The sequence below is a fragment of the Anas acuta genome, chromosome 1, assembly GCF_963932015.1.
Source record: "Anas acuta chromosome 1, bAnaAcu1.1, whole genome shotgun sequence".
In the NCBI taxonomy this organism is placed as follows: Eukaryota; Metazoa; Chordata; class Aves; order Anseriformes; family Anatidae; genus Anas; species Anas acuta.
Genome location: NC_088979.1, coordinates 14,096,169 through 14,168,257, shown reverse-complemented (window position 1 = coordinate 14,168,257; position 72,089 = coordinate 14,096,169). Strand labels below are relative to the sequence as shown.

At 38.1% G+C, this 72,089-nt stretch overlaps 1 protein-coding gene across 2 annotated transcripts; it reads left to right on the top strand.

Moving 5' to 3' along the window:
* The first annotated feature begins 20,891 nt into the window (after positions 1 to 20,891).
* Positions 20,892 to 63,559, top strand: PGR (progesterone receptor). 2 transcript variants are annotated; one of them, XM_068669863.1, is made up of 8 exons: positions 20,892 to 22,544; positions 23,747 to 23,898; positions 38,082 to 38,198; positions 46,529 to 46,831; positions 50,700 to 50,844; positions 53,877 to 54,007; positions 55,586 to 55,661; positions 58,886 to 59,026. In XM_068669863.1, the coding sequence occupies exons 1-7, from the start codon at positions 21,304 to 21,306 to the stop codon at positions 55,627 to 55,629; spliced, it is 2,133 nt and encodes a 710-aa protein (XP_068525964.1). In that variant the 5' UTR covers positions 20,892 to 21,303; the 3' UTR covers positions 55,630 to 55,661; positions 58,886 to 59,026. The 2 variants fall into 2 exon arrangements, with proteins under 2 accessions (XP_068525964.1, XP_068525955.1); XM_068669854.1 differs by lacking the exon at positions 55,586 to 55,661 and adding an exon at positions 61,288 to 63,559 and having other exon boundaries at positions 20,897 to 22,544; positions 58,886 to 59,043.
* The last annotated feature ends 8,530 nt before the right edge of the window (positions 63,560 to 72,089 follow it).

Here is a 72,089-nt window from a genome sequence, read left to right as displayed (position 1 = left end):
TTTAAAATGTTAGCACTATACCCACTCTATTGCTGAATGAGGAAATACAAGTTTATGAAACACTAGTGTTTTATGAGCTGTTGTTTCAAAGCCAGAACGAGTTAGCAAACACTATTCTTAAAGCCATGCTGACATGATCAGTGTTGTTAGTGCATAAACAAGCACTCAAATGAAACAAAGCCAGCTTGGCCAGTGCTTCACATCATTCTTCTGCCAAATGGAAAAGTACATAAACGACAGAGACCAAATGGCATTTTCAGGCTTCTAAGAAGACAGCAGAGAGCCATGGGGACAGTTTCAGAGTAGAGTTCAGATTTTATCTTTACTCTGGGTGTTGTTTTGGAATTTACCCATTCTTTGAAGAATGACAGTATCAGCTAGGCAGAAGATATGATCTGGATAGTACCAAATGTAAACAAATGTTTTATACTAATTGTGTTGCAAGACACACAACCTGTGGACAAGGAGAATGTAAAAAGGCAGGAAAGACCACTTGGAATAACACTTGGTTTTGTAAAAAGCAATGATTTTTGTATGTATTGTGCATGAGATGACATTGTCAACTTTTTCTCCACGAGCCTTCACAGAATCATAGCATCAGAATCACAGAATAGCGGAGGTGGGAAGAGACCTCTGGGTCCATCTGGTCCAACCCCTGCTCAAGCAGGGACAACCAGAGCAGGCTGCCCAGGACCATGCAGCTATTGAAGATCTTCAAGGAGGAGACCCCACAGCCTCTCTGGGCAACCTGTGCCCATGCTCCATCGTGCACACAGCACAGAAGAACCATATGTTCATTTTACAATGCTATTTGGGATAATAATCTGATCACAGTTACATAGCAGAGAAAATAGTGAAGTACAAGCCATGTGTCTAATCCTCATGTTCATATGCAGGCACAACCCTGAAAAGGCACATGCCAAGGGCTGACCTAAGAAGGAAAAGATACTTAAAAGAGGCAAACAGCAACATGTCTTATGTTGTTAGGCAGCATAATCCTCACAGTTTTTAATCTCACTCCCTAACTTTTGTCATACCCTTCTCTATCAGAATAGGAGAAAAGAATCTGGAGCCCAGTCAGGTTTATGACTCACCTCCTCAAACTCTTTTCTCTACCTACATGCTTTCCTTATCATTTCATACTGAGAATACGTGTTGGAAATCACTTTTGGTGTCTGCAAAATTGCATGAAATCCAAAGGCAACTAGGACTAGCTGCTAATTGCTGCTATAAAGGTGAGAAAAGCACCAGCCTAAAGAACATGTAAAAGAGAAAGAAGGAAAGAAAAAAGTCCTCTTCCCCTCTCAGAAGAAGGTACTACCATACGCAGCAGCACTTGGTGGTGATTTGTGTGCTATTAATATGTAGAGTAAATGATAACCTTCACTCCAAATCATCTTCAGTGGAGTTTCTCTGTGGTGGTAGAGAAGAATAAAACTTGAAAATCACTCTTTTCCCTATTTTCCTTCCTACAAAATTCAGTCCCCTTTTCACATTTTCCAAAGTACTTCTGATCTCTTTTTATGAAAGCTAGGCCATAACACTACTAATTGCTACTGTTTTTATGGGAACAATATTCTACTGGAGCAGGTAATGACAAGGGAAAACCTTATTCTGAGGTTACAGGAAGACTGAACAGTGAAATAAAGAATGAGTGGTGGTAATAATAATAATAAACAATAAAGATTTTTGTCCATGAGAGTGGCATAGGACATTATCATCAGAATACAAGATCCAAATATTCAGCAAATGAGCTGTGTGAGGTAAGAAAGTAAGTAGTATGAGGAAGCACTTCTAAATTTTGAAGAGCAAACTGAAGGCAAACCTGTCTAAAACTTGGCCTAGTCTCTTGCAAGCAGAGACTGTTTGGTCACTGTTAGGATCAGATCCCCTGCTCAGGCCAGCACTAGAAAAGAAAGCAAGTGCAAGTCAATCCAACAGCTTTAATCAAAATAGGAGGACAACCTGTAAATAAATAAATACATAAATAAAAAGGTAGGGTGAGAATTATGGAGGCGCTCTGATATGAGAATGTTCACAAAATGGGGATGTTGCATGGCAGGATCTGATGAAGGAGTCTGTATGTGGACTTAATACGTTTGTAGGTGTTTGGGCTTTTACTATGCTTTTTGGGACTCTTTCAGTTAATAATAACAACCTCCCCTCCTCCTCCCCACCCTCCCCCATTTAAATGAGAAATATATTGTGATGCAACTAAATATTTTGTTCAAATTGGCTTGAGCTGAGTATCAGAGTGATACTGATGTGCCAGCATGCACAAAGATGAAGGCATGACCTGGTTAACAGCAATCATATTGTTTTGTTTCATTCTGTTTCTCAAAATGGAGTGAAAATATGAGTGACCTGGACTGATGGGTGCAAAGATAGTAAAGTGGGGATGGGTGATTTGATTTCTATCTGTGCAACGCTCCATTAAGAAAACAGAATACTTCATTGTATGTGTATTGCCTACCTCACTTCCAAAACACTCAGCATTGCTCTTACTTGCAAATATGTACCTTGCAAATATTTATAACTTCATTTCCTACCTAGCTGTCTTATTCAATCTCTCAGTTAATGTTATCAGATCCCAAGAGTTTGGCACACTAAGTTGCCATCCAGAAAAAAAAAAAAGAAAATGCTCTTCAATACAACAGACGAAAACATACCATATTTTTTAACCTGAAAAATAAGAGCTGCTCCTCACACATTTTGATGAATAATGGTCCCCCTGAAAATTCCAGTCTCCAAAATCACAAAACATAGCCTGCCAAACTCTCCAAACAGTAAACTTAACCATACCTAGACATTTATTTCCCCTTATATGTGAATAAGACAAGGATATATTGCTTTTCTGGTTGGTGGAAATCAATGAGGGCATCTAGCCCTACTTTGTGTACGTGTTCATTCTGTGTGTAGTATGACTACAACTTGTGTAGGTGTACTCAAACTAGCACAATCTACCAACTTGTTGGCAGTTATACTGAAGATAAGAGAGGAAAGGCTGACAAGACAGCCAGGGTTGGTGACTAGCTACTGCTGAGTATGCTAGATCTTAACACCATGATGGTGTGCTGTTTACACTCAGATAACTAATGAAGCCTGGTTTCTTACAGTACTAAGAGATGTGTGGGCTTACACCTTGCTTGGCAAGGGTCTGGGGCACTGAAACACAGGAGCAGACAGGTGAGAACTTTTCCAGTTATTGTTACTATACCCACATAGGAGAGAGGGATTTCTACCTGCTGAAACCCCAAGTTCCCCTCCATCAGCAATAATATCTTTTATACTCAATTACCAAAACTGTAATTCTTGTGAGGGGCTGTGTAAGTCCTGGGAGGGTTCGTGAGCTTGGGCTTCATGCTGATGTACCTAGTAGTACTCCTGCAGAACCAAACTGCACTCACTCGGTATTCTTCCCCTGCTTGTTATCTTATCTGTGGATAACAAGCTAACCCAGCGTCCTACCCATAGAAGATCTGACAGGTGGCTACACAGAATTTTAGCTGAAGCTCATAGCACACTGCCCAGCCTGCAAATGACAGTTATATATTTTACAATGCAGAAAGTAAAACTGTAAGATCAACCTTAAATACCAAACCTAAATCAATGTTAAAAAAAAAAATCACTAGGCTGTAAAGAAAAAGAAATAACTAGGCAGGGACATAATATTTAGATTGTAAAGAGCGTATCTTTGATACACTCAAATTTTACTTTTATGACTAACAAGAGATGAGGGCAGGAACAGATATAATTGATCAGTTTTGCCACACACCAGTCTTTTGAAGATTTGAGCTCCTGTAATAAAAGACCTACTTACCAGGATTGTCTCATTTATCAGATGAGAGGATGAGTCAGATGGGATTTATGGAAAAGTTGCTAAAACCAATAGATCATCATTTTGGTCAGATGTACATATGGAAAAAAACAATAACTTTTAATGACTTCCAACCTACTTCTCTCAGATTCAAAACTGGAAAACCAGACAGGCTCATTTTTATCTTCTGTGTTCAAAACACCTACATATTCTCATAATTACACAAACAGACAAACCACAGAAATGGCTATGATTAGTCAACAAATGACTTCCACAGCTTCTACTGTGAGCATAATTTAGTTAGTTTGTTTTATTTATTTTTTGTCTGCAGTTCTAATCAGGTTATTTTTCAAGTGGCTAGCAGAATGAAAGAAATAGCAGACTGAAAAAGCATTTAATCTCTAAGCTTTGGAAGGTCCTACGGTCCATGAGATGAAGCAAGGGATTCAGGAAGATGGTGTGTACCAGCTGACATTGCACATTATGGAATCTTCCTCCCAGGGAAAGTGTAGACAAATAAATCATCTCTTTACTTTGAGGTCTATTTTGTGCAAATATCTAGCCCTCAGAGATCTTACACAGGAGCTGAGGCACAGGCAGTAGTCCTGAGAACTGAAATGTCCTATGGCCATGACTGAAAGGAAGCAGTTTGCATGAAACTTAATACTGTTTTTATCTTTAAGCATTTTAAGACCTTACAGATAACACAAGATCTTATGAAGGGGAAAACATAGCCTGTTCAGTGATATGTTTGCTGATCTTTATATATGTGCAGCCCAACCTTAGTCCGTAAAAAACTTTTTTGTTTATTTGTTTGTTTGTTTTTTGATGTTTTCTGTCATGCACTCTTGCAAGCAGAAAAAAACTCTGTTCTCTAGCATACATTTTGACTTAGAGAAGTTTGCAACAGCAAAAGCAGGTCATCTGTATGAAGAAGAAACAAAAGAAGAAAAAAATCCCAGCTATTTCCTTTGGCAAAAGAAAAGAAAGCAGAACTAAACTGCCTCTTATGCCACAATAAACTCTAATATAAACATTAAAAAGGAAAAGATATATACAGTATTTTTCACTTTGGGAACTAATTAAAATTAAATGAAAAAGGTAAGAATCATTAAAAATGACAAGAACCTGTTTCTGAAAAAAATCTTATTATCTGGTAATACTATTCAATACTTTGCCAAGTCATTTATTTCTCCATGTAACATTTCAAACTAATATTTAGGGGAGCTTTATAGTGGATCATTCTTAGAATCACCCGTGTAACTTTTCAAAAATGTAAACAATAACTAAGTAGCAATATATGGAAAAACAATGGGGATGATTTATATACATAAATAATTTAAAGTTCTTAATTTCCCAGCACTCTTCTATTCTGGGAAAGGGAAGAGCTGTGAACTTTCCTCCCAGTCATATCGTAAGTTGGTGACCCTTTTATCATTCAACAAAGCAGGAAAAAACAGCTCCATAATTTTATCATTAGGTCTAATTCTCTCTGTATAAGAATCTTCAGCATGTGGATGGCTCATAGATTTTGAACAATGCAGAGTGAAACCAGAGCATTTGGTTTGACCAGAATAGCCAGACTCAGCCAGCAGAATTTGATGAGCACCATTCATTCTGAAGTCAGAAAAAAAAAACAGGATCTTTCTGGTTATGCATTGATAGATCTATTTCTTTTTTTTGACATCTTGAGGTCTGTTTTTCCTCTCCCTAGTGTTTCTCTCTTAGATATACCTATACTTTTTTTTTTTTTTAATAGAAAATTGAATATTTCTTTTTGCCTACCAAATCATGCGCAACATGTATTATTGAAAAGGTGTTTCTATTTCTATTTATTTATTTATTTTTAACCCAGAGATGTTTTAAAATAAAAAGAAGCACTCAGTATTTTTATTTTATTTTATTTTTTTTTTTCAGGGATAAGAGAATCAAAGGAACAGATGAAAACTCCTCTTGTGACAGCTAACTTCAAACGCACAAAAGCAAATAATAATTCAGCATCTACAAATGTACATAAATGCTGTGGCACATTTTGGAAAGATAGCCAGGTCAGAATCAGTGAGTATAGATTCAATGAAGGTGCCACTAGAGTACTCCAGGACAGACAGAATGAGGAAAAATAAGGCCACACCAGCAGATGTTAATGTGAAAAAAACTTTGGGAGGAGTTGTTGACTCTGTGGAAGGTGGAAAGGCCTTGCAGGGAGATCTGGACAGATCGGAGAGCTGGGCAATCGCCAACAATATGAAGTTTAACAAGAGCAATGGCCAGGCCCTGCACCTGGGATGGGGCATCCCTGGCTATACGTACAAACTGAGTGATGAGACGCTGGAGAGTAGTCCCCCAGAGAAGGATCTGGGGGTTGTGGTTGATAGCAAGCTGAACATGAGCCAGCAGTGTGCCCTGGTAGCCAGGAGGGCCTACTGTACCCTGGGGTGCCTCAAGCACAGCACTGCTAGTCGGTCAAGGGAAGAGATTGTTCTGCTCTACTCTGCACTGGTGCGGCCTCACCTCGAGAACTGTGTGCAGTTCTGGGCACCACAGTACAAAAAGGACATGAAACTATTGGAAAATGTTCAGAGAAGGGCTACAAAGATGGTGGAGGGCCTAGAGGCGAAGACGTATGAGGAGTGGCTGAGGTCAATTGGCCTGTTCAGCCTGGAAAAGAGGAGGCTGAGGAGAGACCTCATTGCAGATCCTCACGAGGGGGAGTGGAGCGGCAGGCACCAATCTATTCTCTTTAGTGACCAGTGATCAGACCTGTGGGAACGGTGTCAAGCTGTGACAGGGGAAGTTCAGGTTGGACATCAGGAAGTGGTTCTTCACCGAGAGAGTTGTTGCACACTGGAACAGGCTCCCCAGGGACGTAGTTACTGCACCAAGCCTGTCAGAGTTTAAGAAGCATTTGGACTGTGCTTTTAGCCATATGGTCTGAATTTTTGGGTAGACCTCTGTGGTGCCAGGAGTTGGACTCGATGATCATTATGTTGATCATTATGTGTCCCTTCCAACTTGAGATATTCTATGATTCTATGAAAATATCAGGAATAGATTTCTACCTTAGAAATCAGCCCTATTAGTAAACCTACCATAAGCACTCTAATAAAACTTTGAAGTGAAATGAAGTTTCTGGGCTTACTTTACATCTTCCCACAAATTCTCTTAGTGCCAATACCACCAGGAAGTCCAGGCCTGGCTTCAGTCACATATGTCCATTATGGTGACTTAGACCTGGCAATTTTGGCACTTGTATTCATGTATTAAAACTGCAGGGTGGATGCATGCCATGGTATGTCTCTCACTCCCAGTTTCTGAATCATATTGTGTCTCTCTCTCTGCCCACATTCCCATTTTTTTTCAAATAGAAAAAAGGGTACATGATCTCCTCATAACATGAACTCAAGATGTTTCTAGAGCAGACAAAAGAACGTGCAAGATTATTCTGAACCCCACAGCTTAGATGGATCATGACTGATCAGCCAATTAACCTTTCACTACAGCCCAATCTATTTTCCTCTATTTGGTAACTAGAATGTTTTGCTCTCAATGCTTCAACTCAGCACAGAAGCCCTTTATCTGAAATAACAGTCTATCTGTTATAGACTTGCTTTACACAGTGCAGACCAAAACATTCTATATTAGAGTGATACTGGGACAATTGCCTTTGTAAGATATTTCAATTCTACCTATCCTAGAATGTATATCCACATGTGTAACCTAAATATATGTACTGTATGTTCATACATATAAATTGTCTATATATGCTACATATGCATACATTGTATGGATTTATTTAAAGAAATTCTAGCTTTCATTTATCTCTATCTATGTCTAGCCATCCCCACTTATTATAAGCTAAGTTGCCACAGAAGCCCAAGATCAATGAGTAATTTAGGTTGAAAGGCACCTCTGGAAGTCATTTTGGTCCAGTCTCTTCAACTTGTCCAGCTGAGTTTTGAACACCTCCAAGGATGGTGTTCCTAGAGCTTCTGTGAGCAAACTGTTCTGATATTCAACCATCGTCGTATCTAAAAATAAGACTAACTTAAATTTCTCATGTTCTAATTCTTGTCCATAGCCTCTCTTCCTACCACACTGTACCTCCAAGTAGTTTGTCTCTGTCTTCTTGGTGTCCTCTGATCAGGTATTTGTAGGCAGCCATAAGGTTATCACTTTGGTTTCTGTCTTCCAGGTTAAAAAAATAAAAAAAAAAAAAAAGCTTTCTCAGTCTCTTCTTGTATGCCCTGTGCTTCAGCCCCCTGTCCAGTGTGGTGACCTCCACTGGACTTACTCTGGCATGTCCATGTCTCACTTGGGTGACAACAACCATAACTAGAGACAACACTCCAGACGTGTCTCACCAGGGCAAGGGGACGGATCACTTCCTTTGATATGCTGGCTGCACTCTAATACAGCCCAAGATGATGTTGACCTTCATTGCTTCAAGGGTACATTTCTGGCTCCTGTTTAATTTGTCATTCCACAGAACCCTGGGTCTTTTTTCACAGAACTCCTTCCCAGATAGACAGACAGATAGACAGCCTCAGGCTTGTTGTATGGGCTTCTTCCATCCATGCAGGGCTGCATCTTACAAGGTCAGAATTCTTGCAGAATATGTCCAATATTTTCCTGCCAGTTTGAGGACCACTTCATACACACACTTTAATCAGATTTGGGCTGGATTGTTTGTATGTCTGTGTGAGAACCTGCTCCTTTGTTTTTCATCCATCTTCAAATGAAAGATTCAGCAAAACACAAGTCCTTAAGGCAGGGCATCCCATGAAGATAAAATCATTCAGATTTTTAAGATGTTATATGTTTGTTATGTTATGTCATGTCATGTCATGTCATGTCATGTCATGTCATGTCATGTCATGTTATGTTTGTTGTGTTATTTATAAGGTAGTCTTGGGTTTGGTTTTAATTCACCACTGCATCTTCCTGTTTTTTTCATCACATCTTTATTCCAGCCCAGATGAAAAGAAATTGTACACAAGTTCTGATGGGACATTCACCCTTCCATATGGAGATAGCAAAAGCATTTGGAAACTTTTCCAGTTTGTGGGAGTTTCTTGGAGCTCAGTCGACATATTCAACTCCCAGTATCCTCTGGTAGAATATTTTGGATCTGCTACCAGTTTGGGCAGACCACTTCTTGTTACTTGTTCTTTTCCTTTTCCTTTTCCTTTTCCTATTCCTATTTTTTAAATTTTTCTCTCCATTTTCTTTTTTTCCCTTGATGAATAAACTTAAAATAACCTTTAAGAGTAACCCACCCAGAAAATCCCTCAAAAAGTAAGAATGATTTATATTACAGTACATGTATTTCTTCAAAGTGTATTGTCCCTGCCACATCACTGTCGATCTTTGCGTTACATTTCAATAATTGGAAAGTAGCTTTCCCACATCTCCAAGTGGGTGAGGTGCAACAAAGGCTTTACACAATGAAACTTGAAAAGAAAACTAAGGACTCATTTATTTTTGAGACAAACATCTTCTATATGAACTACATGTGACCAATTTATTCTCTTTTTAAAATATGTTTGTTCTAAAAAAAAAAAAAAAAAAAAAGCTTTTGTCACTTCAGAATTGCTACAAACTTACATAAATTTAAAACTCAGACCTTGGTCTCCACTGACCTGTCACCAGGCTGAAAGTAAAACAAGGAAAAACTTCATCTGCTCTTTCTTTACTACTTTACTACATTTCTTTATTATTACAGTAGATTAAACTATGTCTCTATTGCTTACTCCCTGTCCTCGTATTTCTTGCATTCTTGATTGTGCAAGGCCCAAGAGCAATAAATATGTATAAAATAACTTCAAATTTAATTTACATTTTTAATTTTCTCCTTAAACATTACTTTTGTTTTTTCTGTCAGGCTCCCTCCTGTACAGTGCACATATCTAATGAGTCATATGTCACATCTTTATTATCAATCACCCTTTAAACTCCCCCTCACTGCTTTTGCATGGGTCAGAACAACAGTTCTAGTGCTATGACCTGTTTCTTATTTGGGTAATTGCATTCAGTTCTGTTTGAAAGCTTTTTAATGTTCTGGTGAAATAGAACATTCTCCGTATCCCTTCTGAACTACTGCTAATGCTTTGGAACATTTACTGAGTTTTATACCAGAGATAGAAGCATTTTCTGATGAGCGAAGTCCTGCATTAGTAACAGAGAACATGTTAAATGTATCAGTCTAAGAGAGGCAGCTAAATATCGCAGTATTCTTTTCTATTTTGATTTTGTATTTATTATTTGCCTACTCAAGACCTGCTTTTGCATTGATTTCATAGTGAGTCCCAAAGCAACAAGCTGCAGTTCCAATTCATATTTCCTTTTGGATCAGACATGGTTGTTTTGGTCCTGTACATTTTCCCCATATTCTTGTAAAAGTGTTCACATATCTAGACACATGGCAATGAATGTGTTTTGTAAACAGCATCATGCATGTTATCCCAGAAATCTCAGTATTTCATTTTCCAGGGTATGGGTGACTTACGTAACTGTCACATTAAAAGCATCAGTGTCTCATCATGCTTCTTATTTTCCATCTGTTGTGATGGGGAACCTCTGTACAAATACATCGGTGATAATTTTTCATTAATTAAAAACCAGAATTGAATACTGGAGTTTGAAAGATAAGAGAAAGAGTAGTGAGCTCTGAAAGCAAACATGCTGAAAAAAATCGTAAAGCATAATCAATGATACAATCATTGTGCAAGAAAATCTAAGGTTAAAGACTAGGGGAAAAGAAACTGTTTACTGATTAAAAAAAAAAAAAGTATGAACATAAAAACATAGATATGAAGTCAGATAAGATAGACTTTTTTGGACCTTAAGGGTTTCCTGTTATGCTAGTAAATGTTAAGGCTTTTAATTGGTGTGTGCTACTCACATACTCTGAACTAGTAGGAGGGAAATTTTCTCCCATCTCAGGTAGAAATGATACAGCTTGTACATGACTAGGTAGAGCCACGGTGCTAGTAACATCCCCTAAATCCAGGTACTATTTTTTTTTCTCATGTTTTTTCTCATGCTTTTATAAAAGTTATAAATATGTTTATGTAAATTATATAAATACAAATATATTTTTATCTGTATAGATATACAGATAGCTTTCTATATAGTTATATAGATAAAATGATGTATAAAGTTATAAAGAGAGATAGCTTTGTAAAATATATATAATTTATAAAAATATTTTATATTAAAATTATTCATCCTCATCCACTTTTTTCTGTTGACGTCCAATAGTTTTGATGAAATATCCTATTAATTTATCAATTAGTATTCTGTTAGGAATCTTGAGTTTACATCCTCTCTCTGGCAGATTTTTTATCTAACCTATTCAGATTTGCATGCTGATGTTAGCAGCTTTTTGGTGGGCAATTTATTGAAGATTTTACAGAAATCTAGCAAATCTGGATTTACATGAGATTTATTGTGAGTCAGTAATGAAGAAAAAATACAAGTAACAGGTTAATACAAAGCAAAGCTGACCAAGCTTGCCTCTGCTGTGGAGGTTACTGCCATCACCCAAAATGCAATCAGGAAATTGGTGCTATTGCCAGGCCTTCACCTTTTATTTCTTTGATTCCTTCAGCCTTTCTGCCACCTGCCTCCCCCACCCTGAGGATACCTCTTTTGCCCTTATTATTTCAAAAAGTGCTTTATTACTGTGCAGGTGGGAGTGCCTTGGCACAAATTGCCCAGAGAGGCTGTGGGGTCTCCTTCCTGGAGATTTTCAAGAGCTCTCTGGACATGGTCCTGGGCAGCCTGCTCTGGGTGTCCCTGCTTGCGAGAGGTTAGATGGGATAGATCCAGAGGTCCCTTCCTACCTCACTATGATTCTGTGATTTTTCCATGACCAGTTATAATTTTTGATTACTTCTACGGCAAATTTAACAATATAAATAGCACCACACTATGCAATTTTTCTTTTAAATTTTCATGTTTCTCTGTGAGTACAGTAGCCTCTCCAAGTGAAATTGTTATTTTTTGGCTTAGGGTAATAAAAATACTGCAGAAGAATTCATGAGAAAAACAAACTACAGTATCTTTGTAAAGATGCTTTATGGCTGAATTTTCAAAGCCAGCATATCTGGAGATTAATTTCAAGGCAGAGTGATTACCAGCTGTAGCAGGCTCTCGGAGTTGTGATTAAAACAGAATGTCTTCCTTGCATGTATCTGTATTTACTTCTACATCAAACTATAACCTTAACATTTATCTTCTGTGATGTGGGAGATAAACTGAATCCTTTTGTCTGACAGAGTTTTTGGGAACCCTTTCTATTCTGTCAAATTCTTACAACAGAACTGGGGACTCTTATCAATGACGGACACCTCTAGAGGTGAACACAGAACCAGCAACAAAAGAAGTTGACAAAAGAATATTTTAGCCAGGGTTTATAAAAATGAAGGGCTACAGTGTCTGTGATCTTTACTGACAATAATAAATTTGCTTCTTTGGGGTTAGTATAAAACACAAAGAACTTTTTTTTTTTTTTTTTTGTGTGTGTGTGTGTGTGTGCATGTGCTTGTGTGTGTGTTTCATGTCCAGCTAAGGGACTGATCCTCAAATGGTCTTTTTAGGTGAACATAAAAATAATTTATGTAATTTCAAGGTTTTACTCTGTACTAAATAATACTTTCTCAGCCTCTTAAATCCAGAATATATACCAGTATAGCTTAGATAGCCTTCTGACCATTTCATTTAAATGGCCACTTCTTGTCTTTCTTATTCTGCACAAGTTCTACTATTGATTTCATTTACAAAGGTTATGTAGTGGTTTTAAATTTCTGTGATGCGATTTAAGTCACTTTGATTCACTTAGGAAGCCAAGCATCCATCACATCTCATGGCTATATCCTCCCCTCACTTTCTGTTGTTTAATATCACAAGTCCCAACATGTACCCAGCAGGCTTGTGACTTAAGTCTGGCTCTTCCTTTTATTGAACAATGATCAATAAATGAAAAGCTGCTGAATTTAGTGTTCATGCCATCGAGCAACCAGGTGTTACCTTCACATCCGTGTGGGTTGCCCTGCTGACCCAATTTAAGCTCTACAACTGTACAAGAGTTGAGCACTGTAACAGTGCAAAGTGAGGTTTATTACAGCCTTCAGCAAATTTCCACTTGTGGGCTCCTTGACCATCTTTTTGCTGTTCTCAGTATGGGGTCATGCTCTCTTTCATGAGGATTTGGAATTACTCAGCCCTTCTCAATCAGCCAGATGTGAAACACCGGCTTTGTCTGACTCTGTGAAAGCAAGACAAGTATCCAGACTCAAAGGTATATGCTTGAGATTCTTCCAGGCTTCTCCATAACCAACCACTTGGCATTTATTATCCTTAAAGCGCATGCATTAGAAGAACTTTAGAACTGGAAAAATTAAATATCAGTCCCCTGACAGCTTCTAAGTTGAATATCTTCATTGAATTTAATGCAGCCAGGCTAGTTTATGGCATTCAAATATCTCGTGAAAAATGCAGAATTATGTATTTTGGTTCTTTACTGCCTGGCCAATTCAGTAGCAAATGGCAAGACTTAGACTCAACATTATTGCCACACATCAGCTGGATAGAACTGTATCTTTCAAAAGGTGGAGTATTTCTGCCTTGCACTTTGCTTACTTCTAACATTGCAGGGCACCTTCCATCACATCCTAGCATTTCTATTGCAGAACTGTCAAACTCACAGGCACCCTCACAGCTAATCCACACACACTGCACTCTAGTTTTCACCACACAGTTAAATTGGTGACACACATTTGCTTAGAAAAATCTGTCTTGTCCTTTATAACTTATGGAAAAATGTTACCTTGCCACATCATGAGATAATAATTTGTTTTTAATTTAATCAGGTAACTCAGCTATTCTTGAATGCTTTCACTTCTTGCCGTGCAGCAATAAAGCACGCCTCCTGTCTTCCTGCATAGATTATATTTATATCATATGCCCAGAAATGAAGATTGAGGAGGGTTTAAACATTAATAAACTAATATAATTTCTGGAGATATTAATTAAAGACATAAAAACTGTTTAGCTTAGGCCTCTTAAAATTAGAAAAAGGCAAAATAAATTTTCCTCTTGATAAATGTTTTCCTCAAATGACACTGTATAAATCAAAAGTTATTACTTAAAATTATTTAATCTAGTGAGAAAATTGGCTCCATTAAATGTCAGGACTGAGAACACTGCAAGACATGATCTGCAAAGCCCAGCCGAGAATGTGAGCACACAGCAGAGGGAAATATAAGAGTTGTTTCAACACTTACCAAAAGTTGAAGGACTATTTTCCTACAGTAATTTATTCCATGATGACACTAAAAGATTGAAAGGATGTTTAGATGAAAATTTGTTACCGATGTAAAATTGTGTATCTGGTTGAAAGTACAAAATTACTATCCATATACAAGAAGCTCCATATTTGTATATGTACAGGTTTCTATACATTTTTAGGAAAACTGATATTTTGCAGATGTACCTGCTTTCGATAAGCAAGTAATTCACAAATAAAAAAGTAATTAACTATTGCACAATATGAACTCCTTAAATTCTATTTTCATAGAATCACAGAATGGTTTGGGTTGGAAAGGACCCTAAAGATCATCCAGTTCCAACCCCCCTGCCATGGGCAGGGACACTTCCCACCAGACCAGGTTGCCCAAAGGCCCATCCAGCCCAGCCTTGAACAACACCTCCAGGGATGGGGCATCCACAGCTTGTCTGGGCAACCTGTTCCACGGCCTCACCACCTTCACAGTAAAGAATTGCCTACTTATGTCTAATCTAAATCTACTTTTTTTTTTTTTTTTTTTTTTTTAAGTTTAAAGCCTATCACTGCACCCCCTGACAGAGTCCCTCACTAGCTTTTCTGTAGTCCACCATAGGTACTGGAAGGCCATTGTGAAGGTCCCTCTGGAGCCTTCTCTTCTCCAGGCTGAACAACCCCAACTCCCTCAGCCTCTCTTCACAGGAGAGGTGCTCCAACCCCTTGATCAACCTTGTGTCCCACTTCTGGACTCACTCTAATATGTCCTTTTTGTGCTGGAGTCCCAGAGCTGAATGCAATGTTCTGTATGTGTGTGAAGGAGGTGTCTCAAGAATGGAGCAGATTTGGGCTTCTCTGCTTGAGAGTATGTCCACAGAAAGATGTGTGGCTTGGCTGCCAGGAATAGATGGAACTGGTCGTAGAACACATAACACAAGAGGTAATGAGTAAAGACAACCACCTGGAACCCAGTAAGAACCAAAGCTCTCTGGAAATATGTTTTAAAGCAGGTAGAAATTTAATCAATGCTTCAGCATTTATCTAGTGGGGATGAGATCAAGTTAAGAAACTTAGAAGATAATTTTTGATGTGCTTGATTTGATGTCATTTAGCCATTTCTATTTAACCATGGAATGGCTAACTATGAAGCTACTGATGAATACTATATTTCACATGAAATGATATATATTCCTTTTACCTAAGGTTTTGGGAATTTATTGATAATTGAAAGGAGTTTGGGAATATTCAGCCATATATAATATATATATATATATATGGCTGAAGAGTTAATTTTGAGATGTCCTGGAACAACCAAGTCCCCAGTGAATAATTAAACTGTGTGTAGGAACAGTAAAAAGAATGTTGGCATATAATAAGCAGATGTGAAATTAACCCAAATTGAGGTAATTTTAATTTGCATAGGAATGATATCTTTTTTTTTATCAAATTACAGTTGGTAACAATGGCTACACAAAACTAAAAATCATGCCTACTTCCACTTACAGTGCAGCTCAGCTCCAAGGCCAGCTCCATTTCAGCCAGTTTATAAATACTTCAGGAGGTGTCACAGTTCAGGTTCAGTCCTCACCTTATCTCTGTGTTGAGAATCTTTTCACACCAGTTTGGATCTCCAAATTCACTTGCAAACTTGTAAATTTCATGAGGTTCTAGGCAGTTTTAATCTTTTCTATGATTATTTAACATTCACAATTTAAGCAGGATATTAGTTTTAACACTTCTTAAGAAGAATTGTAAGTATCTTTTTCTAACTCACAGAAATGTTAACATCTGTTTCATATCATTGTTTGCAACTTCCTACTGTTCAGCCAGGAAACAAGACCCGTTAAAATACAGTAGTAGCTATCATGAATAAATGCAAGGGATTTACCTCATCCCATCTAGCAGATCTGGGTTCAGTTGTCCATGTACAGCTGGAATATGTATTTTACATATACAAATAATTAAATACTATATTTTATATAAAACAGCCTTTACTTCTTTTCCATAAGGCCAGATAATGCAGCAACAAATCCACTTTGAAGAATGTTTTGGGTTTGGGTAAAGATCTCCCAGCTAGACCTTGAGGAATACATATATGCCTTTCAGCAACCTGAAAGGATGCGCTCATTGAAAACCAGAAGACAAAATAATTTGAGAAAGGTCTTGAGGATGATGTCCAGCAAGAAATGGCACCATCTGTACAGCATAAAATCAGAAAGCATCTCTTGGCTTTCCTTTTTTTCTCACCTCTCATGCTCCTGTTTATTTTCTTAGCTGCAAGTATATAACGTTCTGCCATTTAGTGAGCATTTGCCCAAGTATAAACAGACAATTAACAAGAAATATAACAAAATATATGACTTCTGTCCCAGGAACAGCTATTACTTTCATGAATACAACTTAATGAACATTTATTTCCCGCCTTTGGACAATTTATAAAGATAAAAGTGTCTCAGAGCCCACTTCACCTCTCATATCAATATTATCCCTGCAGCAACTTTAGTGCCTGTGTGCAAGAAATAATGTAATGTGCACTGTGGTTACCTTCCTTTTCCTGATCTCCTTTTATAACTCTATTGTTTACTTTCTTTCCCTCATACCTCACTGTTTGCTGATCCCATTTGTATTTGTTTCAGGCCATCCTTGCATTTAGTAAGCCAACACATTTTGTTAGCGCTTTTTTTTTTTGTTTGTTTTTTTATCTGATGGCTTAATTTAAGCTAACAAAACACCTGATAACAGATCACAGAGATTAATTACTTTGTACTTTGTGGTAGACCCTTACTTAAAGAAACAAAACAAAACAAAACAAAAACAGGATGCTTACAGTGCATGGTTTCCAAAACAACGGTTCCTATAATGTTTTTAGTCATTATAGTAGAGCTCATTGATAGTGCATTTTAAGGATTTAGGACTGTATTCAGACCTCTTATTTTAAGTATCAATCCTAGACATTGCACTGCCAAGCCAAAAAATTAGGTTCTTGGCTTTTCAGATCACAGAAGTCCTTTATATCTTTAATAATGATGCATAAGTGTCTCTGAAGAGCTCCAGAAGATGAATTGAATGGTCTCCACGGATATCTATGACTCTTATCTGACTACTGAAGTCTAATCACCTGGCTCAGATGTGAACATTTATGATCGGAGCACATCCCTAGTGTTAGATGCTCTCGTTATTTAGCTGGTACTTCAAAACTGATGATCTCAGAGAAAGGCATATTTAATGTCAGTTGGTATCCTAATTTAAAAGGAATTTAGTAGGCTAATTAGGGCTCTAAATATTTACAGAAGTATATATTGCTAAGAACTGTAACATACCCAGAATGTATTGTTGTTTGCATGACACTACTATTTTTCATCTTCTAGATTAAATGTTGAAAAGATAGCTTATTTTGTCAGAGTAGGAATAGAAAAATGCTACTACATATATATATATAGGTATAGTTTACAAAAATGTCATTTCTCTGATATAAGGAGAAGCCTCTAAGCCTTCCTACAAGATGGAAGGGTTTTTTGTTTGTTTGTTTTTTTCCCCTTTCTGGACCATGAGCACATGAGCTTTTTTTGTAACAGATATTCTCTCTTCCTCTGTTTTTAATATTTATTATTATTATTATTATTATTAATGGTTTTGGTTGTATTATATCCTAAAAAATGGCAGTATAAAACTGTATGGAATTGATTAACAGTGAAAAAAAATTAAATATTATTTTTAACTTCTAAGCTCTGTTCTGTGCAGAACAATGTTGTGACCACTATAAGAAAGGTCTCAAGGGATTACAACAGTAATTCAGAGTTTTTAGTGTAATTAACTTATCCACTCCCAGATTTAAACACTAAGTCACTAACTTTATGGTGCTGTTTATATGGAGCACTCCAGAGACAAATGAAACACTTCAGTTTGAGAAATAGAGCTGATAAAAACGGGCTTTGTTGACCTTCAGGCCATGCTTCAAGATCATTTTAAGAAAAGGTGGTCATAGAAAAGGTTTGTGATTTTGACATATGTAGTAGCTGAGGAGGCTGTGCTTATCATGTTTCCCATACAGCATTTCTCATTCCTTCTTCTTCTTCAAAAAAAGCAAAAAAAAAAAAAAAAAAAATATATATATATATATATATATATATAAAATATTTGGAAGGGTCTGGCAAACATATTCAGGTTGAATTTCAAAAAAAAAAAAAAAAAGCAACAGTGTTGATCAAACCCTCCAATGTTTCATAGTTTCATTCATAGGTCCTTCCTGAAGTGTAAATCTATTCACTCTGGGGAAATGACATAAGAAAATCAGTCTGCTTTTCTATAATGGTGTTTGCCACAACAACAAAATGAATAAAAGAAAATATATATCAAAATAAATCAAAACATCAAAATGAATAAATGACAACAACACTATAATGTCAATACATTTCACAAGGCATATTGTCAAATGTTCTTACTGAAAAACTTGTGATACCATAGTAATATCAGGAAAAGCATCCTGAAATGATGTGATAATGTCTGACAGCAAAAGGGAATGAGTGAAGGTTATAGACAGAATAATACAAAGAAAATAGCAAAAGTTGCCAGAGAAAGTTAATGGAAGTTATATGCAAATGATATAAACCAAAGTCCTATAAATGTTCTGAAGGTAAAAAACACAAAAGGTTTTTATTAAACAGTGAGAATTAAGCATAATCATTACAATTAAAGAAGAGTATATTTGTTGGGTCACATAAAGGAAATTAGGAAGGGCAATAGAAAAGTGTGGACAATATTCTCCTGCCAACATTCAGACAAATCATGCAACTGATAAAGACTTTATTTCTGATGAATTTTCAGGTATTCACACAGACCTGATAGTGGAGACTTTTAGTAGTGAAGTCAGCAGCAGCAGCAAGTTGGCCTTGCAGAAAGCACACAGTCCTGCCTTCCCTTCAGGAACCCTTAATCCTGCCATCTGTGCCTCTCTCTTGGGCCCGAAGCAGCAGCACAAGGGAAGTTGCTGTAAAGAAACAAGTCCTGAGAACACGTTTCATTGGAGTAAGGAGGTAGGCCATAAATTTGGGGAAGTGGAAATGAGAAAGGAAGACAGTGGGAATAAATAGGCATGACAACCAGCTGACTAAACATGAAAACATCAGGGGAAAACCAAAATCAGTGTGGAGATGAATGGTGCTGGAGGTGAACTTCTGCCTCTTCTGAGAAAATGAAGGCTTGGAAGAAGTGAGAAATACTGTAGGCATAAAAACAGTGATGTGGTAGCCAGAGAAGCACTTCAAATTAATTGCTTGTTGTAGGGTCATGCCATAAGAGAACCAGATTGTCTTCGGGGAGCATTCCGCTGATTGGCTTTTCAGGGTCATCATTTTGGTTCTTGCTACTTGCTGGCCACACAGTTCTTTACAGTATCAACAGGATAAGATACTTGTTTGAGAAATATTCCTACACAGAGCAAGTATGATATGTATCACACTATTGAACCTCCTGAACATACATAGAGGTGTCTACGTGACATCCAAGTTTTAAGAAGTTAGCTATTATCACAGTACAATAATTCTTTTTTTTTACATATATATATATTTAAAAAATGGAAAAGAAAAATGACAAATTTATTACTATTCCTTAAAGAACAAAAGGCAGATTTCCAAAGTAGTCTATCACCCAGTAATGTTTTGCCAAGAATAAACCAAAGCATACACACCGCACTGAATAAAGTTTATTTGAAGCCACTGCTTCTATAAACTTGCCCTGTATGATTTCTGATGTTAGCTTTCTGACCACTGCAGTAATTTCAAAAAGTTGTGTTTTTCCTCCCCCATAAACTGTCCTGTTTAGTCTGGGAATATTTTGAAAGCAAAACAACAAAAGGAACTATTACACAGTGATAAGAGTTTATGAAAAAGATGTCTTTTCAGAGAGTTTATGAAAAAGATCTTTTCAGAGAAGTGTGTTCCAGTATCAGAGCACAAGTAAGCATGTAACAGTGTACATTTCTCTACAAATCAAAAATATACTGATTCTCCTCAAAGTCCCACAGACTACTCCTAGGCTAATTTAGTCTCAGTATCTTTTAACACAATTTTCTTTTCTGAGATTGTTATATAACGCAAAATTTACCAATGTGGGTGGGTGTGTACGTATTTGAATCAGTAATAGCTTTATGAAGCTGTGCAGGTTCCTTCACCGACCCAGCATTTTACACAAAAAGCCAGTCAGCTAGTAGCTGCTGACAGATCCTCGGTTTAAGTAATTTGGGCTGGATTGTATTAGAAGCAAAAGATGCCCCATTTTTTCAAATACTTTGTTCTAAAAGCCTTTTGCTTTCTCTGGTGTATAGTAGAGGGTACTCTGGAGGTCCTGTAACATAAGGTGCTTTACAATGCCATGGTTTCTTTACTACTGAACCATGGAAGATGTACCGGTGTGAGCAGCGGGGCTTTGAGGAATTGGGGCAGAGCTTACCTCTGAAATTGACAATGAGAGGGAGGGTGAAAGATAACAGAAAGACTATCCCGGGGACACGGCAAGTAAGGAAAACTTGTCCTGCTCACTGCCCCCAGACAGCGACCACCCAACCTGCCTGCCCTGTGCCCGGGGACCGGAGAAGCGTGAGGAGGGGGCACCTTCGAGTGGGGGGACGGGGAGGAGAGGTGGGGGGCAGCCGGGGAGCGGGCCCGAGGAGAGGGGAGAGGGGCGAGGGGCCGGCGGGCGATGGGAGGGACAGGACGGGCGGAGCAGAGGAGGGGCCAGGGCGCCGGCAGAGCGGCTGGGAAAAGCCGCGGGGGGACCGGCGGCGGGCGGCCCCCGGGGGGAGGCAGCGCGGAGCAGCCCCACAGAGGAGGAGAACGGGGGAGAAGAGAGGGGGGGACAGCCACGGGGAGGGGCGGGCCCGGGCACCGCAGCCCCCGGCGGTAAGGGCAGGGGGAGCAACAAGGCGGGGGTCCAGTGAGGGGAGTGTCACATAGACTGGCGCTGAGTGGCTTCTCCCCTCCGCAGGGCAAAGGCGTCCCCGTCCCCGACGGCGGGAAGGCTTTGCGGTGGTGCTGGTGATGGAGGGGGGCCGGGGCTGAGCTGCCCCCCCTCGGAAGGCAGCGCCATGTGAGCGGCAGCCGCCGTCCGGGATGTGAGGAGCCGCCCGGCCCCGCTGCATCGCCCCGGGAGGCTCCCTCGTTCCCTCCCCCCCGAGGGCCTCCGCGCCGGAGGCTGAGCGGCGGGCAGCATGACCGAGGTGAAGGCCAAGGAGCCCGGAGCGCCTTCGTCCGCCCGAGACGGGGCGGTCCTGCTGCAGGGCCACCCCGGCCGCGGAGAAGCGGAGGCCATCGACATCGCCCTGGACGGGCTGCTCTACCCCAGGAGCAGCGACGAGGAGGAGGAGGACGACGAGGAGGAGGAGGAAGAGGAGGAGGAAGAGCGGCGGCGGCAGCAACGGCAGCCGGGGGAGGAGGACCGGGACTCCCTCTCGTACCGGCCGGGGAGCGGCTCCCTCCCTGATAAGGACGCCCTGGACAGCGTCCTGGACACCTTCCTGACCCCCGCGGCTCATGCCTGGTCCTTCTTGGGGCCGGAGGTCCCGGAGGCTCCCGGCGCCCCCATGAGCCGCGGCCCGGAGCCGAAATCGGCCGAAAGCGCTGCGGGGGCTCCGGCTGCCAGCCCCCCGCAGCCTCCTCCGCGGCTCTGGCCGGGGGGGGACGCCCTGGCGGCCGCCCTTAAACCGCCCCCGGGCACTGAGGGTCCCGCCGCGACCCCCCGGGGCAAAGCCCCCGGGCTGGGGGCGCTGCCCCCCCAGGAGCGGCCCTTCCCCGCCGGCAGCCGCCGGCCGGAGCAGGGCTTAGGCTCCGGGGGGAGCCTGGCCTCGGCCCCGGCGGCCTCCCCGACGGCGGCGGAGCACGAACCGGGAGCGGCACCGGGACCGTGCCCGGGGCAGGACTACCTGCATGTGCCCATCCTGCCGCTCAACTCTGCCTACCTGGCCTCCCGCACCAGGCAGCTGCTGGACGTGGAGGCTGCGTACGAGGCCAGCGCCTTCGGGCCCCGCACCTCGCCCTCCGCCCCCGCCCCGGATTTCGCGGATTACGGCTACCCGCCGGCCGACGGCAAGGAGGGACCCTTCGCCTACGGCGACCTCCAGCCCGCTCTGAAGATCAAGGAGGAGGCCGTCGGGCTGCCCGCTCCGTACCTGGGAGGCAAGGCAGCCTCCGCCGACTACCTGCAGCCCCCCCGAGCCGCCCAGGAGTCCTCGCTGGAGTGCGTCCTCTACAAGACCGAAGCCTCCTCCCTGCTGCCCGCTGCCTACGGGCCGCCGGTGCCGCCCGACAGCCTCCCCTCCACCTCGGCCTCCGCCGCGCCGCCGGGCCTCTACCCGCCGCTGGGCCTCAACGGGCACCAACCCCTGGGCTTCCCGGCGGCCGTGCTGAAGGAGGGCTTGCCCCAGCTCTGCCCGCCCTACCTCGGCTATGTGCGGTAAGGGCGGCCGGCGGCGGGAGGCCGGCGGCACCGCAGGGGGTGGGGGGCGCTGCCCCCCGACGGCGCTCTCGGAAGGGGGTCGAAGGGACGGCCCGGGGAGGAACGGGGACAAAACGGCACTCAGCGGAGCCCCGCTGGAGATTTTAGACGGCCGCCGTGGCCGCACGTCTAATTTGGGGCTGTCTGGGCGCGCTGGGGTGTCCCGGTCCTGGTGGGAACGCACCCAAGGTTTTAATTTTGCAGCTGATGCTCATCTGGGCACGGTTACTCTCCGAGAGAAGCGGCATTTTTGTTATGATTGCTTCATACTGTGCAATATAGTAACCAGCTCCACAGAAGGGAGGAGCAGTAGGTTCACCTCTCTTAATTGACAGGTGGTCAGTATCTATAAATACCTAAATAATCTTCAGAACATTATTGCTGGTTTGGGAAAAAGCAGTTAAATACACCTAAAAAACCCTGAAACATTTTAAATATCTATATTAATTTACTACGATGAACACGGCTTACTATGATGCCAAGGTGTTACTTAGAAATATTTGCAAAAATAACTATCGTTTTCATAGAAACATATGGATTTTTATAAACATAATAATTAGCTAGATTAGCCTGTTTTTATTTATTTATTTATTATTTATTTTTTCTTGGTAAGAAATACAGAAGTACTCATCACCTCAATGTGCTCATCAGAATTAGGTACTGAGCAGAACGCTGCGACTGAACAGGAGGCAACAAACCAATTATTAACGATTTTTCTAGCTGAGATAAAGCTTGGTTATTTCCCACGTGAAGGGGGGCTTTTGAAATTCAATTGACTTCTATTTGATTCTGTCTCTGTACCATTCGGTGTTCAGGAAAATATATAAATCAGCATGACTTTACTCACATGACTTGTTGATCAGAGGAAGATGAACATTTTGATAAAGAGTTTCCTAGAATGTCCCCTTTTTATCTAAAATGGGTTAAGATGCTACTATGCTTTTTGATCACTACTTGCCTTTTTAATGACCAGGCATACGTTGCTAATGTGCCTTTTATCCTAGTGTAGAGAAACCCTCAAGCTGAAAGGCAATCCTGCCTTTTTTTTTTCTTGTCCTAAGATGTAAAAAGGAGGCTGTTAATATAAAGCTCACTAATACAGGTAAGTAGCTAACCGTTGAAAATCTGGATATTTCATTTCTCTTCTTTTTCTTTTGAAGGCCAGATACAGAATCCAGCCAAAGTTCTCAATACAGTTTTGAATCTCTACCCCAGAAGATTTGTCTCATCTGCGGTGATGAGGCTTCTGGTTGCCACTATGGAGTACTTACCTGTGGAAGTTGTAAAGTCTTCTTTAAAAGGGCAATGGAAGGTACTATATCATGCCATTGTTCCTCATTATTTGAAATATATCTTCCTAGGCACTGCAAAGAACATACCCTTTACTTATTGCTGATCTGTGAGCATGATCACTGTAGTCATACTTTTTTTTTTTTTTTTGGCAACTCTAAGTATGATGGTGAATACTAACTAAAATATTTCATTATTAACTTTACTAGTATTATTTGTTGTACTTTCACTGGTTGCTATTTATTATTGTTCATCTTTTAATCTTTCTCAGTAAGCAAAGTTTCATCAAGATCTTGGGAAATACAGAACTTGTTTTAGAAAGTGTGAATACTATTTAAATGAAAATTTTGTGGGTATGACCTAATCATATGCAGATAGGAATTTATTTTGGCTTCAATCTTTTTTTTTTCTTTTTTTTTTGAAGTTATATGTAATTTTTCTTGCTTGCAAAATGCAGAATTTGGCTGCCTGAGCTTTATGGAACTAATTCAGGTTGCACTGAACTATTTCAAGTCAAATGGGTTTAACTTTTTTTTCCAGACAGATATTGAGTTACAAAGCCAAACTTCAGGTATTACAAATCAGTAAAAATACTTTTTTTATTTTTTTTTCTTTTGGAATTATATTATGCCTTGTCCATATATACCCACTGAGATTTTAAATACAGGAGCAGATTGCTTTATGTACTTCAGATGATGAAGCAGTAAAACAAATCCGAGTAAAAGAAAAAACATTTTATTCTTTGTCTACTTTTCTCACAATTCTTATCTGTCAGAACTTGGACATTAAAGTTTCTGTTCCATACTCTTAACAAAACCATTGTTGCACTGTGTAGAAGAAACTTAAAAGAAGAAATTGCATCATGTTTTCTTGTTGTGATATATAGTTTATTCAATGCTATAGAGTTTATTGCTCTTCAGATGAAAAGGGGAATAACGGAAAATTAAAAGCTCAGCAAAATACTTTAGTTAGAATTGTTTCAGTATGCTGTTTCTTTCAATTTTAAGCATATGCTCAAGTATGCTTGCTTTATCAGACTATATATCTTCAAATTGAGACCACTAGACTAGATGTGCCAGATGAACTAATTAGCTTTGTTAGTGCCACATTTTCTCTAATACATTTAATAGTATTCATGAAAAAAAAAAACAATTAAAACATATTTGTTAGGCTGCAATACAGAAAAACACTTAGCTTTTAAGTTACAAGGCATATGTTTGTTTCACTGACTTTGTTGTCTCTTGGTTTGGCTTCACATTCTTTGCTTTTGGTTGTTGTACTACATCAGACATACTCTTAAAAAGTCAGGAAGCTGAAGTTTTAAGAAAAAGTGTAGTGTAATTTATGAATGCCATATTTTAAGAGAAGGTTTATTTATTCACTTTTCAACAGTAGTATTTATTTTTTAATTTTGTATTTTAATTTGATTCTGTAACTTTTGAAGTTCATCTTTTTCCTAAACTTGTATTTGTGCAGTAGGTGAACCTACTCAAAAACATATCCAATTACTGTTCAGCATATATACTTTATTTAATGCTAAATTATCATTTATTAGCAGGCTTATAAACTGTTACTAGGGATTTTTTCAGGCTGTTTTCACTGGGTATTTATGCAAAAGCTGTATTAGCAGAATATTACTGATTCATTTAGAAATACACAGAGAAATAAGAGGTCAATACAGTTACACAAACAAAAAACTTGTGTTTTTCATAGCATCTTCATACTTACCATTTTTTAAATGATTCCAAACACTGTGAGTGTGGTGAAGAAGTGTTTAGTTTTTTCTTTAGGAAGAGTATTTAAAGAATTGATAACTACCCCAGAGAGCTGGACTATGACAAGAAAAACTACAGATTAGTACTTTTTAAGTTTTATGGAGAAGAATGACAGAAATGACCAATATGGACATGAGCAACATGAACAAATGTAGTTACCTAATTTTACATAGAAGGCGCAAGTGTAAAGAGAGTTCTTTAAAAAGATGGACTTCCTTATTTTAACTGAAGCAGAGGATAAAATTATTAGCTTTGAAAAGGATAGATATCCAGTTTCATTTAAACTTAAAGTATTTTTTCACTTATTACTTGTCAGAAATAAAGGTGACAAACTACTCTCTTGTAAAAAGAAAAATAATATTTTTTGTAGATACCAGAGAAAGCAGTGTTTAAAGATTCACACATTTTACTGAGAATTTTTCTTATGTAAAGTGTCCCCTTGCCCATCATTTCTTTGAGTGGGAATGCATTACTTCTTAAATTTTGAATACTACTCCATTTTTTCCCCAATATTATTCATGCAAATGAGTGCAAATTCATAATCATAAGTCTACTTTTCATATACTTTCCATAAAGTCCTGATCACCATGAGAAATTAAAACGTGGCTGAAAATAGAAGGTATTGCTACTACTTGGATTTTCTATATTTAGATTTCTCTCTCATATGTTATAAAGTTTTCAAGTGCATACATAACAAGGGACATAATACAGCAGTACTGACTTTGTTGGAATATGCCTATTTTCTATTTTAATTACTTCTGTAATTTTAGGTATGTCGGCAGTTTCAAATCTAGCAGCCAACATATATATATATATATATATTTTTTTTTTCACAGAAACCAGCATTCATACACTTTATTTATTTATTTTTATTTCTATTTTTTTTTACTCACCCCTAGTGCGTGGAAAATACAGTATTAATTAAATGCTTTCTTTGAGGTAGAATGGACCATTTTGCTATCCAGAAAATTCCATTTTCTATCACTACTCTTTCTGAAATATAATCAGAGCACAATTCAAATCCTCATTCTGAATTTGAAACTGTACAGGTAAATCTAAAAGTTTCTATACTAAGTATGATTTAACCATACATTTGAATAGAACTAGGCGGTATCTGTACAGTGTAACAGTGGACCAGAACTGTGTGAGGATCACTAAGATGAAAGCTTATATTTAGAATTAAATTATTTTACAACACTGGCAATGAATTCTTAGCTATGTATGGTTTGGTAGATATTTTGTCGTTTGGGTTCCTGGCTAACAATATGTGCCTATACATATAAAGAAAAAGATGCTTTTTATTCCATAAGTATATTTTACTCTAAGCAGAATCCTAAGACATTAACTAAAACTGCAAATCTTTTTTTCTTTCTTTTTCTTTCTTTTTTTTTTTTTTGGGGGGGGGGGGAGGTGGGAGGAGGGAACTGTACTAAAATGAATATAAAAAAAAAACAAAACTTTGTGCTAGAGGTGAGAAGGAGAAAATGCAGGTAAGGGATAAAAATACTGACTTTTTAGGAAATATTTATTTGCATGAAGAGGTTATATGCTCTTAGTTGGTTACCTACAAAGAACTGATTTACCAATCCACTGATTCAACTATTGTAAAAATTGCAAGGCTTTTTAAAAAATACTCAAAGATCTTTATTTACCATGGAAATAATAGAAGTTTCCATTATTTACATTCAGTTAAGAAATTTTAAAATACAAAATTGGATTCAGTATGTAGATGGGTTAGTACTGTTCATGTCTGTGAGCTGAAAATTAACGGCAGTTTGGAGTTACCAACCAAAGAATATTCAGAAATAAAGTTTAAAATGTTTTAAAAATTACAGAATTTCCACATTTGCAAAGTAATATGCTGTTGATGGTCAGGCATTTTGTAAGTGCTACCAATATATCTAATACAAGGTCACAAAAAACAGATAAAATATTGCCAGTAGAGTTGAGGAGAATGAAATTTAGGAAGTCAACTCATAGCTTTAAATTACCATACAGTCATAAATAAATATGTATCTTATAATAGTATTTTATAAGATACAGTATCTTATAAGCTAAAGTATCTTATAAGATAACATAAATAATATCTTATAAGGGTATCTTCACATAAAATCATGCAAGGCAACTGTGATCATCTCTTACTTTGCAGCTGGCTGTGTAACACACGACAGTGAAATTTCTGTCCTGGAGAGGAACCCCCCTACCTATAGAGTTGTGGGTTCCTGGTGTTACATTATCACTAATGCATCATTTCTTGGTGGCTTGCATTCTTGAAAGTGTATCCAGGGTAGTTCTACTGATGAAAAACAAAAGTCACCTAGAACCAGAAAACACCTTGAAGTGCTGTTTCCTATATAAAGTCCCACTTTTATTTTTTGTTTTATATTTATAAAAGCATATGCCTTCCTTTGCCCCTTGTTTGTGTTACCTCGACATGTAATGACAAGTGGTTCTGTGAACCTGAAGAGTTTGGGGCTGACATAAATACATGATATTGCAGCATATGTGTCAAGAAATAACTCTTGGTTTGTTCAAATATCTGGGACCCTATTATTAAGTTGATCTAATTAATATATAGGAAATTTCTAGTTTTAGTATGTGCTTTAATTTCAAGGTAACAGCACCGGACAAATAATAATATCAGGGAACAAGCTCAACAACAACAGCAGCAGCACTTAACTGATGACATGTGGACATTTATTTTCTCTGAGACCTACGTCTGGCAAACCCTGTGGGTTAGAAAGTAGTTTCCATGAGAGTTTTCACTGTCTGTGTATGTAGGTGGAGGAAGGTGTTGAACTAAGCATGAGCTACGCCTGTGCAGTGAAAAGGCGGAGCATTGTTTCAGCCAGCCTTTCTGATAAAGTTTATCTGACTTGTGTTACGTATAAGCAGTTTATGATGACAGTGTGATTCGCTACTTACGTAGTGAAATACTCTGCGTGAAGATTGCCACAAGTGTACTCTTACATAGCTTAAAGATGTTACATGGCACAGCACACCAAACACTGATTGAAAAAATATCTACTGATAGGAAAGACAGTGAAATGCCATAATATAGAGACCTTTTCATCTATGAAATTGATAAAGCAGCTGTAAAATGTTTCCCGTTCTCCTAACTCCACAGCAATTTTCTGTTTTTAATCCCACTTTCTGTGTTCTTGGGATCAGAATTTGGTACGGTGTGTACCATAAACCTGATAGTCATTAAAGTTTCATGAAGCAGACAAAGCATCATACTGCAAGTTGAGAGATGAAAATGTTTTTCACTTAGTATATTTAATGTTATTAAAGCTGTTTTATTTTGTACATGACCAAAAAGTGTTAATGTACAGTAAACTTAAGTATATTTCCAAATTCAAATATATGAAGTTACCTCTGTGAAGGTCCTAAAATTCAACTGGGAAGTCTCACTTCTGTGAGAGCAAAGAATTTACGTTACAAAAAGGGAAAGAAGATCTATGCAGATACATAATTGTGTATCATATTTCTAACTTACAAAAAGTATTGTTGCTCAGCCATTTGACAAACATTAATTTGTCAATTTGATTGTGGCACAACAATGGAGTGAGCAAGGATAACATTCATTCTTGTGCTTTGGGTGTAGTGCTAATGCTGGGCTTCTTACTGCTCTCTTAGTGACTGTACTGATTTCCTGGTAGAGATGTGTTAGAACATAGTTGCAGAAATGTGAATTACCAAAATTTTTGGCTTAATGTTATATAGTGTGTTTAGAAACTGTATTGAATATTGAATTAAACATCTTTTCAGGTGGATTAGAAGTTATTTCAGGTGGTGTAGGTCTGCTTGCTTTACAGAGCACCAGCAGCTGAGTGCTTAGCATTGCTGATTGCTCCAACTTCAGATATTCAGAATGGGAGTAACCTGAGCCGTGCATCTCAAGTTCCTTCTATAGCAGGTGGAGAGAAACAGGAACTTCTGGGAAGTAATTCACTGACTTGTTTTGCATATCTACATAGGATGAAAATGATGGTACTCTAACAGGAAGTATTTCTCTATGCTGAACATAAAAGGAGTGTCAGGTGATGATGTACACTCTCTGCATTTGGTGGTATAAATCCCACCCATATACCACCAAGGTAGCTCATATCTTTTTAGAGTGTAAATAAATATAATAAGTATACAAAATAAGTGTTTAAGTATTTATAGTCAAACTATTACTTCCTAAATATGCACTTAGGTTTGACCGTGTCCATCTCCTTAAGCTATATATCCATTCCACAGAACTGATGATTAAGAGATGGTTCTTTAGAAGCTACCTGTGGAAAGACTTAACAAATGTCAATTGTATGTTACTGTATGTTGTTGTCTGTGTTGATACATGGCTGTACTTCAGAGGTTTCCTGGTCATACCTAGTCAACAGCTCCTGCAGTTTCACAAGTGGCTGTTGGTTAATATCTGTTAACATCTGAGTGCATTTCAACAACCTGGAATCTTTTGCAGTTAAAGCATGAAAAGAGTTGCATGTGACATTGACATCCTGGAAAATGTTGTCCTATTATTGGCAAATAATTATATGAGTTTCCACAATCCCCACCTACAGTGGGGATTTGTGTGAGATTGGTTTCGCCAAACTGAAGGCCAATATGGACATCCATATTCGGGCTAATCTTTAAGCTTCCTTTGGAGATCTATAGGCTATTAAAGAACTCCAATTTGGACATTAAGGTTAAGATAAATCACATCCTAAAGTACCCATTTTTTTCTCCAGTGCCCAAGACCAGAGTGTACACTACTTGCTATGCTGGATCTCTACACTTTAGAATCTAATTAGTCAAATGAATCCTTTCTTCACAGTTTTTCAGCAGTTTGCTGTCTGTTGGGTGTTTTGATCACAGGCAGCAACATGTGTTTTTTTTTACATGTTGCATTTTTCTGCTACTAATGTTTTTAGTTTTTTCTACCTTCATTATTTTTCTACCTTCATTACTTCATTAATTTTTCTACCTTCATTGCTGTCCTACCAGTTCAGATCTAGGACCAGGCAAAGAATAAGAGAAAACATACAGTGTAAATTTCATCAAGGCAATGTGCTGTAATACTTTCACTGAAATCAGAATGATGGGATGATTGAAATACAAATGTAATGCTTCTTATGTTGGTAGAATACAGCATTCAGGGATCAGAAGAACAAATAGTACTTTAATGATGTATACTTCTGAAATAGTTGGTGTGCTTTTAAAGTACACTCGATGTTCAAATCCTATGATCCATAGTTATTTTATAAGAAATATAACTTTCACTGACAAAAAAAAAAAAGATAAAAAGATGTCAATTTTATCATTTTAGATATTTATATTAATTATGTAATTAATCACTTAAAAATGGTGACCATGGAACAATTGTGACACACTGACATAAAAATAACTGGAAATACTGATTTGTAGAAGCCAGAATCATTTTCTGAAATATATTAGCTATGCAGCATTTTTACTATTGTCAGTTCCTGTACTTAGACACGAAGACTTTATGCCTTTCAGAATGTTACTGTGGTAAACATTCCTGGAAGACCAAATAAAGCCAATGTAAAATACTAACCCTTATTTTGCAGTTCATGATGGCTTCTGTAAAACAGGACTTAATTATGGTTTTTGTTTGGTGGTTGGTTGGTTGCTTGAAGGTGATAGAATAAATAGGGAAATTACTAAGTTTAAAACAAAACAAACCACACCCAGTATTACAACTTTTAACTAACCAGAAGTGAATGAAAACAGTGTAGCTACATTTAACTGATCAGTTTTGTAGATCGCATAAATATAATATGCATAGGTTGCTGTCTGGAGAAGTAATTTTTGGAAGGAAAAAGACGGTGCAGTGTTCACAACAAAAGGCAAGATGATTTTCTAATAAAGGAGAAAGAATCAGTTAAGGATATTGCAAACACTGGAAGTGGTTTGTTGAAGAGAAGAAAAGCAATGCAAGATATATGGTAGTTTGAAAATGCTGTTTCCCTTCCAAAGAAACCATTTTTGGTTTGTCCACTTAGCAAACAAAATTAGGCAGAGGACTGTAAGATATGCTTACAAGTTAACTACAAATTAACGGATAATGGACTGGAAGTGTAACAGAAGTTTGTTGTAAGTAGAGTTATATGAAAAATTAGTTATCAATCTGCTTAGCAAAGTAAAGTAGAATATAGGAAATATTAGATTTGACTTAGGAATGAATGTTTTATAGTTGTGCTTTCTTTTTGAACAAAACATTTTTACTCAACTTGCTTTTTTCATTGTATGTAGTTAAGGCAAAGAAATGAAAGACTAGCTTCACAAAGATGAAGGAATTGGTAGTACTTGTTAATGCTCACAATCCCCATCACTGAGTACATAGAAGAAGTAAGGCAGTCACCCAGGATGTAAGAGCTGTGTTCATCATGTCTGGAGTGAGTCAGACACACCCTTTTCTCCTTGCAGCTCATTAGGCCAAAGGATGACTTGGGCTGTAATCATTCTTCACTGTTTTCACTTTAAACTATATTGTTATGAGGGGAGGAATTCCATATTATTTCAGCAAGAAAAAGAGTCCAGGATGGAACATATTCCCAAGTTACTCTTCTGCCCACTGAACCCTTGGCTGTGAAGCAGATCTGCATTAGTAGCACATTTATTATACCACTATGGACTTTATATAGAGTAGCTGGTTATTTGTGTAAGTGCATCTGTGCTGAACTGCTGCCAGTCTGTGCAGAAGCAATGCACTTGTTTGCAAACTCTCCTTTCCTCCTGTCTGAAAACAAAAGTACTTTATAGGGCTGTAGTCAGGACACCTGCTTAATATTTGGGAAAAAAATTAACTTTGATTTTGATGGTCAAGGAGGGAAATGTAATGTGAGTCCCTCAGTAAATACTGTTTTCTTTACAGACAGGGTAAGGTCAGTGGGGAATATGGTTTGTTGTTAAGTCGTTAGAGTTTCAGCCTCACTTCAGTGACATCTTTATTTCTGGAGAAATTGTTAGCACTGAAGTGAAGTTGGTGTTAAATAATTTAAAAATGATGTTTGAGGTGTGTGGAATATTGGAGATTGTAATGGTCTGTAATGGCATACAGGGACATGAAGAGAATACTTTGAGTATTACAAACTCTGTAATATAGGTTCCTAGTTCTCCAAGACCCATGCACATAAGCCCACATTGTGACATGCAAGCTTGACACAAATTTGCTTTTTTGCACATGGGAACAGTATAAATAGAGCAGTGGTTAATTTAGATCAGAGCAAAGGTCAGTCTAGCTGTTTTTCTCATTTCTGATGAGGAACTAGGCTAGACTGTTTGCGAACTAGGCTAGACTGTTTGCCTAGTTATGGAAAACAGTGATAGAATCGGCCCAAATCCAGAGTAATGTGCACCTTAATATAGTATATTAGCTTCCAGAAGTCAGTCATTCTCAGAAGCTACATCTGGACCATTGTGTTTAGTACACATAGGCAAAACTATTTTCCATTTTATTTATTTTAAAATCATTTTTATTATCAGCTTTCACATGAATGCCTGACAGGGATTTAGTGAAAAAGTAAATCCTTTGATTTTAATATTTGCTTATATAATTAGCACTTTCTATTTCTTATGGTATGAAAAACACTGCAAGAGGAAAAGAACATGTTGGGAGTAATTTATTGAACAGAAGCTGAAGGTTGGCTTTCATGAAGGAAAATGTTGACATTGAGAGGTACTTGGCCATAAAATAATTTACAAAGAGATGCATTAGATATCTTCTGGTTTTAGGCAGAAAAATAAAAATAAAAATAGACTAAACAGAACAGTGTGGTATGTAGTGTGAACAGAAGTCCTCCAGTGGTTGGAACAGGATGGTTTCATAAGAAAGCATTGATAAGTAAAAATGGTATGGGGAAACAAAATCAACTATGGGAGAGAGAGAAGACTTGAGAAAGTGCTTTTATTTGCAGACAGGAGGAAATGAGAGTTTGCAAACAAGCATGTTGCTTCTGTGCAGACTGGCAGCAGTTCAGCACAGATGCACTTACACAAATAACTGGCTGCTGGCATGTGATACTCCTTGTGCAGATACATTTTCCATCTTTGCATATCTGCAAAATTTCATGAACTTGTTAATTCATTTGAATCATTTTAAATAACTTACAGTATGGCAGTGAGCTCAGTTAATAACCAGATTTTAAAGACACTGTATGTGCAGCATTTCTCAGAGCTGTAGTACTATTACTGCAGCTTTACAGTCACAGCAAAAACTGTGACTGATTGTGTTTGTGTGTGCAGACCATACACATCTTAATCACTTTCTCATATACACTTGCCAATGTAGCATTAGTTATTGAAGTACTTAAAACTGCAGTTGACTGACTACATTAGTACTTCTGCCTTTGCCAAAATAAAACTTTGATGGAGGTTAAGAAAAATGGTACCCTACAAGAATCTGGAATGGATGAGTAGCAGATGAAATCTCTGTATTTTCTCCATATTTAATCAAATCTACATTACAAATTGAAGCTTTGAGGTCTTGAGAGAGAGCTTTTTTTCACTTTTAAAGATAGGTGAAAAGGAAACATATTCAGGAAACTTAACATTGGGGGAAAACTTCCTAGAAAGTAGCAGTTGTCAGAAAGTTGTTAGATCCATATTTTTGTAAGAAATACAAATACCAGCTTTTGCTTTCTCACCTGGGCCCTAGTGACTGGACAACTATCTCGGTTTTTGTGTTTTATCTCCTAGTTATAATAACATATAAAAGATGCTGGGTGACATGCTACAATTGAACAGGAATTTTGTCTTGGCAGGGGTCTTTAGATACTTCATTAGTACATGTATTTAACATTACTGCAATATTCACATATTTAAGCAAATCAGTGAAAATAAAGGCCATCCTAAGGACTGAGATGCAACAAGCAATTCTAAATGATATATTTTCAAATAAATGTTTAGGTATGCCATCAAAATTTTCCAAATAGCTTAATTGAAATTTGAAATTAATTTGAAATTAATTAATTTGAAATTGATTCCCATGATCTGGAAATTAACTAAATATCTGGCATGTTTTCCATTTCTTACACAACCTGTCCTTCATGTAGTGACTGACACTTAAATATTAATGTCAAGCAAGTAATGGCTTCTCAGAATCCAGCTCTTGACAATGGTAGAAACACAGATACAGTTTCATGTGAGATTTGTATATCTATATGAGATCCAGTCAGATGACTTTGATGACTAAAAAAGCCCTGACAGGTGAGACTAAGTGAAATACTAAATAATTAAACCGTATATATATATATATATATGTATATATATATTTAAAACAAAAAGCTTCAGCTCTTTTTTTGTAATATACTTTAGATTGGGAAGTGTCAGGGGAGAGATTGGATAGCTTTTTCCTTTTTTTTTATTAATTTCATACTAGTTTCTTCTTTATGGAAGAAACAAACTAGGTAAACACACAATAAAGGTTAGGTTACTGGAAATTATTAGATTTCAGATACAGTTTATGAAATAAATAGGAGTGAAATAATACTTTTTGAAGATCAAAGGAAATTCTTACTGCACCTAAATTCCAACAATGGTGCTTCATTTCTCTCATGGTATGCACTGAATTTACTTAATCTGTTCTATAACTCAGAGATGGTATGCTGTATTCACTAGAACATAGGAACATTCAAGAGCAGTTTTGATAATTGTGACTCATTTATGATTTGGTCAGCAGATGGGAAAAAATTGTTCTGTCTTGGATTTATAATAACTGGTGAGTTGTTACATAATGATGAAGTATTTCCTACATTTTCAGTTAATGTGGAGGTTGGATCTACTGATAAAGCCTAAGTTGTGAAGAGGTTTCTAAGAGCTGTAGTGAACCTTAAAAGTGTAACTGCAAATTCTAAATTTTACAATGTATTGCACTGTTGATTTGTAACAATCTTAGATGTGTAATATTTAAAAGCTGTTATATAATATAACTGCTATTCAATAATGCAGGCTGTTAAAATGTGTATAGATCAAGTTGTTAATTCCCATTTTACCAATTAATTTATTGTTCCAGCATGAACATTGTTGCCATTACTGCTTCTACCGAAGTTTCTTAGCCTCCTTTAGCAGTGAGCACACATACTTGGGGTATTAAGTATGCAAAACACATATTAGTATCAAAAGCAAAGTTTAAATACTAACATCATTCTAGAACATATGGACATTTTCTTTGAGAGTTTGAAGAGGAGTATTTCATGATATGGCACTAACTTTAGTAGATAAGTATTTTTCTGTGTCAGCATAGGATGAAAATTAAATCTTGAATGCCTGTAGTTTTGCAAGCTGCTTTTGAGCAGCTGAGCTGGAAATGCATAGTCCATTTTTTGATCTTCCAGTGGACATGGGCTAAAAGGATCCAGACATAAATTCAAAGGGTTCCGCAAAAATGAGGTCCAAAGAGATATTTTTTCAGGGGACAAAAAAACAAACAAATAAAAATACTATAAAACCCACAAATATAACCTAAACCATGCACTTAAGCATTTCTTTGTAGATAAACTGTGCATCAGAATGCCACAATGCAGAAATAATTTGATGGTTTGATGCTTTTAAGTAACAATCTTAAAACTGTTGTTGCCTTTCAAAAGAGCTTTTGTAGCTAATAAATGCAAAGCAAGATGAGGAAAAAATGCAAATAAATGACAAATGTTCAAAATAAGTGTTTTGCCTCCTGCTCTGCTGCCAAAGCAAGACAGATTTTTAGTCATTGGGTTAATTTTGATAACGTTTCCTGTATGAAGATATCCAGGATTAGAAGTAATAGGAGAAATTAAATGAGCTTTTTTTGTAATTTAGTACATTATTAAATATTTTTAAAATTCCAGGCAGTGTATAAGAAAATTACTTGTTGTTTTCTAAAACAATAGAAACTGTTAAGAATTTTAGGAAGTCAGGTTTCTTTCATTAAATCTAAACAAGTTGCTCTTAAAAGTAAAGGTAAGAAGTAAATTAATTTTTGAAAAGATGTTACCACAGAAGCAAACGGAATGCTTCATGTGTTTTAGCACCAGTCTTTTGTTGTTAGAATAGAGTGGTCTTCTCCTGCATTTGCATCTGAGGAGTCATTTTCAGTTTGTCTTTCTCCTGTTTAGAAAAGTTATTGGTGAAGAGTTGCTCACTTGACCAAGTGCAGATAAAGGATGGAATAAGATTATAAAGAAAAAAATAACACCAGCTGAATAAAATAATTGTCTCAGACTTGTGTGCTCCTGGTGACATCAGATGGCTAAGTCAGAGTAGTACCAATCTAAAAATAAATAAAAATCTAAAAGTGGTGCTGTGGATGCCTGTTATATTTGCAGGTCTACATCCACAATATTCTACAGGGGAAATATCCCTGATATTGGTACTTCCTACAGTTATACATTTTATCCTTTTTTTTTTTTTTTGGTCTTAAAAGAAACATCTTTTATGCTTTGATGTAAGAAAATGAAAATACAGGAACAGATAGAGGATGGTGTGCAAAAACAGGAAGGATCTTAGAGTTAAACCTTAGAGGATAAACTGAGGCTTAATGCGAAGATTTGTTCTGTTTTCTTCTTACAGCTTTGTTTACTCATTCAACATTAACATGAATCACAGAAATGATCACTATTATACAAAAGCATAAAAATATACTTTTTTGTTCTCTTCAAGAAAAATTATAATTGAAGCTTGTTTTGAGAAAGAATGTTATTATATCAGCTGGATTTCATGTTTTGCTAATAAAATGACTGTTGTGCTGGAAGCTAATTTCATTTGAAAGATTCCATTTTAATACACTAATGACAGCTTCTTCCTAACTGAGTGATTCAGAATTAAACAATAAACTGGAGTTGCCATTCCTAAGAGCTAACGTAAACCAAAAAGTTACAGCCTTCCTCTGTTTGTCCTCTGTTGGCTTCATATGTTCAGTTGGTGTCTCAGCAGGTGTTGTGCAGAACTGATTCTCCAGCAGAGGTAATTTACTCTGCTTAAAGGGCTATTTTTTGCACTGCATAATGCCCCAACTTCTTTGTTCAGTTTTGTTGGAAACTCTTTATCAATCCATGCAAAAAATACTTAATTAACTTTGCAATTAGGAACAGTAAAGTACAAGGAAAAACAAACAAACAAACAAACAAAAAAAAAAAAAAAACAGAAGGAAATCTGTCCTCATGCTTGATTTAGATTAGAAATATTGATTAATATTTTAAGCGGTTTGTACTGCCTGTTAATTATTTTGGAATTATGTAGATAGGGAATGTCACTCTTAAATAGGCCAAAGAAACTTTATATTTAAGTAGTAACAGATGATTATTTAATAGCTAACAAAACGAATGGGTTCTGTAATGGATCATTTATACTTTTTTTTTTTGACTCCTCTATTATTTTTGCAACATTAATACACAGAAATAATTTTGTCATGTTAGAAAACATATTAATCTTGTTTTTCTCTTGCCTGCAGGGCAGCACAATTATTTATGTGCTGGAAGAAATGACTGCATAGTTGATAAAATTCGTAGGAAGAATTGTCCAGCATGTCGCTTGAGGAAGTGCTGTCAAGCCGGTATGGTCCTGGGAGGTGAGCTGCTTTTCAAATCTCATTGAGAAAAATAGGCAGTCAAGAGCACTAGCTTCAATCCCTTGAGTTTAATATTCCTTTGATGCTTTAAGAGAAAGAACCACATTAAAATGTTATTTTGGAAGAATTACCTGGTGTTTAAAATAAGTTAAAATGCTTATATATTTTTTTTAACGAAAGCCTGGAAATCCGGAAACAAAAATATCTTTGTGTCATATAATGTATCTTTACACTCATTTTGTTGCAACAACAGGAATTGTGTCTTTGGTGTTTATTTATTAATAGATTTGGATCAGAGAATTCAAGCTGGAAAAAAAATGAAGAAGCAAATTGAGATCAACACTAAAATCAGAAGTCAGGACTATCCCCACACTTTTTTTCTGTACTCTTTGTCATTGCTTTGTGTAGAATTCAACAAGTTTATATCCTTCTGTTCCAACAAAGAGGACCAGGCATATATGTATATATATATATATTTTTTTTTTTTTCTTTTTCCCATATTTTTCATGACATTTTAGCTATATGAAGTTTTGGACCAGCTCAAGGCTTGAAAATACACAACTGAAACTATAAGAAAATGATATAAAGGTAGTAGAAAGCAAGAAAGAAAGTATTTTCAAATTGAATTAAAAATAATAATAAAGAAGGAACAGACAAAATATGATTTATTTCTAACATGTTTTAGTTCATCAAACAGTTCTCTCTCTGCATTTATGTATTGCTTTTTTTCCCTGAAGGAAGAACTGGCATTATATGCTGTTGGTAATTTCATTATTTTTCTGTGCCTGTGTCCATTCATAAATTAACATTTGTATGTAGTTTGCAGGCTGACATTTTGATTGCACAGCTGTATGTTTTCAGATCCTGCAGTACTGTATTGCTGCTGGAGTATTTTGCATACACGGTCGTCATGTCATTCTTACATTTTATATGTTTATCAGTGATGTAAATCAGTAGTTCCCTACCAGTGAGCAGCTGTTGCTGGCTCTCTGCATTTCATCCTCTGTAAGAGACAGTGCTGCACCTCCAGGGAGCAGTCTGTGTAACGACAGGAGGGAGAGGCAGTGCTGCGATATGGATTCTGTTTTGTGTATTGCTCCTGAACCTCCCTGAAACCTTCAACACTACCTCTCCTTTGAGTCCTCTTCTTCAAACTAGATCCCTCTCACCCCACAGCACTGGAAATAGAACAGTGACAGACATCAATGTAATTGGTGTTACTGTCTGTTGCTCCTTCCTGCACCTTGGGAGAGCAGTGCTTCCTCTTGGTAAAAAGAATGGAGCTGCCAAGGATGTTGGTGGCACTGGGCTGGGGAAGGAGGAACAAAGTTAAGAGAACATGTTGTGGTGGTTTAACACCAGTAGGTAGCTCAGCACCACCATAGCACTCCCCCTTCTCAGAAAAACAAGGGGAGAAAATATGATGAAAAAAAAAAAATCTTATGGGTTGGGATAAGGACAGGGAGATCACTCACCAATGACAGTCACAGGTAAAGCAGACTCAGCATAGTGAGATTATTACCTACTGCTACCAGACTAGAGAAGTAAGAACTAAAAGCAAACTAAAAACAAATTTCCCCCATCCACCCTATTCTACCTCCTCTTCCCCAGCAGCAGAGGGGAACAGGGAATGGGGGCTGTGGTCAGACCCTCATGCATCGTCTCCGCTGCTCCTTCATGGTCCCTCTCTGCCCCTGCTCCACGTGGGTTCCCTCCCACGGGATGCTGTCCTTCCCAAACTGAGCCTGCGGGAGTTGCCCACAGGCTGCAGCTCTTCAGGAACTGGTCCCATATGGGACTGTATGTCCAGATGCAGCCTTTCAGGAATGGATGAAAACAAACGGGTACAAGACTATGGGACCCGATCCCATGCATCCTAGGGTCCTAAGGGAGCCGTTTGAAGTAGTTGCCACTGCAAGTAGTTGCCACTCTGTCCACCATATTTGAAAAGTCTTGGCAGTCAGGTGAAATCCCTGGTGACTGGAAAAAGGGGAACGTCACTCCATATTAAAAAAGGATAGAAAGGAAGACCTGGGGAACTACAGACTAGTGAGCCTCACCTCTGTGCCTGGCAAGATCATGGAACACATCCTCCTGGAAGCAGTGTCAAGGCATGTGCAGGACAAGGAGGTGATGTGAGGCAGCCAGCATGGCTTTACCAAGGGCAAATCCTGCCTGATCAATCTACTGGCCTTCTATGGTGGAGTGACTGTATCAGTCGACAGGGCAAGACCAACTGATATCATCTAACTTCCATAAGGTGTTTGATGTGATCCAACAATACATGCTGATCTCTAAACTGAAGAGAGAGATATTTGAAAGGTGGACCATTTGGTGGATAAGAAGTCGTCTGAATGGCCACAGACAAATAATTGACAATGGCTCTATGTCCAGGTAGAGGCTGGTGACAAGCAGTATCCCTCAGGGGTCTGTCTTGGGACCAATGGTGTTTAATATCTTTGCCAATGACATAGACAGTGGGATCAAGTGCACCCTCAGCAAATTCACAGATGACACCAAGCTGAGCGGTGCAGTCAGTACAACAGAAGGAAGGGAAGCCATAAAAAGGGACCTTCACAGCTAGATAAGAGGGCCCACATAAACCTAACAAGGTTCAGCAAGTCCAAGTGCAAAGTGCTGCACCTGGGTTTGAACAATCAACCTGGACATGAGTACAGACTGAGAGAAGAACTCATTGAGAGCCCTGTGGAGAAGGACTTGGGCTTCTGGTGGATGAAAAGCTCCACATGAGCCAGCAGTGGGCACTTGCAGACCAGAAGGCCAACTGCATCCTGGGCTGCATCAATAATGGAGTGGGCAACTGGTAGAGGGAGGTGATTGTCCCCCCCTGCTCTGCCGTTGTGAGGCCTCATTTGAAGTCCAGCATCCACCCAGGTCTGGGGCTCCCAGCACAAGAAAGTTGTGGATCTGTCAGAGTGGGTCCAGAAGAGGGCCATGAAGATGATCAGAGGTCTGGAGCACCTCTCTTAGGAAGAAAGGCTGAGAGAACTGGAGATGTTCAGCCTGCAAAAGAGAAGACTCTGGAATGACCTCATTACAGCTTTTCAGTACTTAAAGGGGGCTGATAAAAAAGATGGAGAGCAACTTTTTACATGGGTGGACAGTAGTAGGACAAGGAATTAACATTCTAAACTAAAAGAGGGTAGGTTCCTATTATATGTTAGGAGGAAATTCTTCACTCACAGGGTGGTGAGGCACTGGAACTGGTTGCCCAGAGAAGCTGTGGATGCCCCATCCCTGCGAGATGTTCAAGACCAGGTTGGGTGGCATCCTTTCAAGGGATATCTGGGTTGGAAGTAAACGATCTTTAACATCTCTTCTAACACAAGTCATTCTATATGGTTCTAGAACTGCTCTCCAGTGTGAGTCCCCCACGGGTGGCAGCTCTCCCCAGGCCCCCTGCTCCTGTGTGGGCTCCTCTCCAAGGGCTGCAGCTCCAGCCCGGGGCTTGCTCCTGCGGGGGCTCTCCATGGGCCGCAGCCTCCTCCAGGCCACATCCACCTGCTCCACTGGGGTCTCCTCCATGGGCTGCAGTGTGGAGATCTGCTCCATGTGGGACCCATGGGCTGCAGGGGGACAGCCTGCTCCACCAGGGGCCTCTCCACGGGCCTCAGGGGAACTTGTGCTGCATGCCTGGAGCACCTCCTGCCCTCCTGCTGCAATCACCTTGGGGGCTGCAGGGCTGCTTCTCTCTCAGCTCTCACCCCTCTCTCCCAGCTGCTGTAGCACAGCAGATTTCCCTTTCCTTCAATCTGCTCTCCCAGAGGCTCACCCAGTGTTGCTCATGGCTCAGCTCTGGCCAGCAGAGGGTCCCTTTTGGAGATGTCTGGAGCTGGCTCTGATCTGACATGGGGTATCTGCTGGGCTTTGCTCACAGAGGCCACCCTGAAGCATCCCCCTCCACTCCCCCACCCCCCACCCAAAATGTGCATTTCTATCTTTCAGATGGAACTTCCATAGATGAACTTCTCTTTTACTCCTAATTAGTTTCCTAATGCTAGCCTTCAGACAAAAAACAAAGACCTTCAGCATAGTTTAATCATGATAAGAAAGACTGAGATTTTACAGAATGTTAACGATGAGATTCTCTGTGGGAATATTGTCTTTAAGTTCTATAAGTTTGGTTTCATAACCAAACAAGTTAATCAATCCACTTTCTAATCTTCTACCTAATAGGATAGTAGAAAGTTGTGTCAAGTCCTTGAATAAACACACACAGCTTTTTATTTCCTATCAGTGGATCTGTGATTTTCCCAGGCTGACTATCACTGATTCCTTGTTCTGCTGTACTGCTAAATTATCACATTATTCATTGTTTCAGTCAGCTTTCAGTCCACATTGCAGTGATTAGATGTAGACAAATCTTAATTAATTTTCCAGGTAATATTTTATGAGGTAGTGTCAAAAGGCTTATTAAAATCAAGATGTATTACTTCTGCTTTTCTGATTTGTTCCTCTATTTTGTATACACCCTCCTAAGGTGTACACAGCTTGTTCTTCTACACAAAACGTAAGAGCACAGTGACCTTAAAGTCGGAGCCACAGTGTTCTGTCAAGAATAATAAATTGTTGACGTTTTCCACCTGATTAGAGGGTATGGGAAAAGATAGTGAGATGTTAGCCTTTTACTAGAAATCGAGCCATTTTAAAATAAAATTTCCACTATCAATCATGTCTGATTTGCTGCTTGATTCTGTATACCTAGTTAAAATAATACTAAAATACAGAATTATGTATTATGGAGAAAATCATAATGTATTTGTTAATGAGATAAAATAGATATTAATTTTGTTATTTATGTCTTGTTATGTCTATTTATACATGCAGTATACAAATACAGTATCACTTTCTATTAGTAATAAATCAAGGGTAAGGGAACTGTGAGTAGCAGGAAGCTGCTTCAGTGACTGGCCACCAGTAAATATTATCCTACTTATTACAAATTAATAAAAATATTACAAAGAAAAGGTATTCTGTTTAAATGTGCAGATTGGTTTTTACTAAGATGAATAGTTGCCAGGGTGGATTAGTATTCTTTTTACATTACAAGACTTAGCAGAGGCATTTGTTTATCTTAAAGCAGGAAATTATTGAATGTTTTTGTAAGCTGCAGTTGAAAAACTAGGCCGTAGTCAAATATTTGTTGCTTTCCTTATGTCCTTAAGAGTTTGCATTAATTTGACATGGTCTCCTTGTGGTAGATGGAAAGTTTACTGTGAGTTATCAGTAGTCACCTTTCCAGTAGATAGGTAACAAGTGAGGTTGCTTTACTGGTGGCTGTTAAGCAACATAATTAGAAATAAACACATAACTAATTCTTCAAGTCAGTGCAACATTAATTCAGATACATTCAATCACTTGGAAACATGGGTACTTATTAACTACTAACATTTCCATGTGATAAGTACTCTGTTTGGTTTCTTTCTTTCTTTGTTCTCTGAACTGTAAAAGTATCTGAAACCATTATTTCAGAAAATACCTGAAATCATTATTTATGAACTATTGAATTAATTATTCCTTCTCTGCTTTCCTTCATACCTAAACAATACTTAGTGGGAAATTCCCAGCATTTTTAGGTCTGTATATAGCTTTGTTATGGTAGAAATTGGTCCTAGGTCTCTTGAGATATTATCATACTGCCTTGTTTGCCTTGTTTTTTTTTTTGTTTTTTTTTTTTTTGTTTGTTTGTTTGTTTGTTTTTGTTGTTGTTGTTTTTTTGTTTTGTTTTGTTTTGTTTTCTGGTTTGTTGGTTGGCTTGGTTTGGTTTGGTTTGGTTTGGTTCAGATATATAAGGTGTAATGTATACGCTGGCGTTTGGTTCATTAGGAAGGAGTCACTGATCAGGAATATTTATATCTTTACCTCAGGTGATAAAATGAACATAAGATTGTTGGGACACTTCATACAAAACTAATTAAACTCACAGTCAAGTCAGTGGGACTATGAACTTTGACTTCATTGGATAATGACTGTTCCTGAAGAGCTTATCCTTCTTACTTATGCTATTAATAACATGTTTCTTGAAATTTTGTTTAGCATTTTAGCATTTATTTTATCTCTGGATTCTAACTACTATTTTAATTTAAATTGAAGTTTTGTCATTTTGTATACAATTTTTATTTATTTTTTAATGATTAAGTATGCATATTTGTGATAGGAAAACACTAAACGCTTTTATTTTCTTTTTTTTTTTTTTAAAGCAGATTTTAACTTTTTGGGTTGCACTCATCTGCTTAATGCTGTCTGGTTCAAAAACAAGAGGATTCATTCTACCTTCAGCTATGCCAGCAGGCATCAAGAGTAGTTAATCAAAGTCATAGACTGTATAAAATATGTAGAAAAAACACAAGGAATCTTCCTATGGTTGATGTATTAATCTAGCTTGATGTTATACTATTAATGCACTAATTGATGTTTTGATAAGGTCAGTGTAACTCTCTAATTGTTCATCTTTGATACTCTAAAATGGAGACGCTGGATTTTCATAAAATGTAGTATCTTGTATAATATGGGAGCATCTGAAGAAAATGGAATAGACATGTTCTTAAGTAAAGGTACTTTTATTGAAGCCTTCTGTTTTAGTATGTAGTTTAAGAGACAGAAACTTTCCAAGGAGGGAAGTAATTGATAAGTCTGACTATGCTAATATTTCTACATTCCTTCTGTGACCAGTTGAGAAAGTATTCAGATCACATGCTGAAGTTGAAGTGTGCTTCCTTACTCCACTGTCCTAGAGCCTCTTTTGTGCATAGGTTGCATGGGTTCATGTAACTCTGTTTCATTTCTTTAGGATGCTCTATTTCCCTTGTATAATCTTTCACTTTAAAACAAAAGTACTATTTTTTAGAAGATAATTTGATATGCGTATTATAAATGGAATCTCAATTCAACTAAGCACACTGTTATACTTCTACTACCTTTCACCTCCAAAAGTAAATTTTAGGGTGTTTTTTGCATTTTGCCATTTTAAAAGGCAGTTTCTCAATGGTCCAGCAATTTGACAGTCAAGGAATTTATTTTCAGCCAGTGAATTTGGTGCATCTCTTTTTCTACTCTTGTAAAGTATTCAACCTTAAGTAAAAATATAAAGGTGATTTCTCATTTTTCTTGGAGCAGAAAATTCTTCTTCCTTGCTGTGTTTTTTAAAGTTGAAACATGTAAGCTTCTTGTTTTTCTTGGGAGAATAACTTATCATTTGCTTGCAGTCACCCTGAATCTCTTTAATTGTTTCACTGTCATCTAAATCAGATCATAAGTATCGGCAACCTTATTGCATTTTGTATTTGTTAAGACATGCTTTTTTCACTGAGGAAAACATGTTTGGCAGAACTGAGGAATTTAATGATCTAACAACAGATTTCACCTTTGAGGGTCTATTTAGAGGGAATGTGTTCCATGCAGGGATTTCTACATGGATGCGACTTTTCCTTGAAACATGCTCTTTCTGAGCATTGTTGCCTTTGAGCCTGTGCAGGTTTGATCTTCTGTGTCCATATGGTACACTGCGAGCATGTTGCCATGAAAGAAATTTGAAGAGTTGCTACCTAGAGCTATGTATGTTTACACAGACATACCAGATGTAGTCTTTGAATTTATTTTGGGAAAGCAGTTCAAGGTGGTGTTTTTTGTTTTGTTTTGCCTTTTTTGTTGTTGTTAGTGTTATTCAACTGCAGTATTGAAATAAGAATTGAACTGCAAAAAGTGAAGGGTTTTCTAAGTGTTAGTATGTTTTTACAGTATCTGGTGATTTTCAGTCATCCTTTGAACTCTATTTTAATTCTTGTTAAGAAGATGAAATTATTACATTAAAGATTATCAAGATAGAATTTAGCCATGACACTGAAATGCTTTTATGGAACTGAAGGAAAGGAATTTAGATATCTAATAATTACTTACTTGCCTTTTTCTTCTTGAATGTTAGAGAGAAAAAATAAACAGTATCCTTAATTAACACTGAATAGCAACTGAAATGTAGAGCCAGCTGGCTCAGCTGTCAGCCTGTGATGGAACAGTGGGAACTGAACCAGAAAAGACTTTCTGAGGTTACTGTAACCTAGAATTTATGCAATAATTTTAATGGGTGGGTAACATTCATCTCATAGAGCAAGGAGGATGATATGGAGGAAGAAACTCTTAAGAATTTTCCATGATTATTTCTTAATTATATAAATACTCAACAAATAGGAAACTTATTCAGAAAACAATTTTAGTTTCCTAGTGTAGATGGAAAGTATAATCTAGCACTACTGGAAAATAGTGATGTTTCTGGTTAATTCTTTTTAACAAATTAACGATTTTCTATTTTTCAGGTCGAAAATTTAAAAAATTTAACAAAGTTAAGGTTGTGAGAACATTAGATGTCGCTCTCCAGCAGCCAGCAACCCTTCAAGATGAAAGCCAATCTCTAACCCAAAGGCTGTCCTTTTCTCCAAATCAAGAAATACAGTTTGTTCCCCCAATGATAAGTGTTTTACGAGGCATTGAGCCAGAAGTTGTCTATGCTGGTTATGACAATACAAAACCTGAAACACCAAGTTCCTTGCTGACCAGTCTCAATCATCTTTGTGAGAGGCAACTTCTTTGTGTAGTCAAGTGGTCAAAATTGCTACCAGGTAATAACACTTACATGTAGTGAATTCTAGTTAAGCAAATGTGTCATGGGGCGAGCAGTCAAAAGAGAACATTGCTTGTTTATTGTCTGCATGGTATGTAATTCTTCAGAAATTGTTAAAGGATTAAGTTTCCACTTCATCAGATAATACATGCACTAATCCAATACATTTTAATAGGAGGGCCTTCATAAAAGAAAGCATATTTAGAGTTATTAAAAAAAAAAAAAAGCCCAGAGTGTTCCTATTTTTCCACCATTATAGCAGCTTTTCCATCCTAACCCCTCCTCCTCTACTATTAATTCTTCTGGTGTATTTTTTTTTTCTTAATTTAGTTCTGCATATTCTTCATTCTTATTTTTTTAAAAAGAAACAGGGACGAGCAGTATAAAGAACCAACTGAATTTATGAAGAAACAAAGATTACAAAAAAAAAAAAAAAAAGCAACTCATATTTATATGTCCATGTTCTCTGTCTGGTGATAGGAGCCTGATTCTGCAATCTATAAAAAACAACATATTAAGCTGAAAGCCTGGAAATATGTGAGCTGAACTGATACCTCACTGCTGAAGGAAAGTGTGATACCACTTGTTGCTCCTCCCCATTACAGCTTGGGCTTGTCAGACCTCTTAGCTGAACTGATTCATCTCATTAAGCGAGAAGAAAACAACCTTTATTTATTTATTTATTTATTTATTTATTTATTTATTTACCATCTGATTTTCTGATGCTTTATGAGCTGAACCAGTTCACTGAGGCATAGCATTAATGGCTGGCTTGAAGGAGGTTAACAGGACCAGGTAATGAAGAACAGTACCACTGCTTTTGGTGGCAGGAAGCCGTTAGATTGTCTCTGATACCTTATAGCAATCTTTAAAGCTATCAAAGAGCAAAAGTTATTGTCAAATCCACAGATTAAGATTCTTCTCTGTATTTAAACACAAGAAATATATTAATAGGTGGATGTTTGTTGTATTACAACTGTATCTCTTGTTAAGAACACTTAAGTATAAACTATATTAAATAGGAGTTGATTATCAGCGCTTGTACTCGTGGGGGACTTCAACTTCCCTGACATATCCTGGAAGCACAACACAGCCCAGAGGAAGCAGTCTAGGAGGTTTCTGGAGAAAGTGGAAGATAGCTTCCTGACGCAGCTGATTAGTGAACCTACCAGGGGTGGTGCCCTGCTAGACCTTCTCTTCACAAACAGAGAAGGACTGGTGGAGGATGTGATTGTCGGGAACAGTCTTGGGCAGAGTGACCACGAAATGGTGGAGTTCACTATTCTTGGCGGGGCCAGGAAGGGAACCAGTAAAACCACTGTATTGGACTTTCGGAGGGCTGACTTTGGGCTGCTCAGGACACTAGTTGGTGGAGTCCCATGGGAGGCGGTTCTGAAGGGCAGAGGGGTCCAGAAAGGCTGGGCGCTCTTTAAGAGGCAAATCCTAATGGCACAGGAGCGGTCTATTCCCATGCGCCCAAAGATGAGCCAGCGGGGAAGAAGACCAGCCTGGCTCAACGGAGAATTGTGGCTTGAGCTTAGGAGAAAAAAGAGGGTTTATAATCTTTGGAAAATTGGGCAGGCCACTAAGGAGGACTATAAGGATGTAGCGAGGCTGTGCAGGGACAAGATTAGGAAGGCCAAAGCTCATCTGGAGCTCAATCTGGCTACTGCTGTTAAAGATAACAAAAAACGCTTTTATAAATACATCAACACAAAAAGGAGGACTAGGGAGAATCTCCATCCTTTACTGGATGCAGGGGGAAACTTAGTTACAAGAGATGAGGAAAAGGCGGAGGTGCTTAATGCCTTCTTTGCCTCAGTCTTTAGCGGCAAAACCGGTTGCTCTCTGGATACCCAGTACCCAGAACTGGTGGAAGGGGACGGGGAGCAGGATGTGGCCCTCACCATCCACGAAGAACTGGTTGGTGACCTGCTATGGCACTTGGATGTGCACAAATCAATGGGGCCGGAGGGCCCCAAGGGTACTAGGGACACCAAGGGTACACCCAAGGGTACTGAGAGAACTGGCAGAGGAGCTGGCCAAGCCCCTATCCATCATTTATCAGCAGTCCTGGCTATCGGGGGAGGTCCCAGCTGACTGGCAGCTAGCAAATGTGACGCCCATCTACAAGAAGGGCCGGAGGGCAGACCCGGGGAACTACAGGCCGGTCAGTTTGACCTCAGTACCAGGGAAGCTCATGGAGCAGATCCTCTTGGGAGTCATCATGCGGCACTTGAAGGGCAAGCAGGCGATCAGGCCCAGTCAGCATGGGTTTATGGAAGGCAGGTCCTGCTTGACGAACCTGATCTCCTTCTACGACAAAGTGACGCGCTGGGTGGACGAGGGAAAGGCTGTGGATGTGGTCTACCTTGACTTCAGCAAGGCTTTTGACACCGTCTCCCACAGCATTCTCCTCAAGAAACTGGCTGCTCTTGGCTTGGACTGGCGCACGCTTCGTTGGGTTAGAAACTGGCTGGATAGCCGGGCCCAAAGAGTTGTGGTAAATGGAGCCAAGTCCAGTTGGAGGCCAGTCACTAGTGGCGTCCCCCAGGGCTCGGTGCTGGGGCCAGTCCTCTTTAACATCTTCATCAATGATCTGGATGACGGCATTGAGTGCACCCTCAGTAAGTTTTGCCAATGACACCAAGCTAGGTGCGTGTGTCGATCTGCTCGAGGGTAGGAAGGCTCTGCAGGAGGATCTGGATAGGCTGCACCGATGGGCTGAGGTCAACTGTATGAAGTTCAACAAGGCCAAGTGCCGGGTCCTGCACCTGGGGCGCAATAACCCCAAGCAGAGCTACAGGCTGGGAGAGGAATGGTTGGAGAGCTGCCAGGCAGAGAAGGACCTGGGAGTGATGGTGGACAGTCGGCTGAATATGAGCCAGCAGTGTGCTCAGGTGGCCAAGAAGGCCAACGGCATCCTGGCTTGTATCAGAAACAGTGTGACCAGCAGGGCTAGGGAGGTGATCGTCCCCCTGTACTCGGCTCTGGTGAGGCCGCACCTCGAGTACTGTGTTCAGTTTTGGGCCCCTCGCTACAAGAAGGACATCGAGGTGCTTGAGCGGGTCCAGAGAAGGGCAACAAAGCTGGTGAGGGGCCTGGAGAGCAAGTCCTATGAGGAGCGGCTGAAGGAGCTGGGCCTGTTCAGCCTAGAGAAGAGGAGGCTCAGGGGTGACCTTATTGCTCTGTATAAGTTCATTAAAGGAGGCTGTAGCGAGGTGGGGGTTGGCCTGTTCTCCCATGTGCCTGGTGACAGGACGAGGGGGAATGGGCTAAAGTTACGCCAGGGGAGTTTTAGGTTAGATGTTAGGAAGAACTTCTTTACTGAAAGGGTTGTTAGGCACTGGAACGGGCTGCCCAGGGAGGTGGTGGAGTCACCATCCCTGGAAGTCTTCAAAAGACGTTTAGATGTAGAACTTAGGGATATGGTTTAGGGGGTACTGTTAGTGTTAGGTTAGAGGTAGGACTCGATGATCTTGAGGTCTCTTCCAACCTAGAGATTCTGTGATTCTGTGATTCTGTGATAGTGATTATGTACATTATTTTTACCAAAGAAAAAGGAGATGCATTCCTCTTTCCTAAAATAGTCATCTCTGACTTCTAAAAGTTTTGCTTTAATTCTTTCAAAATATTGGAACTGAATAAAAACACAAGAGGTTAATTATCAAAATGGCCAGTGATTGTACAAACCTCACAAATTTCTGACAACTACATCCTCAAAAGCACTCATCTTTCTAACTGTTCCTGGTTTTATAGTTTATGCCCAAAGCTGTAATCTTCAGAACATCTACTCAGCTGTTGTCTAAATGAAAAGTCTAAATGTCTAAATTATAAAGTATTTTATCTTTTAATTCTATTTCCAGGATTTCGGAATTTACATATTGATGATCAGATAACTCTCATCCAGTATTCCTGGATGAGTCTAATGGTTTTTGCAATGGGATGGAGATCATACAAACATGTCAGTGGTCAGATGTTATATTTTGCACCAGATCTGATTCTAAATGAGTAAGTAGACTCTGCTATTGCACAATATGAATGACGTTTTGATTTCTTTGTGTTAATGAGAACGTGAGTTCACTGATGCCAAGATTTCATTCATTATTTGTTGTTTCAAAATTAACAGCAGAGGGAAGTCCTCTGATCACATCAAAGTTCAATAACTTTAGGAAGGAGTGTGTGGGAATCCCAAATATTTTATTGCTGTGGCCAAAAAAAAAAAAAAAAGGAGTAATATTGTAATTATATTAAATAAATATTCTAATTATATAAAAATAATATTGTAATTAGCTAAGAGGTTTTTTTTATTATTTTTTAAGAGTGATACTGTCAGAAAATTTATGTGAACTCATCTTAATAAGACAAGAGTTCATGTTCAATAAATGGAAATAAGTGGGATTTCCTTTGGTCATTGTTGTTTGGGTGGTTTTTGCCAAAAGTTTGTATATAGCCTAAAGTAGTGTTGACACTTTCTGATAAAACTGTGAATTTCAGAAGTACATTTCATGTTATAAAATTGTAATAATCTATCAAGAAAAAGTGAAGATCAAAGATAAAATATTAGAGACTGTTCTTTTGTTTTGATTTTGGAGTGGGATTTTGGTTTGGATTTTCCTTAACTATGCTGATGAATTCAGATAACTTTCATTTCAGTCTTTTTCAGCTCTGCATCTTATTATTATCAAAGCTTTAATTTTAGATATTTTGGTTATTATACATGGGAATCTTCCAGGAAAAGTTAAACAATGTTGTCTTCCTATGTATTTTTTCCTAATATATTTTTCTTATTTTTAAGATCCTAAAAATCTAGTATGAGGTGAAGTAAAAGTTAAACATATTTTCTCATAAGTCATATCTGTTTAAAGGTTAAGAGGTGGACTTTCAGAAGATCTAGGCACTCAAATTTGAAATTGATAGACATCCAGAATTTTGTGAGTGGTGTTATTTATACAAAATGTTCAGTGGAGCAGGCTGTGTAGTTTCTGATCTTTTCTCTTCCAGATAGTTGTATATCACTGTGAGATTATAGAGTAATGAATTCTTTCATCTCCCATGTATATTAAATGTATTGTACGATTGAAACACTTTGAAGGGATGAGACTGAGTGAACTTTGGACTGTATCCTAGTCTACTCTGATATATACTCAGAAATCCAATACGAGATGGCTTTAGGAACTAATAGCGTGTTCTGGGGCATTACCCTGTGTGTATACCACTGCTGCCACCTTATGAAGAAAAAATTTAAGTTCTTTATTCTAGAAGAGGATTGAGATTTATGAACCCTGATTATAATTCCTCATAGACAGCTTCTCGTTTGCAGCTGAATACCATTTACCTAGAGAAAGGTGGACTGCCGACATACAATTCTCTTGGTTGTAGAATATCTCATCAGCATCATGTTAAAAAAGTTATAATCAAAGAGCTGGACAGGAAGAATAACTGGTACACTAAATCAGAGCTACCAATGTTTATTGGGAGAAAAAAAAAAAAAGTTATCTTATAAGGCAGTATAATGTAAGCCACTTCCTTGTCTACAGTGATACATAAGGCTGTACTTCCATGATCACTTTAAGCAAAAGTAACTGCTGAATACCACCAGAAATGTCAGTGCTGTCTGCCTCCTTGCCCTGGTCACGCATGCCCATAATTTCACTTAAGCTGTTTCACTTGCTATCTGTCTGCACTGTAAAACAGATAAAGAAATTATATGTTCTAGAAATGCCATAGGAAAAAAAAAAAGCCAATTGAGCTCATCCCCAGTCTGAGTCACGACATGGGCAGGCAGGCAGTAATGCCAGGAGAGTAGGAGTGCACACCTAGAAGAGGGAAGAGAGAACAAAAATTCCCTCTACAGTGGCAACACACACTTAAGTTATTTGCAAATGACCATGAAACCACATTACAAAGATTGTTTTGCAGCCACTCTGTCATTTAGTGAATTTATCCAGAGTTCTCTGTGAGAACGACTTGTTCAGTAGCATCAATTTCAGACCAAGAAGGCCAGGAGTGTTAGGTTGACAATGATTTCATGACTTAACATTAAAACACCAAAAGGCTTTACTGTTACCTTTATTTTGCAGTGCCTAAAAATATGGGTATGAACAGCATTTAGTGTACCTTGAAAGCTGCTATCACTCATCTAAGATACTGCTTATGAGTAGAGAAGAATATCAGATATAGAAAGAGAGGTTTAAACTGGATATGGAAATAAACAATCCTATGAGATCTAACAGATCAAAATTTCATTTTTAAGTCATTGGAGACCCAGTGCAAAATTTCAGATGTGGAAAACTGAAAAAAAAATAATTTAAGACAGCAATTACACTTTAAATAACATAAGAAAACAAACAAACAAACAAACAAACCCTCAATGCTTTGAGAAAAGTCTTTTATTCATTGAAAATATCTTCTATTTCTATTGTTGAGAGGACTATATCCAGTCAGGTTGGAATGCTTGTCTGAATTTCTTAGGTTTACAATTCCCATTGTAACAAGTGATAAGACTACCTTTGGTCTCTTAGAGTGGGGCAAAATTTAATCATGTTGTTGGACCTAATTTATTTGGATCATTATGCAACTTTCTAAAATTATCATTTTTTATTGGATCTTCAGGTGAACATACAATGAATTCTGTTTAGTTTACAAATTTCAAAATGCTATTGTTGCAGTCATTTCAGTTATAAACTGTCTTCACAATAAATATATGCAATAAAATATAACCAGTGCACCAAAATATCAAAGAGAAAAGTAAGATCAGAGTACTGCAAAAGACTGAAAAATTTTACATATTTTCTTGTGAAATGGACTATTTACAACTGCATGAGTTTTAACATTCAAAATAGCAGCATATTCCTTATGATTAAAAGACTAGTATAGGTACCAAAGAAATAGAAAATTGTTTATATTTCTCTTAATTTTAATAATGTGATAATTAAGCTGCTAGCAAAACACTTACTTCAAACAACTATTAGCTGAGCTGCTTCTTTTCTATGTTTTCACATTTTTGTTTTTCCTTTTGTTTTCCCTTTTCTGGGTGTAAGACAGAGGATGAAAGAATCATCGTTCTATTCACTGTGTCTATCCATGTGGCAACTCCCACAGGAATTTGTCAGACTTCAAGTTAGCCAAGAAGAGTTCCTATGTATGAAAGCTCTGTTACTTCTCAATACAAGTAAGTTCCTTTATTTCTTTGTAACATATCACTAGTAAAATTTTAGTTTTGAGCAACATTGTTTAACTAGACAATTGCTGAGCTATCTGGCTAAACAAATGGAAAACTTCTTTAGGAGGAAAACGTTAGTATTCCAAGACCTAAAAGTATGCTTGTAATGTTTGTAAGGAACAAATAATCTGTGTTTTATCATTGGTTTTATACTGTATAAAGGCACTGCGGAAATATTAGATCCCTTTTCAAATACTGGTGTACTGTATTAAATATTTTCGAAGCAAGTATATGGACTTGCTGTCAGAAAGCTGTTCACTTTAAATGACTCTACACAGATAAAGCAACCCCTGTAAGCCCTACACCCCTCTATATTAGAAATACATAGCTATATGTATTTAATTATTTTTCAGGCTTGTTGACTGAGGGCTTTATTCTGGCCAAGAAGTTAAAGTGTGTTTACTCAAAAGAATTAAGAGAGTGGACACGGCAAACAATGCTACCATTTATTTTTTATTTTATTTTTTATTATTATTTTTACTTATAGAGGTTTAGCACAGCTATAAACAAGTAGATTTTTTTTAGTTGTTTGCTTGAGAACAGTCTGCTCACTTCAATCATACACATCTTTGTAAGAATACCATATACAGCATTACATTAAACTTTAATTGGAAGATGTGGTAGTTGATAAAATTATCTTCTGAAGCTTTTTCTAAAACACAAACATCAGTACATCTGCCGATGCCCTGAACAGTCCCCAAGAAGAAAGTTTTTAAATTGTACAGCTGCTATTAGTAACTAAGCACTAAGCACCTCCTAGAACTAGAAGGGGAACCTAACATTGAAGTTTGGTTCTCTACATACTTACTGAGTGGTAGAAGAGATGTGTGAGTCCTTCATAACCTGCTATTTGGCTATACAAAGGCTCAGCAAAAGATAAAGAACTAAAATTTGTTCACTCAAACCTTACTTGGCTGTTATTTGCATAAGTTCATGCTTAAAAAAGCCTCCAATCAGCAGAACACCAGAACACAAGGAGTAAAGATTAGAATTATCTCTTATGAATATGAAAATTACTAAAATAATAAAAAATAGCATACACTCTGCTAAAGCAATAAAAATAATGTGGACAAAAATCTCTGTGATTAGTCAGTCTCTGATAACTGCAGTCGCTTTCTTGGAATTGCATCAAGGTTTTGAATGTATAAGCATTTTCCACCTTTCCATCACTTATTGAACTCTCTTGTCTATGTGAATTTTAGAGGGAAGTCTTAAATTTCAGTGAAATGTTGGTACATTTGTGACATTCCAGCTCTCCACTTCCATACAATAAAGTTCAAATGAAATTTTTAAAAATACTGCACTGGTCAACACCCTCTCAGTTAAGAGCGGATCAGTATTCAGTATTCATCAGTAACAGTATTCATCAACCTACTATTCTTTATCAACTCCATTTCCCTCAGAACCTCATTTTTAAGGTCATGTGTTTATATATATGCAAGAAATTAATTTTAAAAACATGAAAGTATTTTTACCTGTGCTGATGAGTTTTGCTTTTTGTTCTCTCCTACACTTATTGTCTTATAGGAAAAAACAATTTGTCAGATCTTTGGGAAAAGGAACACACCTAACCGTTGTTGCTGAGACATTTAGTAAACGTTTGGTACTGTATAAATACAATACTGTGTTCAAAAAACCATATAACCTGATTGTTGCTTTAAAGTGTTTTTTTAAGACTGTTTTTATTTCAGTCATGCTATTCACCTTAATCCTCTTCAAATGTGAAAGTATGGCCATTTCAAACTTCCATATACTAACAGTAAATCAAGTCTGAACTTCTAGTCTCTCATTCTGTCTTCTATTTAATTTATTATTTAGATGAACTAGTTTTACTTTTTATATCATTTTAAAGAAAGGTAATTTGTATTAAACATAAATGTCAATATCAATACATTTCTAATTCTGAATGGAAACCCCAACTTAAGTTTTAACATTATTTTAAATTTTACCTTCTTCCTTTGAGTTTGCTGTGGTTTAGTTTTTTCACTGCACTTGTGACAGTTTTAAAGCTGTCTTGAAAGTAGAAGTAGTCATTGCAAAATGTGGACCAACTTTTTCATTTTCTATAATTGTTTCCATTTTACAGTTCCTTATGTGCTTTGCATATTTATACATTTTATATGCTGTGCTGTTACAATGCCCCAGAGTTCTCAACAGGACTCCATCTAGCAGATGCCGCATACATCTAGGAAGTAGAACTCTGAATAGTTCAGAATGAACAGGGTTTATGAAAGTAGAGCTATGCCAGAAAAGAGAAATAATCTCATAGCAAGGTCAGTTTTAACTCCAATGTTCAGATTTTTTGATTTAGAGGAATTACAAAAACCTTGCTGCATAAGATTTTGACTGGGTTATTGCCAGTGAATAAAAGTGCTGGCGTTCTTGACTTATCTTCAGGGAAAAGAAACATTTGAGCTATCTGTACTTAAACTGAATTTGTAATTTGTCATTCAAATAAATATCTTAGAGTGGCTTTTTTTTTTTTTTTTTAATGATTAGATGGGTATGTGACTGTGCTATCACAGAATTCTGGGGTAACAGGCCATGCATTGTTGGAAGAACTCAATTAACAAGGCAACTGTAAGGTTTAATTGGTGTTTTAGAGACCTAAATCAAAGATAGCATTCATCTAGCTTAGAAGGTTCCTAAATTCCTTCAGAATGCCTTTCTGTAATTCTGCTATTAGACATCCCCAGAACCATCCAGGCTTTAAAAATTATGATCTTTTTCAATAATATAACTACTGCTCCCCACTTAGTATTAGTTCTAAACAAGTTGTTTTCTCCATAAAACAGAACTTTTCTATTCAGACCCTCAACAAGTAGCTCAGCATTTCATCTTCATCAGCTGCCAAAAGAAATCTAACATGACACATGACATCCCTAAAAGCCGGACTATTATTAGATAATGTTGCTATGAGCTTCGTTTTTGTCGAAGCAATCACAATTTCTGTTGTCTGAAAGTAAGCTTGCCGTTCTATGTATATGTGTCTGTCTCCCTCCTTCTCTCAGACATTCAGTTGTCTGAGGAGATACTGACAAACGCCATCTGTGGCAAAGTGGACCATTTCCTTTCTTGGGCACTCTCTTACAAAATACGAGGCCTCTGCTTAAATCAGAGTAGAGATTTGAGCTTTGCTTTGTCAGCTGTCCCTGGACTCGAGGTGAGGGCAACTCTTAATTTTAATGTGTGTGTGAAATGTCTCTCTTTCCCCCTTACTTCTCCTGAGGAACCAGACATGACTTAGGCAGTCGATTTCAGAACAGAGTTTATGGCTTCTGAAGGAAGAGCTGTGCTTCTCTCAGTGCAGGCCTTACTACCTAATTCCCTTTCAGTTAATGGGCATAGGTCCAACTCCTGTGCAGCCATCTCCTTTTTGGGTAGCTTCTGTTTTTAGAATTTCACTCTTAGATATCTAACAACACTGTGCATTGTAACAGAGAGTCAGCATGTACAGTTATTTTCTTTAATTTCAGAATTCAATAAATCACCTGAACATTAGATGTTACAGTGTTGAATAGTTCTATGTCATTATGAAACACATTTCCATTTATTTCTTTTTAAGAGATTCAAATGAAATCAAGTCATGGCCTGATACTTACCATGACTAGATTGAAGGTATACTAGATGCCTACCATGTGATTTATTTAATTATGTGAGCCCATGAGATTCTTTTAGAGTCCGTGGAGAGAAATAAGCATCTCTACAGCAAAATTCATGTCTTTCTAAAACTAATTCTAAAACAGTGAGTGTATCTTATGCCCTATACTGAACTGACTTTCCCCACTAAAAATACAGGGAGGTGTGGTAACCAGCTCATATGGAGATGCCTATGTTCTGAAATGCCCTTCCCTATAAACTTGCTGTCAGAATATGAAATGTTAAATATGACATTACACTGTGAAAAGTTATTTGAAAAATAAAAATGAAAGGGGAAGGAATTTAATAGTTCTTTCAAAAAAACAAGTATTTGAAGCCAGAGCATATTTTAACATGTGATTACTTTAGTGAAGCAAGCATTTAGATTTGATTGCCAGATGGGAATATTTTTTTCAAGTTTCGTTTTTCAAGTTTTAATTTCTTAGTTGCCTTCAAAAATTATGACTTAAAAACTACACTCTACCATGTCAAGAATATAGTGTCTAGAACTTATGCCTGTTTCTTTACAGTGGTGCCAAAGCTTATAATCTATGATTATCAGTAGTCTTACCACTAGAAGACACTAAAAGGTTAATTTCTTGGTGTTCTTTCCATGTCTTCATTTTGATCCTAACAACAGACCATTAAGAGAAGAGTTGCTCCTCCCTGCTAATTTCTCTTTAAAAATATTCACATTTAAGACTCTGAGTGTTCATCTATTTTGTTAAGTGAAAAGAGGCCCAAACAGGAAATCTGAGCCTTGGATGCTTTACTGTCTACATTACTTCAGAGTTGTTAGTTCATTCCTTGACTCCATTTTGAGGCACTCCAGATAGATCTAAGATAAATATGCTGTAAGGAGGGCTGACTAGTATGAGATGAGCCGGCTCATGATATATTTCCTCAAGAGCAGGAGTGGTTCTTTTAGCCATCTTCTTTTCAGCACATAGGTATAGCTGAAGTTTGAAACTACTTCTAGACATCAGAAGTTGGCACAATTGAGTAATACATCATTTTAACTAATTGTATTACTGTTTCTGGAGTAGCTAAATGACAGGAAGAAGTATCTGGCATATAATAACAAATTACACTGCATAGTGTGAAATGCACCGTAAACTGTTCCTGTACTTTAAATCTCTCTTGTTGCCTTCAGAACAAATTGCAACACAAGTGTTGTTTTCTTTCTAGTTCCTTTGGAAGGTCTAAGAAGTCAAAGCCAATTTGACGAGATGAGAACAAGTTACATTAGAGAACTGGTGAAGGCAATTGGTTTGCGCCAGAAAGGCGTTGTGGCCAACTCCCAACGTTTCTATCAACTTACAAAACTGATGGATTCCATGCATGATGTAAGTTTACTTATTAATTTATTTTGCTTTTTAGGTCAGAAGGAACTAGAATTTTTTAAAAGTAATTTTATAGAAAGTAGCTAGTTAACAATTCTAAACTGAAAATGTTGTAAGTATAGTTTTCCTTTAAATAATTATATATTTAATAATCAATATGTATTGTATATATATTGTATCGTATACAATATATATGGATCTGAGAAAAAGGCCTTTGAATGCTACCACTTTGCTGTATTATTTCTGTAACTAGTACACTTGAGATAGTTGGTAGGGGTCTGTTTGTGTGTAGGTTTTCATGAAAATATTTACAAAATGCAAAGAATAGGCAATTCAAATTTCAAAGTCGGGCTACTAAGAATTAGTGAAAGATAGCTAAGATTGATTTTGCAACTTCAATTCAACTACTTTTATATGTGTATTTTATGTTGTATTTTATCTATCTATATGCTGGAATTAACTTATCTTGTAGAGCTCTAATAGTGGTATCATAGAGATTCATAAATGTTTTAAAAGATGCATCTGAATCCTTTCCACATCCTTGGGAATCCAGCATGTATCTTATGGGCTCAACATCCACTAAAACTGGGGAATGACACTCTCTATAAACCTTTACCCATTTGAATATTGTTTTTTAATGGTTTGTGTATCTCTGAAAGAGAGGCAAGAAACAAAGGTATGTGGCGATACTCCCAAAGTCTTAGCAAAGACCGTGCGAGTGGTACTAAAATACTTTAGGAAAAGTGTTTTTTTAGTTCAGTGCTAGCTGTGAGGAACTCACAAGGAGTTTAGGGAAGGATGAGGTCTTTGCTTGTTTGTATTCTTCTTCACTTAGCAAATCTGTGTTTTATTTCACTTTTTTTTTTAATACATTCATTTTTTCATCCAAAAGCTTCCATTGTCACTAATTCCTCCTTCTGATGGGGGAAAAAAAAAAAAAGCAAAGATCCCATTCATAGAAGTCAAGAGAGGTAACAATGTGGTTAACCAGTTAGTCCACAATCCTTTGATCCACTGCTCAAACTTGTCCATGAACTTTTATTATCCATAGGAATCACATTCACTGTTAAACTATTATATTTTCTCAGATACCAGGTCACGGTGAATGAGACAACTGGTAAATGCATCCTTACAAGTGAAGTTAGACAATAGAATATTCTGAAGGGAGGATATGAAGCCTAACTTTAAGATTTACCGGTATTCAGACTCCTGTTGTCATTTGGACCTGTCTTTGCTAAACCCTTCCCTGGAGCTTAGTCAGCCAGCTTTTACGTGCAAAAACAGTTCCTGGACAGTATACTACTTGTGTTAGCCAGGTGCTCAAGGAATCTGTGATCTGACAAATGGATCTGTTTTTTGGGGGGATAAAAGTTCTATCTTACTCTCTAGTAAGAATTCTCAATCTTGAATTTCAACATTTAGAGAAAAACTCTTTGAGCTGTCTGTAGAGTCAATCTCTTAATTTCAAATACTTAAAAAATGTAAAGTAGCCTAGATGGAAGCAAGGAAGTGAGACTTACTGCAAAATATCCACCAGTTAGTTGGTTGGAATAGTGTTTGCTCCTTAGAATATCTGACAAAGAGATGGGAGATATCAGATAGACCATCTCACTGAAGAGGCTGTATGTTGTTAAAACCTAGGATAACAGAGATAATAGGATATTTGACGACATAAATGTCACAGGTCTTAAAGAAAAACTGCTATAAAATTGGAACTTCACAGAGAAGATAGAAGGGGTGAAAAAGTACATATACTTAGCAGTTGCTTTCAAGGGACAGGGGCCTATTAATTTTAATGTTAGTAGCACACTTAGGTATGGTCATAGTCAGAGCCATGGAAAACCTCACAAGGGAGTGGTAAATGCTGACTTCAGATCAACGTTTGAATAGCATATAGTAAGCAAGGCATCGAGACATGTTGTACATGATAAAATGAAAGATCGAATGCTTTTTACTACCTGCCATTGATCATGGTGCTTGTCATGAGTGAGGATGATTCCACCTTCTAATGCCAGTGAGTTCCTCTTTTTATAGCACATGCCATTTAGCTATATTTATGATTTTTACCTTGGGATGATATTTTAATAGGGAATGACAAATTATCTTCATTACTGATTCAAGGATTGACAGAGGATGGAATATAATGATGTCATCTGATAGATGTATGAGCTAAGTGATTGACAGCATGTTTATCTGGCTGCATTACTGTTAGCCTTATTTATCATGTTTGTGTTTTATTACTTCCAGCTAGTGAAACAGCTCCATCTCTTCTGTCTGAACACATTTCTCCAGTCCCGTGCACTGAGTGTTGAATTCCCCGAGATGATGTCAGAGGTGATTGCTGCCCAGCTACCCAAGATTTTAGCAGGGATGGTGAAACCTCTTCTCTTTCACAAAAAGTGAAATGTCTTTTCTCTTATCATAGAGATGATTTCTGGGTCATTTTTTGTTTGTTTATTTTGATCAAGATTTTGCAATGTCAGGACTTCAGTGCATTTGTCATACCCTGCCTACTGCTTTATACTTGTACCATACACAAACCATTTAAGCTCGATGTACATATTGTGAGTGCCTGATTCCATAACTGCACAAATCACAACCGCCATAAGAAATGTTTTGTAAACTTGAGTAGATTGCTCTTTAGATGTGCATAAGAATGACAATGAATAGAGTTTTCAGATTTCTAACAACAGTTATCTTATACATTTTTCTTACATATTACACACTTTCAAATTTCTGATATGACATGGTGTAAACTTTTTACTTTAATACGTTGTGTGCATGGGTACATGTGGGCATGTGCGTAATCCTAAAGATTTTAAAGGAATTAAAATGTTTATTACCTACATTTTCTCACAGATATTTCACTTTTTTGTTTACTAATCCACCTCACAGAAACATCCTTTTAGAGTTGGCTGTCCAAGATTAAGTAGACATCACTGCAGGACATTCATGAGTAACTGAAGTGCAAGCCACTGAGTATGGATTCATATTCTTGTCTGTGCTCTTGCTGTATTGAAATTCTGAGATCAGCATGCTGTTTTCTGCATCATTCAGTGCAGTTCTTCAAAAACAGAAAGCATAGGAAAATTTCAGTATATATTACACCAGAAATAATGTGTATGCAAACCCACTCAGCTTTGGTTTGTGTTATTTTTCCTTAGAAGTTTGGCACTTATTAAAGCTAAATCACTTAATTGTAATCTTAAATTTATCAACTTTAAAATTGTGTATTTCAGAAGCTTGAAATAGAAATGTTTTCACTCACTACAACTCTTAATAAACTTAATGTTTTGAATTCCAGTGTTGAATACTCAAACAAACATTACCAGCAAATTATAGAGAGATTAAATGCAAAAAGAAATATGACTACAAACATTTTGATACACACCAGGCTCATTTTAATATCATTTAATAAAGCTACATATTTTATACTTTAAAGGCATGCTGCTATAATTGGGGTAATGGTAAGAGCTGTTGGGCTAAATTAGCTTTATACATTTTATACATTCAAGAAGAACATCATGTTTTATCATGGAAAAGAAATACTTGACTAAAAATGATAATGTGGTGCGTTTTTTTCTTTGATAGGGATATGAAACAACTCATGCATTTGAGGTAGTAAATTCTTGATATGTTCACACAGAATCACAGAATAGTTTGGGTTGGAAAGGATCTTAAAGATCATGTAATTCCAACCCCTGCCATGGGCAGGGGCACCTCCCACCAGACCAGGTCGCTAAAAGCCCCATCCAAACTGGCCTTGAACACCTCCAGGGATGGGGCATCCACAGCTTCTCTGGGCAACCTGTCCCAGGGCCTCACCACCCTCTGAGTAAAGAATTCTCTCTAATGTCTAATCTAAATCTACCCTCTTTCAGTTTAAAACCATTATCACTGCACTTTTTTTATGACGAGTCCCTTCCCAGCTTTCCTGTAGGCCCCCTTTAGGTACTGGAAAGCGGCTATAAGGTCTCCCTGGAGCCTTCTCTTCTCCAGGCTGAACAGCCCCAGCTCCCTCAGCCTGTCTTCACAGGGGAGGTGCTCCAGCCAAATACATGGCAAATTTTTGCCAGTAACTAAAAACAATGCCCAACTTCTCTAGCAATGTAGGAAAATCAAGCCTTATTTCAGCACTTGCTGGCCATACTCTGCTGTTCTTCCCCTGCTAGATGCTGGATGCATCCATTGTGTGGGTAGCATACAGCTGACAGTAACTTGTTATGTATAGACAAATTTTTGTCAGGCAAGCAAAGGTCCACCAGGAAAAAGCTACATTATGAATAGGAATAAAAATATCCCACATAGTAGTAAAATAAATAAATAAAAGTGGAGCTAGGGCAAAGAAGTGGCCCAAGGCAAAATGGTCTAAGCAGACTTTTGTGTTAGTTTACTAGGTTCATAATTTCTAACTGCCCAGAGACAAGCTATTTCTTTCTTATTCAATGCAGTCTGACTTTTAACTGTGATCCTTAAAGCAATTGTGTTTTAATAAATAACACAAAATTTTGTTTCTACATACCGAAGTTTTGTTTTCTTTACTTTTCTTTGTACTTACATTCAGTTAAAAAGTTGTCCATTTCCATTCAGCTTTTGTGTAGCAGCTGTATTTTCATGCATTCTTTGGGAATTTAAGTATTGTCATTTAATTTACCATCAAATTAATAGACTTCCTATGTTGCTGTTTAGATTAAACTAGTAACAGAAACTTCCTACACTAAATAAGATCCCTCGACACTCTAATTCTGTAATTACAAAATGGAGCAGGTAGTATGCTTGTTTTAGAAATGTTTTAGATGAACCAATATCTGCCTTTTACTCAATCCCTAAAATGTGTTCCAAGTGTCTGCCATGTCACTGTGTCCCACAGATATGGCAGATCAGACTGAAATGCTCTATATTTGTCTCAAAGATATAATAAAAAAGGATGAATAGATTCCTTTTGGGAACAGATAGCAAAGGTTACAACATTTTCAAACTGTATTTCTTGAACATCTGTAACTCACAGAAAAAACTCCCAGAACTTCATGGTTCTGTTAAATGATGTACTACATAAGACAGAACAAGTTTGACTAAATCAGACTGCTATATCATTTGAAAATCCTGTATTCACTACTAGATTGTTTGAAGTTGGACAAAAGTATTTCAATTTAAGATCTTTCATCTTTGGGTGGTGTTTATAAAAGAGCCTATGGTCTCCATTTTGATGCAATCATTTGCTTCAGATTACACAGATGCCATTATCAGTATTCAAGACACAAGATTATTTCCTTTCCTATATAAATCTCATTTAGTGCAACTTTTCAGCACTGGACTGATGCCCAGAGAGCTATCAACAAACTAATTTTCCTTTTATATATATATTTTTTGAAGAGTAAGAGTCTTCTTATTTGTTCGTATTTCACTTCATTAATATTAATTTAAATATTAAGGGTTCTTTTCTCAATCCTGAGATTGACAAGTAGGTGTAAATAAAGCAACTTGCACTGCTTCTCTATACATTGAATAAGGCATGACAAGGCTGGATCTTCTTATGTTGCATTTTGCATACCAGAAATAAAAAGTTTTGACAGATGAACTTTTTTGTTCTCTGGCATTTAAGAAGTGCCCAATTACATTTAAAAAATATTATATCTGTTACACTAATTAGAGAGCTTGGCATCTTCTGCAAATTGCAGCCTTTTTTTTTTTTTTTTTTTTTTTTTTTTTCCCTGTCTAATTGGCACTAAAAGTTAGTCCTCTTACATTAAATAATGTCAACTATGGCTGAAGGTAAGCCTCTCATATTCTGTACAATTTATATATTTTTGATGTAAGGCCTTTAGCATATCCTTCTGCTGATACTTACATGAAGCACAATGGCAAGAGCACGAAGTGCTCTGCTTTGGTTTCTACTGTTGTAGAAACTGTAGGTTTCTACGTTTTGGTAGCGGCATCATGTTCTCACATTATCTGCAGATTTTTATGACAGTTTCAAGCATCAAACTGCCTGGCTGTGGCAGCACAGGGAACAGGAGACTTCCAGTACTGGCAAGCTCTCACACCGAGGTGTTTGGCTGTTGCACTTGCTGATGTCAAAGAAATACAAAAGGGTCGAAGACTTATTTACAAGATCCTAGTGGGATCAAAATTTCTGACCAGCATTTAAGGAAGGGGGAATGTTGGTTTGTTACCACCTCATCCATGACAGAGGGAAATGGAGTCTGAGACAAATCCAATTGATTTCATGGGACTGCAGAGTCCCCTCATTGTAGGTGTGCAGAGTGAAGTGAAGATTTGGTACCCCAGCTGTTCCTGCAGCTGCACTGCAGTCCTGTTGGCCTATGTAGTATCCAAACAAGAGAAGCTGAGAATTCAGTTGCTATTTTCTGTCCAGTTTCATTAGTACCTTAGCACTCTTTTGACTTTTTCTGACGTACAGAAATATGTCTAGGGGGATTACAAGATGACAAGAAAGAGATTTTACTTCCCCCGAATATACTTAAAGAGCAAGGGTCAATCCTTCAGGCACTAGGACAAATCACAGTAATTAAACTTCCTGGCTTTTTAAAGTTAGAACTCATCCAAAAACTTTCCGTGGTTTTATGACAGAGCATCTGCTAATAATTCGGATTTATGGGGAAGCTCGGTGCTTTACTGTGTTCCTGTCTATACACAAATCTTTGTTCTGGTTATTGGTAGCACAAACAGCAATACCTGTAGGGATCCTCCCCATGCTCTCCCACCTGCACAGCCCTCCAGTTGGGCTCCCCCTGGAGCAGGAGGGCACGGGGCCACGCTCCACCCACGCACCATGTGGCTCCAAGTGCGCATTTCTTGTCTCACATGCCATCCATGGCACGCCGACCTTTCTTTCCTTTGGATAAGTCAGCTTGCAGCCACAGAGCCAATATCCAAAGCCCTCCCAACTTTCCATGGCTCAAAAGCCTGTGTATATACTGCCAGAGTGGATTGTCAGCATTGCTAGATTTATTGGTTTGTACTGCTTTGTGTCATGATGACCTGACTTTGGAACAGAGGAATTGTTTTTAATTTAGTTCTCTTTTCCCCTTTCGAAGATGAAAAGAAAAAACATAAGTCATGTTTTAGATGTTTTTATATTAAAATTTATGTTGTTTTTGTTTGTTTGTTTTTGTTTGTTTGTTTGTTTGTTTTAGATGAATGCTATTAATTTGTTAGATTGACGTTATTTGCTTGCAGAATGATACTGTAGCTTTTCAGATGCTTGGACAGAAACATGCAGTAAAAGTGACTGCATGGGTAATAACAACAGATTAAAATTTAGGTGTATGTATACCTCATAGAGAAAATAACCCTCATAAGGCACCAGTGCTGTTGGAAATGAATCCCTAACGCAGCAGCTGCACTGCTCATGTACTTAAGTACACTGTGTACAAAATAAACGTATTTTTTGTATTACATGTATTTTTTTTTCATTACATGCATTCTTTTTGCTTATATTTAGGCATTTTCTTTCCTGTGTTGGGCCCTCAGTACTGTGCACAGAGGTGTTTAAAGACTACATGTATAAAGAATATCAAGGAGTGGTGAACTTTCTTTTAATTCTAGTTCATCAACATTTCAGCTTCTTGTCGGTGTAAGGTGTGCTCCTTATTAAAATGCCATCACAAGACTTTTAGCCATAGATCACGGTTTTCTGACCATGAAAACTAAATTACCCTTTCACCTCTCCAGGTACAATAGTTCCACCAATTTGGCATTCAGGCAGATCAGTGAGGAGGTTCTCACAGTGTCATTCAAATAGTCTCACTCTATTGCATTTTCCCACAGCTCAGTTGAAATATCCACCCAGCCAGGCTAGTGCTAAAAACTTGTTTTGCTGTGATGAGGAAAAAGAAATACATAATTTCTGGGAATTCCAACTCTGCATCAGTGACTCTACAAGCTGTTTACTTTCAAATGGGGGGGGGGGGAGGGGGGGGGAGGGAGGCAGACTGGATAAAAAGCATCTGATGAGCATAATAAATTTAACTTTTGCCATTGAGTCTGACCTAACTAGGTAGATCCATGCAGAGATCTTTGTATGATACAGATGAGACTTTTCTGGACACAATTGTAAGTGGTTCATTCCTTCTTGCTTGTACCATTTTCATGGATGCCTCTTTTTCATACACTAGATAAAAACACAGTAATGCTTTTATACCTCATATCATTGTTTTTTGTCCAGTCTGAGACACTAATCGTCTGCAACACCATCGAGTTAAGAACATTGCTTGTGTGTCTGTGAGGCTGTGTGTGAGGAAGGCCCTGCTATTAGTCCATATACCTTATGCTTTGCATAAATAAATGCATATTACAAAGTTACAATGGCTTTGTTTGTGCATCATTATGAATTATATGCACTGAGTTTTCACCTGTAGCTCACATAAAGTTAAGATCACAATTTTCAGTGAAGGAACTGAAATGTTACAGACAAGTAGGTGGTGGTCTGCTACAAGTAGGAACCATCCTTTTATTAGAAATATTTACCATCTCTGTAATGTAGTATTGTGCCTTCAGGATAGTGACTTCAGTAGAGGAAAGAATATGTTCCCAACCATTTTCCCAGATCCTAGACGCTTTTGTAATCATAAAATCTGTATTTTGCTGTCTACATAAGCATATTCTTTTGCAGGCAAAGTACAACATACTTGCTAAAAATAATACACTGTTAAATAGAAGAAATGTGACAGCAGAATCAGTCAAATGTTTCACATTATTTGAAATGGCCAAGGGGTTGGGGTGGGGAGGCTGAGTCACTGGGGCCAGGGTTGGGCCTGTTGTGACGGCATCATGCATAGGGTATGAGAGCATCGTCTTCTGGCTCTGTCATCACCACACACCACGGGTTGGCCAACAGGGTCACAAGGCTTTTAACTGAAAAATATAACTGGAAGTTTTGTATCCCAAAGCTCTATGGTACAGTCATATTGTGCAGTGGCTGATTCACCTGTTAGAATTTTACACAGCAGCAATGACACTGGGTTTGCTGTTCCCTGAGGCTGGTAGTGATGGTTATGGTCAGCCTACATTGGACTGGGAGGCAGAAACTGATACCTTAGTCAAGCACTGAAATAGGGGTCATGTGTCTATTTGCTCACAAAGCAAGGTCATAAGAATTGGGTATTAAAAAAAAAAAAAAAGTCTGAAAATCTGATAATAATTTTTAGGAAGATTTTGCATTTAAATTATCCTTAAAGCCTTCCCTGAAGATAGCCATTAATTCTAAGAAAAACTACATTACAGAGAAAAACACAACATAGGGGTTAAAAATCAGGCTGGGGACTCTTGCAGTACACAATCTTGTGTGCGTTCTGAATGTCACACACCCTCTATGTCCCGGTTCCCGTGTTTATAAAATGTTTATTCTCCCTCCCCCAGCCTCCACACTTTCTTTCCCCAGGATTCCTGGGCTGTGCAGTTAGCACTTGGTAGAGGCTGTGTAATCCTGGATGGAATGTTCTGTAGAAATCCAAATAATCCTTAACTTTGAGGCACGCTTGGACTGGTGTTAACATTTCTCTGTATTTAATGTTCAGGAGAGGGATGGATGCAATTCGTGGTTTGTTGCAGTTATTTTTATTTTTTTAAAAAAGACTTGTACAAGGTTCCTGAATTTTCCAGTGAAGAGGAACGCACATCTCTTTATTTGTACATCTGAAACAGCTTTCAAGTATTTTTGTAAAGGTGTTGTCTATCTACACTGTGTTGTGTCCAACAAACTGGAGCTGTGCTTACAGTGTAAGCAGCATTCAGCTTGCAAGTGAGGCTGGAGAAGGGCGCCCTGCTGCAGCAGCTGGGGGTGGTTTGCAGCCACTAATGCCCAGCAGAGCCTCTCCTGCTCATGGGGCCTCTATGGAGCAGCCTCCAGGGAGGCCTGTTCTGACTGGGTTCCTTTGGCAGCTCCCTGTGAGAGACGACATGCTGCTGGCTTAAGGAATTCAAACCTATATAGGAGGGGAAAATGTTTGCCATGATTTTGTCAATCCAAGCACTCTGCACATCTCAAAGAATGGAAGACAGATGCTTTATTTACTATTATTATTATTATTATTATTATTATTATTATTATTATTATTATTATTATTATTATTATTATTATTATTATTATCATCATCATCATCATCATCTGACATGGAAGGTAGTAATTTAAAAAAAAAAAGCATTGCAAACTGCCAATACTGGTAGCATGTAAAACCTGAAAAGTCACAGTGCAGTCCCAGCCTTTTGGCACAAACACATCTATTTGTGGAAGAGACATCTATTAAGCGGAAGTAAAAAAAAAAAAAAAGATGTGACCCGAACCACAGGAGCTGCCTGCACAGCAGTGCTCACTGCAGGTGCTGACCTGGGAGCAGAGACCCTTGCTGCCTGTCCACACTCAAAAATAAACATCCCACGTCCCAGCCTGCTGCCTCTGGCTTTGTGAGCAGCTGGCAAGGACAGGGACCCTCGGCCCAGCATAGGCACCAGCCCCACAGGTTTGCTGCTGGGCAGCCCCAGGATTTTCAAGCCTGGCTTTCTACCTTCTAGTTTTGAGGGAGCATGAGGGAAGAAAGCCAGGGAGAAAACTGATTCAGGTCTGGACCGGTGATTTAGATGTCACCCCTTGCTCAGGGCACACGATAAAGTTAATGTGATCTCAGAGAGGCATCAACCCTGCCAACAACAACAACGATATTTTTCCATGCTGTTTCCACGTAATACAGTACATCTTGAAAGTGATGTTTCAGTTTTGTTCTGAATGTCCTCATTCTTGTGAATTGATCTCCTAGATATTATCCGTACTCTATGTGCACATCACGAACAATTTAACAAGGCTGGGATTTACCATACTGATGTTGTGTTTTTGTTTGTTTGTTTGTTCATTTGTTTTTTCCCCCCAATTTATTTATTTTTTAAACACTCCATGCAGTACTAACCAATAGCAGAAGGCTAATGTTTAATTATAATGCAATACAAAAATACATGCATTTCTTTAAAATGGGAAGTTGTATTAGCAGCTGGCACACAGCAGAGAATAATTGTGAAGTTTTTGAGGCACTACAGAAATAAAGGTGTCGAAGCTCAAGTCTCTATTACTACTAAGTATGCATTCAGTTAAGGACCTCTACATCTTTATTTAGTCTCCAGTTATTTATTTATGCAATGATGCTCCTCTGGATTGAGTGCAATGACTTCTCTGTGTGTATGTGCTCTGTCCAGTTTCAGTCTGAACGCCTATTTATCTACTTTCCTCAAAAATGTTTTTTAACAACAGACATGGTAAAGGAAGGGTCTAAAAGAGTAAAAGAATGTTACCCATTATCTGAGCTGAGATGTTAAAGCCCTTGGAGGCAGAAGCCTTTGCTTTAGCCTTTAGCTAATAGCAGCCTGCCTAAATGAGGTGTTTGTTCCTTGCAGCATTTCAGACTCTGTAATGACACAGATGCTGCAGAGACTGACTCGTCTTTGCACAGTGCCTGAGAGCTTTCACTTAAATATACTAATGAGTTCTTGCACTAATCACCTGCAGCTACCAGTGAGGACAGCCCTGCTATTGTGTGATTACCTCAGTGAAAGAAATAAGAGGTGTCAGGAACCTGCCACGCAGTAATGCAGACAAATTCATGATTTCCTTGTTAGTAATGAAGAGGATGAGGCCATGGAGAAGGTACAGACCCCAGAGAAGGCTGAGGAGGCTTAGAGCTGTGGTCATTCCTGCTGCACTCAGATGAGGGATGTACACAAATAACATTGTGATAAAGAAACACCTTTTCCTCATTTTCCCTCTGGATAAAAATTATCCAACAAAGCTAATCACATTAGGCAAAAACAAAAGAACAAACAAAAAACCATTCAGCAGAATTTCTTGTGCTGATGCCTTTGCAGATACCTGGACATCTGGCTTCAGAGTTCATGTAGTCAGGAAATATTCCAAGTGATCTTTTAAACAACGATGAGAAAAAAAAAAAAATAAAAATTAAGGAAAGGCTTTATCAGCAGTGGAACCTGAACCTCTTTGTAGATGTTGACAGTTTTGATGTAAATCCCAACGTAAAATTGACTGTGCTCACATTTTACACCATCCGAAGTATATGCAGAAAACTCATTATGTATGTATATGCAGGAAAGCTAAGTGCAGGACCCACACCGCATTGCAAATCAGAGCTGGAAGATGAGTGAAATGCCCGTACAGCAATCACTGCAAATTTCTCAAGGAAGGGCCTGATAAAAGGCCTTATAGCGAAACTGTAACAGAATTGTGCAGAGTGATATTTTTTCCCATTCAAGGCAGCACAATTTTTAATAATTACAGATTAGGAACTGTATTTCTTATGACCAAACATAAGTGTCCCTCAAGCAACAGCAACGGCAAGAAAGAACAGACTCAACATGACTCTTTAAGCTGTTGTTATATGTAAAGCTGTATTTGCATCACCGGTGCCTGGTGTAACTTAGTATCACCGAAATCTCTCTGAGGCCTAAAGTCTACCTGCTGCCTCTCAGGTGTCCCTGAAGGGTGCTGCCACGCCTTGATGTGTTCCACATTCTATTCATTTATTGTGGAATTTCCTTACCAATAAGAATTCTGCCTGTTCTGTGTAATTCAGGACTTGCAGTTGTCAAAGCCTGTTTCCGTCGCTTTGTGCTCAGCTTCACAGTTCAGGCACACTGAAATCCTGATCTTTGCTATCCTCTTATGAGGTCCTGGCAAACAGAAATGCTTATTTCACTCTGGGAACCAGCTGTATCCCATACACCAATTAATTTATTTGGAGGAACGCTGTAGAGATCTATCAAGCTCAGGTTTCTTTATGTTTCTTCCGCCCGGGGTTTGTGAATTGTCCTCTGAAAGGTTTCTCATGGGGCTGCAAGCCGCACACCTATCTCACCTGCCTACAGGCTCTAGCAGTGGTGCAAGCCTGTAGACAGTGGCATTACAGCCTGGGTGGGATGGGTTGGAGTCGTGCTGCATTCACCTGCTTCACGCTGTGCTGCGGCATACTCATGGCATCCTCGCACTGATCCCTGCCCTGCCAGAGGCCCACAGTGTGGCAGCGGGACCC

Bases quoted from the DNA above. Each gene is read 5' to 3' on its own strand.
- PGR (XM_068669854.1), top strand. From the start codon at position 21,304: ATGACCGAGGTGAAGGCCAAGGAGCCCGGAGCGCCTTCGTCCGCCCGA. The intron at 23,899-38,081 runs GTACTATATCAT...TCTTGCCTGCAG, and splicing joins CTTTAAAAGGGCAATGGAAG to GGCAGCACAATTATTTATGT. The intron at 50,845-53,876 runs GTAAGTAGACTC...TCTGGGTGTAAG, and splicing joins CCAGATCTGATTCTAAATGA to ACAGAGGATGAAAGAATCAT.